Source organism: Musca domestica, unplaced genomic scaffold (assembly GCF_030504385.1).
Source record: "Musca domestica strain aabys unplaced genomic scaffold, Musca_domestica.polishedcontigs.V.1.1 2, whole genome shotgun sequence".
In the NCBI taxonomy this organism is placed as follows: domain Eukaryota; kingdom Metazoa; phylum Arthropoda; class Insecta; order Diptera; family Muscidae; genus Musca; species Musca domestica.
Window position 1 is genome coordinate 29,809,410 of NW_026712249.1, and position 70,754 is coordinate 29,880,163.

General features: G+C 35.3%; 8 protein-coding genes across 10 annotated transcripts in view; 4 read left to right on the forward strand and 4 right to left on the reverse strand.

The window, feature by feature from the left end:
- Positions 1-8,243: 8,243 nt before the first annotated feature.
- LOC101893695 (mRNA-capping enzyme) lies at positions 8,244-11,133 on the forward strand. Its single transcript, XM_005182277.4, has 5 exons — positions 8,244-9,703; positions 9,840-9,975; positions 10,040-10,452; positions 10,510-10,709; positions 10,779-11,133. The coding sequence occupies exons 1-5, from the start codon at positions 8,607-8,609 to the stop codon at positions 11,006-11,008; spliced, it is 2,076 nt and encodes a 691-aa protein (XP_005182334.2). The 5' UTR covers positions 8,244-8,606; the 3' UTR covers positions 11,009-11,133.
- Positions 11,134-13,704: 2,571 nt separating this feature from the next.
- On the reverse strand, positions 13,705-15,668 carry LOC101893979 (tRNA-dihydrouridine(20) synthase [NAD(P)+]-like). Its single transcript, XM_005182279.4, has 5 exons — positions 15,400-15,668; positions 14,740-15,333; positions 14,512-14,677; positions 14,093-14,316; positions 13,705-14,029 (listed from the first exon to the last, which is right to left on the reverse strand). Exons 1-5 carry the CDS (start codon positions 15,599-15,601, stop codon positions 13,776-13,778), a joined length of 1,440 nt encoding a protein of 479 aa, XP_005182336.2. The 5' UTR covers positions 15,602-15,668; the 3' UTR covers positions 13,705-13,775.
- A 1,510-nt stretch (positions 15,669-17,178) lies between these two features.
- Positions 17,179-26,011, reverse strand: LOC101894157 (run domain Beclin-1-interacting and cysteine-rich domain-containing protein). Its single transcript, XM_005182280.4, has 6 exons — positions 25,633-26,011; positions 21,109-22,948; positions 20,654-21,044; positions 18,339-18,506; positions 17,918-18,269; positions 17,179-17,842 (listed from the first exon to the last, which is right to left on the reverse strand). The coding sequence occupies exons 1-6, from the start codon at positions 25,825-25,827 to the stop codon at positions 17,645-17,647; spliced, it is 3,144 nt and encodes a 1,047-aa protein (XP_005182337.2). The 5' UTR covers positions 25,828-26,011; the 3' UTR covers positions 17,179-17,644.
- Positions 26,012-36,512: 10,501 nt separating this feature from the next.
- On the forward strand, positions 36,513-43,519 carry LOC101894328 (DNA topoisomerase 1). The gene is made up of 5 exons (XM_059122062.1): positions 36,513-37,184; positions 38,700-39,829; positions 39,898-40,148; positions 40,210-40,403; positions 41,649-43,519. The coding sequence occupies exons 1-5, from the start codon at positions 36,547-36,549 to the stop codon at positions 41,749-41,751; spliced, it is 2,316 nt and encodes a 771-aa protein (XP_058978045.1). The 5' UTR covers positions 36,513-36,546; the 3' UTR covers positions 41,752-43,519.
- A 1,814-nt stretch (positions 43,520-45,333) lies between these two features.
- LOC101894492 (mannosyl-oligosaccharide glucosidase) lies at positions 45,334-48,619 on the forward strand. The gene is made up of 2 exons (XM_005182282.4): positions 45,334-46,906; positions 46,970-48,619. The coding sequence occupies exons 1-2, from the start codon at positions 45,608-45,610 to the stop codon at positions 48,275-48,277; spliced, it is 2,607 nt and encodes an 868-aa protein (XP_005182339.1). The 5' UTR covers positions 45,334-45,607; the 3' UTR covers positions 48,278-48,619.
- Positions 48,620-50,614: 1,995 nt separating this feature from the next.
- On the reverse strand, positions 50,615-62,195 carry LOC101894653 (monoacylglycerol/Diacylglycerol O-acyltransferase). Of its 2 annotated transcripts, none has more exons than XM_059122064.1 (4): positions 61,260-62,195; positions 61,023-61,161; positions 52,841-53,507; positions 50,615-51,414 (listed from the first exon to the last, which is right to left on the reverse strand). In XM_059122064.1, the coding sequence occupies exons 1-4, from the start codon at positions 61,285-61,287 to the stop codon at positions 51,307-51,309; spliced, it is 942 nt and encodes a 313-aa protein (XP_058978047.1). In that variant the 5' UTR covers positions 61,288-62,195; the 3' UTR covers positions 50,615-51,306. The 2 variants fall into 2 exon arrangements, with proteins under 2 accessions (XP_058978047.1, XP_005182340.1); XM_005182283.4 differs by having other exon boundaries at positions 61,242-62,194.
- A 2,238-nt stretch (positions 62,196-64,433) lies between these two features.
- On the forward strand, positions 64,434-68,123 carry LOC101894916 (transport and Golgi organization protein 2). 2 transcript variants are annotated; one of them, XM_005182285.4, is made up of 3 exons: positions 64,434-65,101; positions 65,398-65,743; positions 65,807-68,123. In XM_005182285.4, the coding sequence occupies exons 1-3, from the start codon at positions 64,837-64,839 to the stop codon at positions 66,249-66,251; spliced, it is 1,056 nt and encodes a 351-aa protein (XP_005182342.2). In that variant the 5' UTR covers positions 64,434-64,836; the 3' UTR covers positions 66,252-68,123. The 2 variants fall into 2 exon arrangements, with proteins under 2 accessions (XP_005182342.2, XP_058978048.1); XM_059122065.1 differs by having other exon boundaries at positions 64,435-65,101; positions 65,614-65,743.
- LOC101895198 (RRP12-like protein) overlaps positions 68,056-70,754 on the reverse strand; it is a 6,084-nt gene continuing 3,385 nt past the window's right edge. The window contains exons 7-12 of the mRNA XM_005182287.4: positions 70,672-70,754; positions 70,334-70,608; positions 70,094-70,266; positions 69,796-70,026; positions 68,435-68,741; positions 68,056-68,369 (exon numbers count right to left, since the gene is read on the reverse strand). The exon at positions 70,672-70,754 is cut by the window's right edge and continues 350 nt beyond it. Of these exons, the coding sequence (XP_005182344.2) occupies positions 68,264-68,369; positions 68,435-68,741; positions 69,796-70,026; positions 70,094-70,266; positions 70,334-70,608; positions 70,672-70,754 (1,175 nt within the window). The 3' untranslated portion in view covers positions 68,056-68,263. The remainder of the gene's footprint in view (positions 68,370-68,434; positions 68,742-69,795; positions 70,027-70,093; positions 70,267-70,333; positions 70,609-70,671) is intronic.

Here is a 70,754-nt window from a genome sequence, read left to right on the forward strand (position 1 = left end):
ATGCGTCTACCTGTATTTTTCTACCATGATATTTCCGCAACCTATACTGGTGTTTACACAGGGCAAATTGTCTTTAATCAGAGTTGTATTTAACTGCCACATACCTCACTGACTGGCATTTTTCAAAGACAGTGAAGGCTAATAATTGTTGACATTTCAAATCGCTTATAAAAGAAAGCATTCAAAATCTAAGATAAAAAAACTGCAACAAAGTCAAACGCCATAATTTTTACATTTTTTTAATTTTATTGAATGAAAGCAAAAAATGTCGGAAATAGCATCAAATTTTAGAATAAGTTTAGATTTGTTCGAATTGGTCACCTCATTGCCTTCAAACGGCCAATGAAACCGTCACACGCTGCCCGAATGTTGCTCTGCGGTTTCTTGGCCCATTCCTGGCGAAGCGCTTGCTTGAGGTGATCGACACTTTGGTATATTTTAGTGCCAACCTTGCTTTTCAATATACTCCAGACACAATAGTCCAACGGATTGGTATCCGGAGATTATAGTGGCCATTGTGCGCTGGAAATGAAACGAGGAATCTCATTTTGTAACCATTCTTGGGTGGCGCGTGCTGAGTGCTATGGTGATGAGTGCTGTTGGAATGCCCAAGGTCTGCGGCCAAAATGTTTGCGTACCCAAGGCTTTAATACACCCTTCAGAATATTTTCGCCATAATATTAATATTTATTCTGATGCCACGGTCGATTAATACGAGCGAAGAGCGAACATCGGCTGTTATGGCGGCCCACACCATAACCATGACTGGCGCTTGAGTTCTGGTGGCAAACCGGAGGTGTACATTTTCAGCTGACCTCTTTGGCAAGTAAACAAGTGCATGTTGTTTGTTTACAAACTGATGGACAAGGAATGTTTTCTCGTCGAAGAAAACCAAATTCGGCCAAGCGAAGCAAGTCTTTAGTTCTTCTGAGCAAATTTTCTTTCTGTTGCGGTGTAAGTTCTTGCACTTTTTTGAATTTCAATGTCTTTACCGCGAGCTCATTTTTCAATATTTGCCGAATGGAATATTGCGATATGTTCAGCTCACGAGCCATTTTTCTGCCCCTGCAACGTGGGTTTCGATCAAGTCGTCTCTTTACTTTTCGAACCATTTCTGCTGATGTTGCCGTTTTCTTCTTCCGTGCACTTCCTTGACGCTGGGCTACGCTACCAGTATCACGGTAACGAGCGATGGTACGAGACACAAAAGATTTATTTAGATTTAAATGCTGGAGTTCTCTAACGATAGGCACTTGTGGTTTTCCAGCCAAATATAAAAACAATCACGCTTGAATTCGAAAAATCATGAATAACTTTTTTTCTGGAAAATTCTCACCAAAATGCGTTTGTACGCTTGTTAACAATATAATGAGCTGTCACTGGAATAATTTAAACAGCTGTCGGACGAGTGGCTTAGAAATGACAGCAGTCTGAAATTGGTTTCGGTTTTTTTCATCTCACCCTGTAACCAAATCGAATTCTAAATATGTCATTCACACATTTATTTATTAACATATATTATTATAATTATGGTAAAATAGGGAGGTAGAAAAGCTACGTAAAATTGCAGAAATACAGCCCTGGGGCTATGTCGGCTTCTTCTGAAAAATATGCCTAATTTTATGCACAATTTGTTTTATTTTACTTTTAAAAATTAGTAAAAAGCCCGAAAGATGTATGAAATGCCCGAAATATAGTCATATGTTTACATTTTTTTAAATTATTCATTTGACAACATCTCATTGTCAAAATGATTATTTATAAATCCATTGTATACTCATAAATCGGAGATGGGAGACGGTTTTCTGTGAAATTTAATAAGATAAATTACAGAAAATGCAGAGATGGAAATGCTTGTTTGAAATAACTTTACCTTCTTCATTTTATCATGAAATTATTCCTTATTCAACATTTGTAATTCCAACCATGGTAGAAGAACACAGGTAGATGCATTTAACGCCTCAGAACATTGAAATGTCAGAATTTCTTTAATGATTTTTCAAAAATAAGTATATTTTTAAATGTATTCTTATACCACTCCTATCAGAGGTTGTTAAGAAATGCATTTAAAAAATACAAATTTAAATAATTTTTCATTTAAAATTCCAATACTAAAATTGCGTCTACCAGTATTGTTCTACATGGTAGTATTCCAACAATGGTTTGACAGTTCACTGTACCATCGGCTGTGCGTTTTTATTGTATCAAAGCGTGTTTTAATTTTTTGGTCAACTTTTTGGTACGAAAAAAAAAACCGAAACAGTAACAACACTCTTTCGAAACGCTGATCCCACTGCACAGTGGTCGAGGTCGTATGGGAACAGCGGCCAAAAATACTTTCAGTGCAGATATCAATATGATTCTTTGGTTATGGTACCTTAATGGGATAAAAATAAAAAATGTGACAAAATGAATATGGTCGATGCATGTTTTGGCATGGTCGCCTTACAACGTACCTCCCGAATAATGATTATTTGCCCAATTTTTATCACATTTCTACACTAGATTGTTCAGTTATTTGACATTTTACGTTCAAAAGAGCTAAAAAATAGTCATACTGAAAATTATTTGGAACGACCCGCCTTCAGGTAGAGACCCCCTGTAAAGGTACCTCCAAAAGTAGAGGTATTTTTATACAAATCAATTCCAAATTTGATTATTTTTTTGTAAACAAAATAGACAATTTTTCTGTAAACAAAATAAACAATTCAATATAAAATTAAATCAAAGTTACTAATGGATATTTATAAATTTCAGTGTTATTCAAGTAAATCAAATGCAGATTTTAATAATATAGATTTTTTATTGATTGATAACGTTCGCTGACCCGTTATAAAAGGGTCAGAGCTCAGAAGAAGACGGTTAATAAGATCTGTGTTTGTTGAAACACGAGCATTTTTTCGGGTATGATTTAGTCGAAACTTTTTTATATCTTTGTTTCTAGACTCCACGGCCACCTCTTATAATTCTCTAATCGATACAATGACAAATTTATAATGTCGGGTGCATGTATTAAAATTTTATTAGCTGCGGGTGGAAGATAGTGCCATGGATATCTATTTGTTAACTCTTTAGCCGTTTCCTGTGCAGAGGCCTTAAATTTTTCGACATTAATATTATACCCAGAAGACAATGCAGGCAACATTATTGAACACCCCTCAATTATATCCTTATCAATCCCAAACAACAAAAACATATCCTATGTCACTAGCACCATAGAACTGACAAAATTGGAGCGAAGTCACTTCAGTATATTGGGCATAACATACAAATCTGACAAAATCTGAAAGTTAAATTAGCACTTCTAGAATCTTATGACCATTACTAATGGCGTGAAAAAAATCACATTGGAGGATTCAGGGGGGAAAACAATTATAACTTTAACTGAAATCCAATTTTATTTTCAAAATTAATCTTAAAGGACACTCAGAACACTCACATCGTCTATATTATACACAACTACTAAACACACAAATTACTGCACTAAAAATAAGTCAATACCTTGCTTTTCAATAATTATGCCAAGAATTGTTATTTTAAAATGTATTTAATTTTGTAATACAGATCTATTTTTACTCTTTTTTTTACTGATCCCCTAAAAAAAACATCTAACTACATTTTCTCTTTTTTGATGCTATTTTCGAAGTGTCCCGTTAGAATGAAGCCAAGATTATTATGTTTTCTAAAAAGCTTAACCTCTTAAGAGTTCATGTGTACACATTTGACAATAAATATCTGATTTTCATTTTTTTAATTTTGGCCAATGGCAGCGACCACTGTGCACTGGTATGCACATCATTGATTTTGTTGTGAACATTTTCCGTGTGTGTAACAGAAATCGCATTCGGATATTCGACATCATCGTTGAGTGGAGTAGGTTTGTGTATTGTGTACGAGCAATACATGTGTTTTTGTACATACATATATATGTATTTCTGTATGTCGATAAAAATGTATTGAATTGCTGCTGCATGCCACATAAAACGTAATAAAAGTGTAAATTTATGATCAATACAAATAGATCGATTTTGTTTGATTACATGATAAAGCGTGCGATTACTTAGCATTTTCTTTTACTCTTTTCTTTGCCAGCTTTAATAAAAATACAAATTTTATTGTTGCGAAACCTTACAGAAAGTCTATAAACAAATGAAAATATTATTGGTGGTATTGCAGTCGTTTAGGATATTACAAGAGGGAGATGGGTGAAATGATAATGGAAATATACTGCTCAATGTTGTGCGTTTTGCGAGTAAGGGATTTCTCTCAGAGAGCATTTCATATTTTGCTCTTTTACTACATTTACAGTAAAACAGAGGAACGAAGCAGAATAAAAATGACGAATGAATGATAGAAATAACCGCTCAAATGTCAAGCAGGCTAACATGGTCAGTGCTTTTAAATGTTTAGCATGGACGCGTAACGTACTTATTAGGCCTTAAAGTTGAAGTACATAAAAAGCTTGAAGTCATGGCTAGGCATATTAATGTCAAATGATAATGGAAAACGACGCCAGGATTTTAGTGCGGCTCTGTAATCCCTTTATGAAATGTCACAAAATAAGCTTGAAGTGATAGCTTCTTATGTACTTACACCTTTATGTTCAGATTAAACGGCATCTTTAATGTCAATCACTTCATTTTAATAGTATCAGGATCTCGATAATGTAGAAAAACCGCGGCTTTCCATTTATTTTCTTATTTTTTTTTTAATTAAATATTTTGAGAAATGTGTCAACAACACAAAACAATGTGTTGCTCTTGCTATTAGTAAATTTGAGGTTGTGTTTTTTTTTCAAATTCTGTCCTGTGATTATTGTATCATGTCTATTCTCACCCCAATTGTCTTGCTATTGCCCTACGTCTACATTGAAACACATTACCATGATCTATTATAGTTCTCCAAAACTAAAAATCATTGTTAATGACATAATTAAAAACATTCTCTAACATATTGTTTTATTAATTTCAAAAAATAGTTGTAGGCAATAATAAATTATGGCTATTAATCATTGTTGGCAATCAAAAAATCTTTCAAAATTTTGACGCAACAATTATCGCCTTTATTAGCTGAATAATGATCAGCAATTTGTTTTTTTTTTTTCTGAATGATATATTATTAAGACATTAAACATTAAAAAAAAACAAATATTAATAATAACTAAAATATGTGTCCTAACCTGGCGTTTATACCAAACAAATTGTATTGAATCAGAGTTGTGTTTTACTACCGCATAAACATTGATTTCGTAAATGACAGTTAGCGCACCTTTAGACTTCTAAATTCACTCGATTTCAAATGTCCATAGCGTATACGCTATTTGAAAAAAAGTTTGAAAAACTTTAAAACATGTGGTTGCATGACTTTTCCTTCTTAATTATATCATGGGAATAAAAAATGAATAAAGGTGAGAATACATAAAAGGCTCTTTTGTCTGGCTTAAGTCATTGGCTGTCTTCTACGGAAAAAATCGAACTAAATCAACCTAAACTCCTTTGTTCTTCTACGAAGAAGCCAGCCGATTATTTTTTTAATTGAATCAGAGTTGTGTTTTCTACTACCACATAAACATTGATTTCGTAAATGACACTTGGAGCACATTTAGACTTTTAAATTAAATTTCAAATATCCATAACGTATACGCTATTTGAAAAAAAAATGTTGGAAATTTTTTAAAACATATGAGTGCATGATTTTACCTTCTTAATTATATCATGGGAATAAAACACGAATAAAGGTGAGAATACATAAAAGAAAAGAATTTTGACAATTAAATCATGCACTTTAGCTTTGTAAAGTCAGAGTAAAATGACAGCAAACAAATGATAAAATACATATTGATTACCATGGTAGAAGAATATAGGTGGACGCATCGACACAGCTGCTGGGACAATGAACTGTCAAACTAATTTTGAAATTGAAAAGTATTTAAAATTGTGGAAAAACTCGAATTATAATAACCTCCAAATGACGTCGTATAAGAAAACATATAAAAATCTACTTATAATTGAAAAAAAAAAACATTTACATTTTTTGACATATCAATGCTCCCAATCGTTGATACATCTACCTATATTCTTCTGCCATGTTGATTACAGCGAACAAGTTATGTTTACACACATGTTTTTACAAATATAATGAATTTAAAACTTCAATAATCCAAAAAGAAAAAATGGAATGCGGATATACCTTTTCTGTTTATCTTTACTTTTGTCCAATATGCCTAGACACACACACATATATATTTATTTGAGAGAGTATTTTTCCCATATTAAAGCGAATAATAATATTCAATTTTGTTTGTAAACAATTTTGTATTATGTTTTCTACACAAATCAATGTCAAATCAATCAAATTATTTGTGCCCATTAGTCATACCGCCATTCAAACGGAGGGAAAAGGAAAATTTCCACTGTTGCATGAGTCGAAAAAAGGAAAAACAATTGTGGTAATAATTCAATGTAAACAAAAGTCGCCAAAGATCACAAAAACAAATGTTGCTGAGTTCCCTGAACTTAAATTAAAATGTTCACATTATTGAGTTTTCACGTGTTATTCAATAAATCACCTTGTCATTTGGAAAAAATAACTAAGGTGGTTTAAAGAAAGCTGTCAATGGTAGCCAGACGGCGCCTGTCACCTACAAGGAAACTTAAAAAAAACAAACAATTATCCATGGTAGAATAATATAGGTAGACGCATCGACACAGCTGCTAGGACAATGAACTGTCAAACCAATTTTGGAATTGAAAATGTTGAATGAAAAATTGTTTAAATTTGTAAAAATTGTTGAAAAACACGAATTATAATAACCTCCAAATGACGTCGTATAAGAAAACATATAAAAATCTACTTATATTTGAAAAAACATTTAAATTTTTTTGACATATCAATGCCCCCAAGCGTTGATGCATTTACCTGTATTCTTCTGTCATGCAATTATCTTAGTTAAAACATGTTTACATATGTGAAATCCAAGAGATTTTTCCCCTTACTGTCTGCACAGAAAGTAAGTTCCCACCTCTGAATTGTATGTTTACAATGGAGTTATGAATAGCCATGGTAAAATTAAGAAATTAAAATTAAGAAAGTAAGTAAATAAAATTTATTTTTTTAATTAGTGATTTTTTTTTTTTTTTTTTTTTTTTTTGAAAATCACTTGTCGTACAATCATTTGAACGACGTCATATAAGAAAACGTTTTGAAATCCATTTATTTTAGCAGATATATATTTTAATAGTTTTTACATATTAATGTCTGCGAGTGTTGATACATCTACCTGTATTCTTATACCATGATAATAGAAGTAGCCCCACATCAAACAGCTGGTGGTACAATGGACTGTCAAAAAAATTTTAAAATCATATATTTGAATGAAAAAATATTAAATAATAATAAGTTAGTAAGTTAAATTACTTGAAAAATACATATCTTAACAAGCTCATTTAAGAATATATGTAAAACACACATTATTTTCGCAGATTTTTTAAAAAATATTTTTGACATATCAATGTCTTATATCATACCAATGACTTTAGTGTTACGGAATGAATTGAATAAATAAATGTTCACAAGTATTGATTGTTCTGTCATGATGGAAAGGAATAATTGTAGATAATAAGGTATGTTCCAGAACTACGAGAACCGATTCTGCCTTTATGATATCGAAGAAAATTGGAAAACTTGTAGATTCTTGCAAGTACTGGAACAGAGCAATAATAAACATATGATTGCAAAGTGTTGCCTTCTCAATCTTACCATGTATGTAAGCATTTAATTTCCGATGTATTACCATGAGCAAATGTTATTTTAGGATTGTTTATAAGAATGACTTGTCTCTTAGGATTTCGAAAGAAAATTTAAGGTGATTTATATATAGAACTGAATAGTGCATTTGATTTTATTTGAAAAATCACCAAGTGAAATTGATTTTAATGGAATGTCAAGTTCGCTGTTTGACAGATTATCCAATTTTGTTCGTTCAAATTCGAGCTCAAAAAACTTCCAGCGCATTTTTTGTTTATCGCAATACTGTTAAACGGATTTAAGCATTTGGGAGTATTTTTTACTTGTTTTACAATGTTATGTATATTTTTATGTTATATCTTATATTGAAGCCCGATAAAATAGAAGCCTTTTCCATTTCTACCCAATGTGCAAGGATTTGTTGTATGGCTTTTTGCACGTGTAAAGTAAAAAAAAAAAAACAAAGCAAGCGATTTTTTCTACAATCGCACATTGGCCACACTGCCACGTTGACGTTCAATTGGTTTAATTGACAGCACAAAACAATTTTCTCCTGAAATGTTGTGACTCTGTGAAAAAAAGGATAAGGCAGTGAGATACACTTTTTCACACAAAAATAAGCAAGTACAACAAATCCAATATCCAATAGCGGAATAATGTCTAAAATATAATAGTTAAATTGTTAAAAATAACGCTATAAATAAAAGCGATACACAGAGCTATATGTAAATCAGCTGAAGTGGCAGCTGTTTGCACACATCAATCCAACCAAACGCAACAATAGAAAGTGAAGTAGTGGTAATTGTGGTCACATATTCTCTTTGCTTGGAAAGCACGCTACGAAAAGACCAAAAGGAACGATGTCGAATGGTAACCGTGGACCTGGACCCATACCCAATCGATGGTTGTACTGTCCACGTAAAAGTGAAGGCATTATTGCGGAGAAATTCATAGCTTTTAAAACGCCATTGAGTGCAGCATTCGATGAACAGATGCCCATGGAGTGTTTGTTTCATCCGGAAATGATTTTCGGCTATTGTAAAACATTGAAACTGAACTTGGGTCTGTGGATTGATTTGACAAATACCAAACGGTTTTATGACCGTGGTGTGGTCGAGGCCAAGGGCACACAATATGTTAAGTTGCAATGTCGCGGCCATGGTGAGACACCATCACCCGAACAAACACAATCCTTCATCGAGATTGTGGATAACTTTATTAACGATCGTCCATTTGATCTGATTGGTGTACATTGTACCCATGGTTTTAATCGAACCGGTTTCCTAATTGCATCCTATTTGGTGGAACGTTTGGACTTCTCTGTGGAGGCAGCCTTGGCTATGTTTAGTAAAATACGACCACCGGGTATATATAAACAGGATTATATAAATGAGTTGTACAGACGTTATGATGACGAAGAAGATGCACCGCCAGCACCTGAATTGCCTGGCTGGTGTTTGGAGTATGATGATTCGGATCGTGGCAATAAACGTAAATACGAAGAAACAGCACACTCCTCAAACTCACAGATGGCCAAGGCAGCACGTTCTGCACATTCCAATGGTAGCTTAGGTCTAATAGATTCCTTAGATGATGGTGGTGATAACGAAGCCGAGGATGGTGACGATCAAGCGGATGGCGATGATGCCAATGAAGCAGATGGTGATGGAAATGACAACGGCGGCGAAGGAGGTGGTACCTCAGCCAATGGCAAACCAAGAAAGAAAAAACGTCATGAACTTATGATTAAAAATGCCAAATTTATGGATGGTGTACCGGGTGTTACCTGGGTCAGTGATCAACCCCGTTTGGGTGATTTACAGCAAAAAGTTCAAGACATGTGTGGTTGGAAGAAAAGTGGATTTCCGGGTTGTCAGCCGGTTTCAATGGATCGTCAAAATATGAAGCGTTTACAGGAGATACCATATCGTGTCTCATGGAAGGCGGATGGTACAAGGTGAGCTAGTTAAATATGTATTAAGGTTCCTTCTAGAGGTAAAAGGCCTGCACTTGTATTGAAGCTTACCCTGAGAAGAATTCTTAAATCTGTTTGAGATTTCCAGTAAAAATATTTATTATTCTTTCTTTTCCAGATATATGATGTTAATCAATAAACGCGATGAAATCTTCTTTATCGATCGCAACAACTCCGTGTTCGAAGTGGAGAATTTGACCTTTTTAAAATACAATAACTTGAATGAACATCTAGAGGATACGCTATTGGACGGGGTATGTAACGAATAACACATTTTCCATTTCCAAGTATTAATATTTTTGATTTTCTAAATTACAGGAAATGGTTTTGGATAAATACAATGGGCAGATTACACCGCGTTACCTCATCTATGACATTATTAAAATTGGTAATCGTGATATTGGCAAGGAGAATTTCTATCCCAATCGATTGCAATGCATTGACATGGAGATCATTATGCCACGTCATAAGGCCATAGAAAAAGGAATTATAAATCGTCCATCGGAACCATTTAGTTTGCGTAAGAAAGATTTTTGGGACATAAGGCAATCGGCCTCACTGCTGGGAGAAAAGTTTGCCAAAAGTTTGTGTCACGAACCCGATGGTCTAATATTTCAACCATCTGAACAGCCATATACAGCTGGGGTTTGTCCAGATGTTTTCAAATGGAAACCGTTGGATATGAATTCAGTTGATTTTCGTTTAAAAGTGCACACAGAATCTGGACCAGGGTATGACGTATTTTTTATCTTAATTTAGCTGTTAATATAATTGAATTTCATCCACAGAATTCTTCCCCGCAAAGTATGTTATCTTTTCGTTGGTGGTCATGATCCACCATTTGCCCAAATGGCCCACACAAAATCAATTAAAGCAATGAATTTAGATAATAAAATTGTTGAATGTACCATTAATGGTCAAGGCCAATGGGAGTTGATGCGAGAACGTACGGATAAAACAATGCCCAACAGTTATAATACTGCCATGTGTAAGTGTAAATCCGACAAAAAGACCCTCAAAGACGTTGAACCTTAATTAATAATGTAACTCTTTTTAGCTGTCATCGAGAGCATACGTAATCCTGTAACAAAAGATATTCTACTACATTTCATTCACCACAATGGCTATAGGAATGATAATGACATGATGCCACCGCCACGTAGCAATAATCAACACCATCATCATAACAATCAACAGCATCATCATCAGAGGCAACATCAACAACAACAGCAGCAGCAGCGTCAACACTATCAACAGCCACAACAAGTTCGGCCACCTCCTAATTAATAGTTTTAAGAATTTTTGTGATATTTCCAAATATCTCGAAAAGGAAATATTGCCAAAACAAAAAAAAATCCTCAAAAACACACTCATGTCCACACAAACAAAAAAGACAGAAAATGTCGATTTTTTAACACAAAAAAAAGAAGAAATTAGTTTTAATTGAAATTTTCAACTTAATCAACATTGATAGTGACAAAGTTAACTATCCTTAACAAAACAAAATAAATACAACAACAACAAATCAAGACAATGTAATGTATGGAACCATTAAGAATACCAAATCATCAATCGTATTTGTTGGTTTTTGTTAAAATGAAATTAAATTTGAATTGGATTTTTTGGCGTTTTGCAAGAACAACAGTTATGGGTGAGTTGAAATCTTATTAAAATTTGGTAAATATGCAGGGTGAGATGAAAAAACTACAACCAACTTCAGACTGCTGTCATTTCTAAGTCACTCGTCCGATAGCTGTTAAAATTATTCCAGTGACAGCTTATTATATTGTTTACAAGCTTACAAAAGCTTTTTGTTGAGTATTTTTCAGAAAGAATGTTATTCGTGGTGGAATTCAAGCGTGATAGTGTGATTTCTTAATATTTGATTAGATCGCTAGAAAATGTAAATAAAAATGTAAATAAAACTTTTATGTCTCGTACCATCGCTCGTTACCATGATACTGGTAGCGTAGCCCGACGTCAAGGAAGTGGTCGGAAGAAAACAGCAACATCAGCAGAAATGGTTCGAAAATTAAAGAAGCGACTTGATCGAAACCCGCGTCGCAGTGGCCGACGAGCTGAAATGGCTCGTGAGCTGAACATATCGCAATATTCCATTCGGCAAATATTGAAAAATGAGCTCGGGGTAAGTCATTGAAACTCCAAAAAGTGCAATAACTTACACCGCAACAGAAAGAAAATAGACTCAAAAGAGCTAAAGAGTTGCTTCGCTTGGCCGAAAGTGGTGAACTGACGAATTTGGTTTTCTCCGTGTCCGATGTGAAAACATTCGTTGTCCAGCAGTTTGTAAACAGACAATATAATCGTGTTTATTTGCCAAAGAGGTCAGCTGAAAATGTGCACCTTCGGTTGGCCACCACAACTCAAGCGCCGGCCATGGTGATGGTGTGGCCCGCCATAACAGCCGAAGTTCGCTCTTCGCTCGTGTTAATCGACCGTGGCATCAGAATAAATGTCGAATATTATGGCGAAAATATACTGAAGGGTGTATTAAAGCCTTGGGCACGCCAAAAATGTTAGCCGCAGACCTTGGGCATTCCAACAGGACTCAGCACGCGCCACCCAATAATGGTTACAAAATGTGGTTTCTCGCTTCATTTCCAGCGCACAATGGTCACCAAAATCTCCGGATACCAATCCGTTGGACTATTGTGTTTGGAGTATTTTGGAAAGCGAGGTAGACACTAAAAAATACCAAAGTGTCGATCACCCCAAGCAAGCGCTTCGCCGGGAATGGGCCAAAATACCGCAGAGCAACATTTGGGCAGCGTGCGACGGTTTCATTAGCCGTTTGAAGTCCAAAATTCGTGCCAAAGGTAACCAATTCGAACAAATCTAAACTTATTCTAAAATTTGATGCTATTTCCGACATTTTTTGCTTTCATTAAAAAAAAAATGTAAAAATTATGAAACACTTTTTTGCATTTTTTTCATCTCACCCTGTATAATTGATGTAGTATTTAGTCCCACGTCATTATTCAAAACACAGGAATGGGTCCTTAACCCGGGCAAACGGGTTAAGACAAAAGCTTTAAATTGGAAAACGAAGTTTCAAGTTTTTAAACTATCTCTTTGCTATTGAGAACAAAAAACGGGAAACAAAATCACTCCCTCAGTTCCGGAAATTTAATTTCTGGGCCACCAATTTATATTTTATCAAAAAAAAAAGAAAGCCCTTACATTGATTAATAAAGAAAAGCATTCAAGGTTCCTTATAATATATTCTTCAGAGAAGACTATGGTATTCCATAAAAACTTGTGAAAATTCTTAGAGAATAATCCTTAGAAAATTCGTTGTTTATAGCTCTGGAAATCCTTGAAATTTTGGCTTTCGTACTTTTTGAAAATAGTACTTACATAAGTCCTTGTTTGTAGCTCTGGAATTCATTGAAATTTTACTCTAAAATTCCCAATTTGAGATACTGGGAGTGCATGGGAAAATGTTCTTAAAATTCTACGTTCTTTAAATATTCTTCCCAAACATTTGTAATTGGACCAATTCAGATAGAAGAATATTCCTTAAACTTCCACGCTTAAGGCTAGGATGTTTCTTGAAAATCTAAGGCTCTGGTATTCACAAAAAAATATCTTTGAAAAATTCCCAATTTAAATCTATGCCACCTTAAAAACCCATTAAACTGAAAGATCTGCTATTGAATAAATATTTTTACAGAATTCAGAGAATTGGTATATTTTTAAAAAGTAGCTAAAAGTCCAAACTTAAAGACTCACATGTTCTCCGAAAATCCAAGGATCTAATACCAGATTTTTTTCAAAACTTTCACATTTAAAGCTCTTGCGTTTCTCAAAAGAATTTGGTGTTCTTTGGAAAAATATTCTTACAAAATCTCTAGTAATTCTACGTTTAAATCACTCTAATGTTCAAAAAATACTGCTGCTTAGTTTTTGTTATGAACTCCTTTGCACCCTTCCACAATGAAAACTCCAAAACACACTGTCTGTCTCATGGCCTCTAAACGTATAATTATTGTTCTAAATTTATTTAACAATAGCAGGTTCCATTCGTCATATATCATCTTAAAATACTGCCATTTTTGATGAGTTCCTCTTCCGTTACCAAGCCAATATTCTTTAAACACACCAAGGCTGCAGCTTGTTCAGCTTGTTTTTTATTCTTCGACCAAAATGTGGAACGATAACGTTTGCCATCAAATTTACAAATGGAACGAAATAGTTTATCTTTGCCTTCGGTATCGTAAACTGGTTGCAGTAGCTCATTTTTATTGGCATGTACATAGAGTACAGTTTTGGGAAATTGATCGTTCTCTGCAAAATAGTGATAGGTCGTTGTTAATGGGGTTTTGTTAAAATTGAAATATAGCTACTTACTTATATCATAGTTACATCTCAGGAAGGCAATATTCTCTTCAATTATATCTTTGTCTAACTCATCATTTTCATTGTCATTTTCTAGTTTGGCTTTTTTCGCCACTGTCTCTAGTATTTCGGAGTCAGGTACTTGACCGGGTATTACTTTTCTTCTACCAAATGTACCTTTGGTATGTAATTCTAATTCCTTTTGGCGGCAGTAATCGCCCATATTCCAAATATCACTGGAATTGTATGAAAGAAAAGAGGATGAATTAGTACTCGTAATTGACTAGGCGCAGAACAGTTCATAATTTAAAAAGTCGAGATTTTCTGCTGAAAGTCAGGCGGTAGAATGTCCTGAGGTTGCTCCACTTTTAAAGTTCGGAACTCAACAGTTATTTTTAAAGGTCTCACTTATGCGAGACCTTAACACCTACCACATTTGTTGCATTGTCTGCGACTTTAAAAACAATTTCCCCCTTGGCGTCTCCTGTTGTTCACGCATGATGCTTTGTATACCATATTTGGTGTTGTGCGGTGGATTATCATAGTCGACGCTTAACTTCAAATATCTGCAAATCAAGTCATCCATTTCTAATAAACCTAAAACAGAACATGCCCAATTAAAAAATAAACAACTTTTTAAAAAATTTCCACACTCTTACCCTCTTTCCTAAATATCGAAACATTCATTTGTGCCGCTCGTGCCACCATAATGCTCGATGCGCCACATAGATCACGAAATTTCAAAATATCTGTATATTTTTCAATATCTCGTGATCCACCATTACAGATAACCGGTATATCGAGGTGTTTCACTATTTCACGTATCACATCCGGATGTGGACTATGTTGTGGTCTTTCGTCACGGGTGCGGGCATGTATACCAATGGCTGATATACCAGTGCCGGCCAATTTCTTTACCAATTCTATGGTATCCTCAAGATTTGGTAATATTCTTATTTTACACGTCACCGGAATATCCAAATTATCAACTAAAGTCTTTAGAATGTGACAGGCCTTTTCGGGCTGGGCCAACAAAGCCACTCCCATGCCACCCTTAATGGAAAACTCCTTGGGACAGCCCATATTTATGTCTAAGCCAGAGATATCATATTGTATTTTCTTGCCCACAGCCAATGCCCGTTCGGCATCGCTGGTACCCATTTGTAATACCAGTCGTGATTTTTCCAACTCACAGGTACGAAAACTGACTGTGCCATCTGAGGGATCAACATAATCTATTGTACCCAATGCCTCTGAAAACAAAAAGCAAAACATACAAAATTATTCTGCAAACGAACAATGTGCCACAACCAACCTACCATTAACACTTCTCACACATTTTATTAATTTCAAGTCAATCAATTCCTCTGTGTAAACTATATCAGCTCCCATTTCCAAGGCCAAAAGACGTGTGGGTAATGTCCCCACCCTTACCATGGGTGCTAATATAATTTTATTACTATAATCCAGTTTTCCCGCTGTCATTTTTGTCAAACGAGCCCACAAAGTTCTCCAAACCATTCAATCCACCAAGTCACTGACCAAAACAACACATGGCAGTGGTACTACCAAATTTAAAAACGTTCCAAATGATATACATTACAAAGGCACAAGAGAACGGCCGATAAAATATAAAAAGAAAGCAAATGGACCGAGTTTACGAATGAGAAGAGAAAGAAGATAGACGAAACGAACGAGAGAGAGGTATAAGGTACGATAATGATAAAATCGATTTTTCTATAGTTTAACATGATAGATAACATAGCTGTTAACTTGGCAATTGAAGTGATGAAGCGGTAGTTCAATTTGTTTTTGGCGCCAAAACAAATGCTGTTTCTTTTTAATTAGAAAAAGTAAAGAATTCGGAATTTCCAATAGTATTTGAGTTTATTAGGAATATTCATAAATAATTTATAACAAATATTGAGAAAATATGTATACATGCGAGCGTAAATGAGATGGAGAGAAATGCACAAGACAAGCCATGGTAGAAAAATGCAGGTAGATGCATCAACGCTTGGGAGCATTGATCTGTCAAAATTTTTTAATTTCTTTTCAAATATAAGTAGATTTTTATATGTTTTCTTATACGACGTCATTCTGAGGATATTATAATACTCGTTTTTCTACAATTTTTACAAATTTAAATAATTTTTCATTCAACATTTTCAATTCCAAATTTGGTTTGACAGTTCACCGTCCTAGCAGCTGTGTCGATGCGTCTATCTATATTCTTCTACCATGAGACAAGCTATCTTAATCAGAGTTGTATTTAACTGCCAGATCGTCGAGTGTCATCATAATCAAATCCTTGCTTTATTAATCATGGTAGAAGAATGCAGGTAGTCGCATAGACGCAGCTGCTGAGACAATCAAATCAATTTTGATTGAAAAATTATTCAAATTCGTAAAAATTGCTGAAAAATTCATATCCCAACGATTTGCGTCGTATAAGAAAACATTTAAAAAAATATACTTGTTTTTGATAAAACATTTTAAAAATTGTGACATCAATGTTCCCAAGCGTTGATGCATCTACCTATATTCTTCTACCATGCTTTATTTCGAACAAATCATGAAAAAACAAATATAAACAAAAATACATGAACCTAAATTTGGACAGAATGGAGACACGACCATTGATCTGATCTAAAACCTGCAAAAATCTAATCTGACATTTTTTTTTTAATCGTAAAGGAAACACCGGTAAAAACATTGTAATAATATTTTTACAGGTTCCGGAACAGAGCAAATGTATTTTAGCATTTCATTTCCAAACATCGATATAATTACCACATATTAGGTACTCCAATACAAGTCCAATTAAATATATGTTCTGTTCTGCAAGAATTTAAAACTTTTTACTGCGATAACCGATTTTTCTCTTATGAAATCGAAAAAAAAAATACAAAACTAGTAGATTCTTGCATGTTGAAGAACACAGCAATAGTAAACTTGGGCCAAAGAGATTTTGGCAGTGACAAAAAATTTCATCATTCCTTTATCCAAAATAGGGGTTCGTATTGTTACCTTGAAGAAGGTACCAACCACCCCGTCCCAACGTTGCATTCTTTATTTATAATTTTAAAACAACGAAATTTGCGATCTGCTTCATAAATTTTTCTTTTTCTTTGTTTATTTCACCAAATTCTCATAGAATTGTTGTTGAACAGATGATTTAGATTCTCTTAGGATTTTAAAGGAATTGTATAAAGTTTTTTTTTTAATTCTTTTCGAACATTTGTTGTGGTATATATATATGTGTGTGTGTGAGTTTCCTGTTTTAGATTTATAAAATAAATAATTTTTTTAACAGAACATTGGAGATAGGTTTCATATGTAAAGACTAAAAGTAACAAATATACAATTTATCTATAACCTTAAACTAAATTTAATTTTAGATTTTGTTCCAAGGGGCTGAAGAAGTAAGTCTCAATTAGGGTCGACAATATACATAAAAATAGTTTTTTAAGAATATCTAATAAATTCTACAAAAACTTAGAAAATAATAAATGTTTTTTCCTCGTATTTATATATGTTATGAGCTGATTATAGTCCGGCGGCTTAAACATTGTGAACACTCTCGTATTCTTCTTGGCGCTTGTCAATACGCTGACAGCGACAACAAAGTGCCATTGATTTCCAACAATTTCGATGAAAACATGTACCACAACGATCACAACGTACAACACGACTGTCCCAGGGATATATAACGCTGTCGGCATTACAATATTCACAGAGAAAACCCCGGGCGGTACAAAGCTGAAAAAGTAAAAGTAAGTACATGATTGAATTATTATCTCAAATTTGAATTGTCTGCAAATTAATGCCACTTACAACACAATTAAAAATATGATTTTCACATTTGGTTATCAGTTCATCAATGGATCTCTGCAGGCAATTGCTGCGAGCATCTATAAAATCCGACATGGACCAATTATCAATGTCCGATGTGATGTAATCGGGTATCGTCTCAAAATAGTTCTGTTCACGCAAGGCAAAACGACACGTGCGTATAAAGTCTTTGACATATTTCAATTGTAAACGTCTATTGCGGGCACTCAACAGCGATTTACTACGAAAATATAAGGCAGGATTCAAGTCGGGTACATAGAACAAGGGATACGCATACATCTGCTCTAGCAAACGATATGCAAATACACTGACAGGATAACATTTGAAATCCCAGCTAGAAAGGAGATAGGAATAAAAATTTGTTAGCAAAAAGAAAAAAAATGTTCAAACTATTACAAGTTACCTTTGCAATATCTTTGCCGGTGTTGCTGAAATCTGATTTCGATGACAACCGGTACAATGATACTTTCCCAAATATGTACAATAGCGAAAACTCTGGACATATTGAGGTGATACACGCATTCCACAGCCAGCACAGCGGTAGTTCTGTTTCTTTAACAATTCTTTGCGTCTAAAATGTAAGGAACGGGAGTTAATGTTAAAAATGTTGCATAAGAACCGCTATCTCGGAAGCAGCAGCATTTTTTCTTTAACCTGTTATTGATAAATGTACTCTGATGAAAAGTTGTTATTGACAATGTTTTTTTTTTGTAGGAATGTTGTTATCGAAGACATTTCTTAACAGAAAATACTTTCTAATAAAAAACTTGTTATCGACAACTTTTCTTTATAGAAGAGTTATATCAGCATTATTTCACAAATAAACTAGTTATCGGCAACTTATCTCTATTAAACGTTGCATTCAACAGCGGTTCTTTATAGAAATTTTATAATAAAAAAAGTTGTATGGATGTATTTTTTATAGAAAATTTATAATCTTCAGACTTTTTATTATAGGAAAATTAATTTCAACAACTTTAGGCAAAATTTGTTATCGTCTTCTTTTCGTTACAGAAAGTAGTCGACATTTTTTTATAGAAACGTTATTATCGACAGAAAATTTATTATCGACAACCTTTCTTTAGAGAAGAGTTATTATCGGGAACTTTTTTTATAGAATATAAGAGAATATAAAAGATTTTATAATAAAAAATTTTATTGGTGTATTTTTTATAGAAAATTTATTAACGGCAGCCTTTTTATGAAGATTTGTTATCGCCTTCTTTTCGTTACAGAAAAGTAGTCGACTTTTTTTTATAGGAACGTTATTATCGACAATCTTTTTTAGAAAAGAGTTGTTATCGGTAATTTTCTTTATATACAGTGTGAGATAAGAAAACTGCAATCAATTTCAGACTGCTGTCATTTCTAAGCCAGTCGTCCGACAGCTCTTAAAATTATTCCAGTAACAGCTCATTATATTGTTTACAAGCGTACAAAAGCATTTTGGTGAGAATTTTCCAGAAAAAAAGTTATTCGTGATTGAATTCCAGGGTAATAGTGTGATTTCTTTATATTTGGCTTGAAAACCAAAAGTGGATATCGTTAGAGCACTCCAGCGTTTAAATGTGAATAATTTTTTTTCTGTCTCGTACCATTGCTCGTTACCGTGATACTGGTAGCGTAGCCCGACGTCAAGAAAGTGGACGGAAGAAAACATCAAAATAAGCAGAAGTGGTTCGAAAAGTAAAGAAGCGACCTCATCGAAACCCGCGTCGCAGTGGTCGAAAAATGGCTTATTCGTTGTCCAGCAGTTTGTAAACAAACAAAATGATCGTGTTTACTTGCCAAAGAGGTCAGCTGAAAATGTGCACCTTCGGTTGGCCACCAGAACTCAATCGCTGGGCACGGTGATGGTGCGGGCCGCCATAACAGCCGATGGTCGCTCTTCACTCGTATCATCGTGGCATCAGAATAAATGCCGAGTATTATCGCGAAAATATTCTGGAGGGTGTATTAAAGCCTTGGGCACGCAAACATTCTGGCCGTAGACCTTGGACATTCCAACAGGACTCAGCACGCGCCATCCAAGAATGGCTACAAAATGAGGTTCCTCGCTTCATTTCCAGCGCACAATGGCCACAATAATATCCGGATACCAATCCGTTGGACTATTGTGTCTGGAGTATTTTGGAGAACAAGGTGGGCACTAAAAAATACCAAAGTGTCCATCACCTCAAGCAAGCGCTTCGCCGGGAATGGGCCAAAATACCGCAGATCAACATTGGGGCAGCGTGTGACGGTCTCATTGGCCGTTTAAAGGCCATAATTCGTACCAAAGGTGACCAATTCGAACAAATCTAAAGTTATTCTAAAATTTGATGCTATTTCCGACATTTTTTGCTTTCATTTAATAAAATTTAAAAAAATTTAAAAATTATGGCGATTGACTTTGTTGCAGTTTTTTTTAGCACACCCTGTATTCTCAAAAAAAAAAAAAAAATTGTTATGATTTTGCAAACACAGATGGAGAAGATTTTGAATATCGGTCATCGATAGCAAATTTTCTATGCTAACAAGTTGCCGATAACAAGTATTTTTACAAGAAAGAAGATACGTTCATAAAAAGTGTCCCTATAAAGAAGTCGGCAACTTTTTAGGATAGAAAATTTGCTATCAATAAACGAGGAGGTCTTTTCTCTCTTTCTTACCACCCCATCTATATTTACAAAATCAGGGGGTTTTCATATATTCATTCATAAATGTCACTTCACTTACTCCATGCTTGGATGATCGGTAAAGATGATTTGCTGTCTGGGTGGCGCCCAATATTTTGTGCCGCGTGTAACCGAATGTATCACATGTTCATCGGGATTATTGCCGGATAGATCAGGCATTGGTAAGAGATTTTGTGGTGTGTCCTCGTCGGAAACGAGCCATTTCAGTTCCGACACCTTGGGCAAATGTTTCTCATCAAATTTCGAGATGAGAGAAAGTCCCACAACCTCTGCTGTCAGTAAATCGACCGATGATACATCTTCGGCATAGGGGACATGTTCTCCTTCGACATATTCGTGGCCGCTGCTACAGGGTACCTTTACCTTTGAGGGTGTAGCTGTCATGTTGTTGTGCTCCGATGAGGATAGATAATCTGTTGCCAACGGTGTGGCTAAAATAGGGAGAGAAGTGTGATTTTTCACTTTTTGATTTGGAAAGTCTACAAGGAAACTTACCTTCCCGACTTAAATTTTCCAATGTTTCATTGGGTACCTGCTTGTTCCATTTTATGTGTTCTATAGCCGATATAATAGCCTCTGAAATACGAAAATGAGCATTTTCCTTTTCCAATTCAGTGTTGTTACGCGATGACTGCGACATTTGTAAAAATCTTGTCAAACTTTGGCAATTTTTCATCGTAGCAGTTGTGGTGGGCGAACCACTTGTTGTGGCCCCACCTTCCTCTTTGGTATTTATGCCCGAGGAACTGGAGGTGTTCAGAGTAAATGGTGTCGAGTAATCCAAGGCTGTACTAACTTCATCGAATAAGTTTTGGGCATTACGTTTCCGCAACTTCTTACCATATATTGGTAGGAATTTATCCAAAACAGCTGAACTCAAAGATGAGGGTGTCGATTGCAGTGTTACTGGCGGTGTGGGAGTTACACTAGGGCCGTGATGCCGACTATCGGAATTTATCGAATCAATTGCTTGTTCAGGTATTTGGTGATTTTGTTCATGTAAACTGTGTTCCGTATACCAGGATGTGTATGAAGGCGGGGTACTAAACAGCGAGGAGAAAAAACTATTCAAAGGGCTAAGGCTTTTGGTGGACGATGAGGAGGCAGAGGATTTGTTTGCGGCAACACGCTGTCGCACCGAGGGTATTGCTTGAGCTGGTGTGGTGCTGGACTGGGTATGTGCCTGTGATTTGTTCTTTTGCTGCTCCCACGAGTGGTCAGTCCAAATTTTTATATCATCCGTGTTGATGAGTTGTATATGTCTTGTGGTCGATTTGGAAGAGGACGATGACACTGAAGTTGCAACTGAGCAAGATGAGGAGGTGGTGGAAGCTGTTGAATTTAAATGTAAACTTGATGTTGGACTACGATTCGAGGTAGAATTATGGGATGTTGATGGCTTCGGGTCATCATCACAGTTTGATGGCTGGGTCATTTTGCTATCATCGCAAACATACAATTGGGGAATGTTGCCTTCAGGCGTTCTATTGTGTTTATGTTTGATATCGGCTATGGTTTTACACCTTGGTCGGGGACCGTGGCCAGGAGCATCCCTAACATCTTTGGCATCTGTAGAGCATTTACTTTTGACATCCGGAAGACTTTTTGTTTTACGTATAGTTAACAATACTGTTGAGTGTTTAGTAGGGCCATTACCAGATTCTTCTATGCGATCACGTGATGGATTCATAGCACGTGGTGATTTCTTCTCGGGCAGTACAATCACATTCGGTTGAGAATTGCAACGTTTATGTTTCGTCATATTCTCCACGCCATTCTGCTCCTCCTCCTTGAGCAATGTATCAATCTGTTTCAGCAAACCATACTGATGTGTTTCAAATGCACTCATGCCAATGAATATGGCATTGACATACTCTTCGTGTCTCAGCAGAGCATGTGGGGTATAGTGTTCCTCCAAAAGTTCCTTATCGGAGACTAAATATTGCAGAAACACAAACAAATTTGCCGAGTCTCGCAGATTCTGACATAACCACTGTGTCAACCGGGCTGTCAATGATTGTTTCAATGGCCAGCTACGACGTTGCAATGCACTGGAGGAGGCTGGCGGTGGGGTGGGTGGTCGCGTTTTCAGGGCAAAGCCACCACCACCAGCAGTTTGAGAGCATTTTGTTGCACTATTGCGTATGTTTACAGCATTGAGAACCCATTCGAAGTCGTCGATTATTTTATTGGGTGAATACAAGTCGGACTCATCGTGGTAACTGTCGGCGCAAGTCACCGTTGTTGCTGCTATTGTTGTTGGCAATGATGAATCACTACTACTACTACCAGTTGCACTTGCAAGCGTGTGTTGATTGTTGTCGTCTTGTTGTGGCTGTAAATGCAAAAAAAAAGAAAATTTTGTGTTAATCAAAAGTATTCTTTAATTTAATATTAAAGGAAGGAATCATAAATATATAGCAATAGAAGTATTATTATTGTAATAAAATAGCAATATCTGAGTAAATTGACGACAAAATTATTTAATAAGAGATATTCGGTTCCAGAACTGCAATAATGTAAAAGAAATAGTCTGGTCCAGAACTGCAAAAATGTAAAACTTTGTGCTACAATAACCAGTTTTCCCTTCATCGATAAAAAATGCAAAACTTTGTTAAAAAGCTGTTTTCGACGACTTTTAGTTAAAAGTTGTTATCGACAACTTTCGTTATTGAAATGTCATTGACAACTTCTTTTTCTTATTATAAAATTCGTTATTTTGGAAATGCAAGTCATTGGATTGGACGTTCATTCATTAAGAATCTACCTTAATTTGGAATACAACCTGGCATTTTGTATTTGAGGAGCGCCAACATTGCTCTCTACAATATAGGAGAGCTCGCTTGATAATCCAAAAAAAAAATCGTTATCGAAAAATGTTCTTATATAAAAATTGTTATCAAAAATATTTCCTTATAGATAAGATGGTATCGACCAATTTGCGTTATACAAAAGTTACCCTTTTTCTTAGATAATGTTATCGAAAATGTTTGCTTAAAAATAAGTTATTATCGACAAATTTTCTGTACCGAGAAGTTGTTATCGACAACTTTTCTTTATTGAAAAGTTGTTATCGACAACTATTCTTTATAGTATAGTTGTTATCGACGACTTTTCTTTAAGGAATAGTTGTTATCGACAACTTCTGTTTGTCGAAAAGTTGTTATCGACAAATTGTCTTAATAGGAAATTTGTTATCGACAACTTTCCCTTATAGAATAGTTATCGACAAATTTTCTTTATAGAGTAGTTGTTATCGACAACTTTTCTATATAGAATAGTTGTTATCGACAACTTTTCTATATAGAATAGTTGTTATCGACAACTTTTCTATATAGAATAGTTGTTATCGACAACTTTTCTATATAGACTAGTTGTTATCGACAACTTTTCTATATAGAATAGTTGTTATCGACAACTTTTCTATATAGACTAGTCGTTATCGACAACTTTTCTATATAGAATAGTTGTTATCGACAACTTTTCTATATAGAATAGTTGTTATCGACAACTTTTCTATATAGAATAGTTGTTATCGACAACTTTTCTATATAGAATAGTTGTTATCGACAACTTTTCTATATAGAATAGTTGTTATCGACAACTTTTCTATATAGAATAGTTGTTATCGACAACTTTTCTATATAGAATAGTTGTTATCGACAACTTTTCTATATAGAATAGTTGTTATCGACAACTTTTCTATATAGAATAGTTGTTATCGACAACTTTTCTACATAGAATAGTTGTTATCGACAACTTTTCTATATAGAATAGTTGTTATCGATAACTTTTATTTTTATAATTATCGATAACTTTTATTTATAAAATAGTTGTTATCGACAACTTTTCTTTGTAGAACAGTTGTTATCGACAAATTTTCTGTATAGAATAGCTATTATCGACAACTTTTCTTCATAGAATAGTTGTTATTGACAACTTTATATATATTTTATCGTCCTTTCTTTGCAGAAAATGTAGTCGGCAGATTTTATCGAAAATGTATCCTTACAGATAAATTGTTATCGACCATTTTTGCTGATAAAAACCTATTATCAATTATTTTTTATAAAAAAAATAACTATCGAAATGTATTCTTCATAAAAAAAATTGTTATCGACAAACCTTCATCAAAAAAAATTGTGTCTTATTTGGGATGCCTTGACCCAGTATTTGCAATTTGTTGCGTGTACCTACAGCTAATTACCCTGACCCAACAACCAACCAGACACCATAACCACCAAACAACGTTATGAAGACAATGACCCGTTTTAATTCTAAGGCCATTACATTTTTTAATTATTAATATGCAAATAAATGTCAAACGTTGTTGATAACAAGCAAAACTGACTTAACATTAACTTACCATGCATTAACTGATAAATAAATTTCAACAAAACAAACTTGTTTGCATTGCAGTTAAGGAATTGGAATTCCCCAAAACGAAGAAATGTATCGACCAAAAAAACCTATACCAAGAATAGCAAAAATAGACATTGTGACTAATTTTATTGTATTTAGTACGACCTTGAGATTTTATAGTATTATGCTTGTTGTTGTGATTTTCACATATTTTGATAAAACAATGCTTTGGGCCACTTCAAGGCATGTAAACAAACATGAATACCACACAAAAATATCTTCAATGTGAAAAGTCGTTCAACGAACTGGTCGGTTGGTTTGTTGAGTGGCTGATGACTGCATTCCAAGCATTCTTTACTACGTAATCATCATCATCACAACTCTGGTGCTCCCCACCAACCTCCCCTGAACGAACGAACGAATGAATCCACAACAACAAAACGCCCAGCTTGCAATAATGACGACATACACGAGACGCCATTCATTCATGCCACAATACAAACAATATTCACTCGATCCACTCATAAAAAGGACTGACGATTTGACGAAAACAAACTTTCACTAACAGCCAAATATACGACAATGCAATAACGTACAACAATATCGAATATTCTCGGTTTCGTTTGTAATTGAAGAGAAAAAATTCGCAGTTATTACCTTTTTCTGATGCGTTATATCCACCAAACCGTATAGTATTATATCAAAGCATGAACTTTGTATTTCTTTGAATGTATCATCAGCCTCACTCAAGAACCACAATTCTATTGATTTCTTAAAATTTACAACTAATTCACGACACTTTTCCTTTTGAAACAATGGCTGTAGCAGTTTTTCTTTTACTTTTTGTGACATAATTTCGTTTATTCGCACTATTGTTTTTCATTTGCATTTGTTAGCGTATCTTGGATTAATGTTTACGAGAATATGTTGAATTTATTGAATTTATCCAAGGAAATATAGAATGTTTACTGTTTTCTTCTCCTTACTAGCACAAATATTTTTTTCTATTTCGCAACAATACAACAAAGCCGTGCAAATATATATCGGCGATGGTGGCTCTGTTTATTGTTAGTTAGGGACACATAAAATCGATTTCTGTTATAATGCAAGCCACACACGATACAACCGTTGGTACAACCTGGAGGGTTGTCAAGTTGTATGCTTCGGATTTGAATGTTTGAATGAATTTGAATGTTTTCTGAACATTTTTTTGTTATTGAAAAGAAAACACATACATAAACAAATAAAGATGACATATTAAGCCAAGAAAATAAAAAAATTAAAATCATATGGTATCATAGCCCTACCCATGGTACAATGAAGAGAAGGTAGGTCAACTTTGAAAAAATTGCAAGTATAGAGGTCTACCTGTTTGGCTTGTAATGTCAGAATTAGTATCAAAACAATAAAAATTAAACAACTTGTTGCATTTATTTTGAATAAATAATTGAAATCCGCGATAACTGAATGAAAGGTCAACACTTCTTTTCAAAATCATGTACTATATATCTCTAAAGTATTATTTCGGTACAAAAACTCTAGATTTTGTCGAAGCCCTACTTTTATATCATTGTACCATGGCCCTACCTTCATATCATTGTACCATGGCATGTTTATAGTCTTTTTAAAAGAAAATACATAAAGCGCATTTTTGACTTATCGGCTTCTTCGTAGATGAACAAAGGAGTTTTAGGTTGACTTAAGCTGCAAGTACATAAAAAGCTTGAAGTCAAGGCTAGGCATATTAATGTCAAGTTATAATGGACAACGACGGTAGGATTTTATTGCTACTCTGTACTCCCTTTGTGAAATGTCACAAAATATGCCTAGCCATGACTTCAAGCTTCTTATGTACTTGCAGCTTTAGAATGTACTATTTTTACATATAGGTAGATGCATCAACGCTTGCAAACATTGATATGTCATAATTTTTTCAAAATTTTAAAATTGTTTTGTCAGAAATAAGTACATTTTTATATATTTTATTATACGATGCAAATCGGAGGTTGTTACAATATGCATTTCTCAACAATATTTACAATTTTTAATAATTTTTCATTCAACATTTTCAATTCCAAAATCGGTTTGACAGTTCATTGTCCCAGCAGCTGTGTCGAAGCGAATACCTGTATTCTTCTACCATGCTTGGAGGTTCATGAAGAGAGCAATAAAAACACAAAAATGATATCTTCTTAATTCTTCCATGGAAAGCTTTTATTTAGTTTGCCTTCTATTTTCTTATTTTGCTGTGAATCCGATCGATATGTATTAAAAATGCTACACTGGAATTTACGCTGCCATATGATTTTTTATTCTCATAAAATAAGAAAATACTATTTTACTATTTTTACATATGTTCTGTACAAAATTAAATTTGATATTTATTATGAACTCGCTTGCTTTGGTCATGACCATAAGAAAAATAACCGTTTAAAAAACACCCTTTCAATGATTCATACTGGGTTTAGTTGCAAAAACGCAAGTAACCGATATTTAAAAAATCGACTTATAAATCCCTACTTTGAAAGGTAAACATGCGGCAAACAATGCATTTCCACATTGCATTATCGACATAGACTGTTTCTATAAAATAGAACAATTTATAATATTTTTACAAAAATACAAATTTTAATATTTGTTATTTTTTAGCTTAAAATTGACAAAAATAGCAAAACAAAGTTATGTCGTAATCACTTGTGTTGGAAGTAGATCAAAACGTATTGTCAATTACAACTGACATCCGCAACGCGAACAAAAACCAAGTGCCAAAATTGCGTTAAAAACAACGCACCAGAACGCATCAAACGAACTTAACATTTCGAAACGGAGCAACAACAATATGGAAATCTACTAGACGTCAAGCAACGCAATATTTGGACTTGCGTTTTTTTCACTTTCGGCTGTAATCGTGAGTATACACATAAAAACGAATAGAGGCCTGCCAATAGCGTTGTGTGCCAGTCATCGACTTTGTCTTTTTCTGTGGCTTGTGAAGTTCGAACGTGATTGTTCGATACCGTAGTGAGAAAGATAGAAATTTCTTTTGGAAAATTCACAATTAAAATATAATTCATTTTTTCAACAAAGAAATAAGATAAGGAAAAAATTAATTTTTTCCACGCCACGTCGTGCCAAATAAGAAAATAAGTGGTGGTGAAAAATACTATCTGCCGAGGAATACACAAGTTCTTCCAGCCAGATAAGCAGAATAGAGAAAAAATTTCAAAGTCGTAAAAAAATTGGGACTTAGAAAAATTTCGTTGAATTTTTCTTTGTATTACTCGACTGCTGGCTGGCTATTATAGAGACACCACCACCACTTGTATTTTTTTCTTATTGTTCCACATAACATATTCTCGTCGCTCTATTATTTGCTGTGTGGCTGTGGCTGACTGGCTGGTTGATTGCCTCGTTGTATTTCGACTTGTAAAATTTTTCATTTTTTCGTCGTTTCACTTGTGTGTCTGGTGGCGATACGAGAGTAAAGTTGACTTGGCTGGCAAAACGAAACAAAAGTGGAAATCAAAGGCAGGCAGACAACATCATCTATACAGAAAAGACTTGTGAAAATTTTCATTTCATCGTTCGTCCGTTCGTTGTGTGCTCAAGCTGATATACTGCAATTGAAGATTTTTTGAACTTAGAAAGAAAATCGCCATCGCCTTCTACTAAGGGAAAAGTGGATCTGTAAAATATTCCAACGATTTCTGGAATTGTAACATATACCTATAATTTAATTTGAACGACAGACAGAAAGAAATCAATTATAACCATGAGCGTCGATGTATCGGCCGAAAATGTAAGTAGTCCATCATTATCATTTACACATTACCATATTATTTAATTACATAAAAAAATTAAAATTTTTATTTTTTAAGATTAAGCAAATGTATAATTGAATGGTTTGTTTTTGCTGACGAAATGATTGTATCTATTTGTAATCTGGGTGACTTGTTGTAAATACACTTGAAATTGTTGTTTTTAATTTTTTTCAATGTTATTATTATATAGACTTTGAAAAAAATTCACGAAAATGGCGACAAGTCAACATCATACAATATCAAATAAGTGCTCATACAATAAGTACTGTGTGCTGTGCAGCAGTGTGTTTTACTTTTTAATTCTGCTTCTTCCCCAACATTGTTGTTGTCGTCGTTGCCTTGCCTTCTCACCAACCAACAACAAGGCATACCTTGTGGTGCTTAACTGACTGACTGCCTGGCTGGCTGGCTGACTAGCTAGCTGATTTGCTGCTGCTAGTTCGCTAGTTGATTTTGGTTGTTGTTTTACTTTACGGTTCTCCTCCATACACACATATGAATCTTTATATTTTGAATTGCTTTTCTGCCTGCCGGATCGACTTGACAACTGGCTGGGTGACGAACTGACGGCCTGCCTGCCTGCCCGCCCGTCGATCTGTTTGCCTGTCATTAATGTTGGTGGATGTTCGGTCTCTAATACCTCTTTTCATAACCACGTAAATTTCAAAGTTACATTGCAAAGTGAAGGAAAAAATTGCCATTGGTGGTTGTTGATTATGATGGCTGTTGATACCATTACATGGAGCAAAAGGGAAACTTTAAAGTTACTAATTGTAAAATCATTTGAAAAGTATTGTTGTCTGAAAAAAAAGGATTTCTGTAACTTCAGCCCATAGTGTTTCTACTACCCCCATTTTTTGTTACAATGTAAGCATACGTTTGCATCCATCTGGAATTAAACAATGACCGCATATGGTTTATTCATTTACCTTGATATAAAGGTCACTACGGTGGCATTAGCTCGTTGAATTCTTCTCCATTTTTGTTGCCAAGTGTATGTGTACTGGATTATCTTCCGGAAATTGATAATTTATGGCATTGCTGATGATTTTTTGTCTTTTTTTAGTGACAATCCTGCTGTCATCTAAATATGTCGGAAGTTTTTCCTTTGGAGTGATGTTGAAAAAATTTAACGATAATCTTCCTACGTTTCTATTATGTGATGGTTCTACTAGGCTAAACCTTCAATTTTTTAAGAAATACCTATGTGTGAAAATCCGAGCTTCTGGAGAGTATGACGAAATTTGGGTTTCATTTCACCTTGGTTTGGCATTCAAAATTTCCTATTCTATGGTGGAAAGAAGATTTTTTTCGTTAAATAAAATGTTATCGATAAAATCTCAAAAATAACGTCTAACGTCTCAACAGCTGATTCACAAGGTGAAAACGTGTACCTTAAAGGATTTTCTTATGCAGACTAGATACTCTTTGGAAGTCTGTGTTAAATTGAATTTGACAAATCATTTCGAAATGTCCCTGCAAAGTGTAAATACTTTCGCTCTACCTTTAATTAAGCATTAGATTACCTGTAAAAACCAAGAAAATTTCACTAACATTGTCCAAAAAGAATTGAGCTATTATTAGGGAACTTTGTTTATTAACTTCTTCATGCGAATATGTCTCTGGAAGCTACATATATCCAATCAAGATGAAATTTGACCACCTCAGCTAATTCAAATCGGGTCACACACAACATTTCTCCATGTGCTCCATGTAACTAGGAAGTTTGGTGTGAGTGATTAGTTTCGAAGAATCCAACTCCTCAAAATTTTCGTCGTAGATCCCAGATTCGATGTAGATTGATGTCATGCTTAAAGATCTGTCTGTCCACCTATTGAAATAACATAGTAGCTTGCATTATTGAAGCAGATTTGTAAAAACACAAACATTTTGAAGGTTCCAGTCCAAATTTTCCAACCAAATCATCTGTAATTCGATATTTCAGATTCTAAATGGGCAGTTAAATATACAGCAACAAAAAATTTTGAATGTGGAACCTTTTTTTGATATAGCCCTCCCGAACTACCCCTGATTTTCTGTATTTTAAAGATTTCTGCCCCAGTATTTAATGAACTTGGCTGTAATTTGTCAAAACGGATTTTTATTAGACATTTTACCTCACAAAGAAAAAAGAAAAAAAAAACTGTAAGTTTGGCCGGGCCGAGCTTTGAATACCCTCCACCATTTGGAACGAATTTGGCAATTCTCAAAAAAAAAAAAAAAAAACAAAAACGTTAAAAATTCTGTTAAAATCTTAAAAATATCGGATGTAGCTGTTATTTTAGGGTCTATACGACGACATAGACCGGCATAGGTAACTTTTGTCATAAGCCATTAAAATATTCAAATGCGAAACTTAAAAAAATCCCTGAATAATATAGCTAAAATCATCAAAATACCGAAAATAGGGAGTGGAGTTACCATTATATGGGGGTTATACGAAGACGTGGACCTGCACAGACAATTTTCTGTCTTAGGTTGTAGTATCCATTACGAACTTCAAATACGAAATTTGAAACAATTCCGGTGAATAATGTCGCTAAAATCATCATCATCCACAGACGGACAGACACGTAGACGGAGGGACATCGATAAATCCACATAAAATTTTATGCTTATCAAGAATATATGTACTTTGTGGTGTCTAAATATATATTTCGAGGTGTTAAAAACGGAATGACAAACCCTCCATGCTATGGTGGAGGGTATACAAATGTCAGTGTAAGTGTACTTTTTGGTGGAAACCCCGACGTACCCTGATTTTTGGTATTTCGAAGGTCTCAGTCGCAATTTCCAAACAAATAAGCTGTAATTTTACATTTAATTTTAACAGTGAGTGTTTTATCTTTTCGCAAAAAATATTGAACGTAAGTCCTTTTTGGAATAGCCCCCATATAACCATAGCTTCTGATTTTCGAAATTTTTAAATTGTGGTCCTAGGTTTCAACCATGGTACCATGACAATCAAATGTAAATTAACATTTTGGACTCTCAGTGTGTAGTTTAACACATCGCAGAAAGAATTCAATGCAGATTCATCTTTTGGCTCCAATATAACCATAGCTGATTTTCGAACATTTCAAATCAATCCAAACATTTTAATAAAATCCAACCAAATCAACTGAAATTTGATATTTCGGGTTCTTAGTGGGTAGTTTTTTGATAACTCCGTAAATTCTATTTTTTTTTTCAATTTTGTAAGTTTTGGCCCCATTTTCCAAGCAAATTAGTTGTACTTTGACATTCAATTTATCAGTGGGTTCCTGAACTCTTCAAAAAAATATTAAATATATATAAATAAAATATATTTTGAAGTCAACTTCCCTCACTAAAAAGTTTAAAATGGATATACTTGAATTATATTTCCTAAATGTGTAGTCGGAGCTCAAATTTAGACTAAACCAAATTGGTATTATATACATCATTGATTCTGCTTTGACACTTCTTACACATAGCCCATAGCTTCATGTTTCAAAGTTTAGTCGATTTGATTAAGTTTTAGATATTGTTTTTGATTGAATATCGGAAATGTGTCAAGCTTAATAGTAGCCAATTTGATTCCGCAAACATATTTCTGATATTTTATAATAAGACACACAACTACCGTATTTCGATTTTCAATTCAATTTATTTCTTAGATTTCATTTACATCTCTACCAAATTTTATCCACCTACACCCTCTCTTCTTACCATACATTTTAAGATATCAAGTTAATAGGGTTTCCCCTGACTATTATCATGCATATTGTTCATGATTATATGCCGCTAGACTTCTTAAACTTGAACACAAAAGATACTCTTAATATTTTTCACATTATATGCTTCTGGCAAAACCTTGACCTAATTTCTGTTTCCTTCCCGTATGTTTTTACTTTAAAATATAATAATGAATTAAAAATCGTCAGACAACACTTTCTTTTTTTCAAAACAGCTACCAGCTATATATATTATATAGTTTTTTTTTTAATTTCATATAACTTTTCCGCTACTTCTCCATGTGAATGATGATGTTCGTATGTGTGCTGTAGTAGACCATCCATCCATTTATGCCTTTAGTAACAACTAATAAAACAAAACGGCTAAAGTAATTTTTGGCCAAATATCATTAGATATGTGCCAAGTTTAAACAGATTGTTTCGCTTTGGGTGTCTTTTCGAATTTCGCATTGTGTGTTATGTTATTATGTGCTGCCTCCTCTACATACATATATAAAAGTGTAAATGTTATGATCGTTCGCCGCTAATCTCGTATTTTTTCACTTCATACTAATTCTGTTTTTTTTTGCACCACTCAAAATATCCACCTGATGGTGTGCTGTGATATCGTATATATGTTAATGCGTCTAATTTTTTTTGTTTATAATTTCTAGAACATTGACTTTTTAGAGCTACGGCATCGATGTGAGTGTGTGTGTGTGTGATTGTATATACTTTGGCTTTATTATATAAAACCGTAATGACATTTGATATTCGATTGTTTGAAACAGATAGATGAACAAGAAATAATAATAATTACAAAGCTATTTTTGGTAACGTGCAATTTAATTTGTTGAATTAATAAAGACTTATTAATTCATTTTAATTCAACAAATGTGTATTTTTATGTATGCTTGGAGAAAGGCCTTGAATTTTTATTACTTTTGCTGTAGCTCTCTGATGAATTTATGAGTTGAAAAAATACAGTTTTTTTCTAACTGAATTTTTCCTATTCATGTGCTACCACTATATGGAGGTATACAGAGTGAGATAAAAAAAAACTGCTACAAAGTCAAACGTCATAATTTTTACTTTTTTTTTAAATGAAAGCAAAAAATGTCGGAAATAGCATCAAATTTTAGAATAAGTTTAGATTTGTTCCAATTGGTCACCTTTAGAACGAATTATGGCCTTCAAACCGCCAATGAAACCGTCACACGCTGCCCAATTGTTGCTCTGCGGTATTTTGGACCATTCCCGGCGAAGCGCTTGCTTAAGGTGATCGACACCTTGATATTTTTTAGTGCCAACCTTGCTTTCCAAAATACTCCAGACACAATAGTCCAATGGATTGGTATCCGGAGATTTTGGTGGCTATTGTGCGCTGGACGTCAAGGAAGTGCCTCAATGGTTACGTAAGTGAGGAGAATTGTAAATTTTCGAGTAAAGACCATTCAAAAAAATTTTAAAAACAAACAATGCATCCTGCAAAGCCACAGTTTAAAGGGGTTCATGGGCTGATGAACATTATTGGACCGTACTTCTACAAAGATGCTGCGGATCATAACGTAAGCTGTGAACGCTAATGTGAGAGCTTAATTTGCAACATGTGGTTTCAAGTTTTGCGAATATTTGGTGAATATTTTATTGCATGTTCGCCTTTTGACTACTTTTTGTGTGGCTATGTTAAAACTCATTTCTATAAAGACGAGTCCATTGCAATTGACGCATTGGAGGACAACAGTGAAGCATTTATCCGTAAGATACCGGCCGAAATGTTTGAAAGAGTATACCAACATTCAGGCGCAATCGCTGCCAACATTTGCAGGAAACAACCTTCAAATATTAAATACATAATATGGACTGAACTGTCAATTCAAATAAAGATTTCCTGATTTTTCTGAAGCTCTGAAAAATTCACCCTTTATTTATTATTAATTTAATATTAAATTTAATTAATTTATATTTTATTTATTTCCAAAAAATTGAAACGTGTTTTCACGTTTCGACAATGCTTTTTTGAGCTTTGTCGTTTAATTTTTTTTTTGAAAATACCCCATGGGTATAGGTATTTAAATCTCTTCAACTTTTGCTGACTAGCCCACATTACACCCTCTCACAAAAAAAAAAAATTTATTGGAGAGCATTATTTTTGTTACGTTTTCATGTTAATCTCACCCTCCCACCCTCTCTCTCGCACACACACACACATTTCTTTTTATTTATAGCAAAGCAAAAAAAGTATTTTGGTTAAAGCACGTGATAGTTTAAATTTATATAGTTTCACGTTGCCAAAAAAATGCATTCCAAAACAATCGTTGATAGTTGCTGCTTTTTACCCCTAACCAAGGTGGTGCTTAGATGATGATGGCAGCGATCATTAAACTGGTTGTTGGACAATTAATGACAACGTGTTTTTGTTTGATCCGACATGAAACATTGAAGAAACACGTGTGTGTTTGGCTATAATACAGCTGGTTTGTTGCCATGCATGTACACACAGACACTTTTTTGCTTTGTGGCTGCATCGTTTCTCGCTAGCCCATGACGTGTTATTACACCCCAAATGTTCTCTTTTTCTCTCGTTCTCACTCCTGTGGAAGACAATTTGCAATTTGATATTTGGTTTCCTGTTTAACAAAGTTTAGAGGATATCGTATTGGTATTTCTGCTGCTGTACATCATATAGGATAGGGGTGGTTTATGTTTCTCCTATATGAGGATGAGTTATTTCTCTGGTTCTCCAAGGATACTTATTCAAGATGTGGCACTGATCTCCAATGTTTACTTTTCTCCCCAATTTATGACAGGAAAAACTGATTTATTTACTATACAAATTTTAAATCTTGAAGTCTTCACATATTATCGTAACAACAAAGCGGAAATGAAAGCTCCCATACATGCTTTTGAAAAATTTGAAACATGACCCGCTCTCAAATGTCATTGATCCTGAAAATGACCATTTCATTGGGAGATCGAAACCGGTTTAAAGGCATATTTTACGCCTTTGTGTTTAGTCATATTGTTACTTATTAGCTTGTAAGAGAATAGCCGTTCGTTTTTATACAACTTATCTGATTTTTATTAGTAAAGTGTGTGATTAAGCATGAATCATCATAATCGAATTGGTATTTTTTTTCTGTTTCGTTAACTTTAGCAGCCACCGGCACAAAATGGGGGCACTGCCGAGGTGCATGTAAATGGCATGAGCAATGGACATAGCAGTAGCAGCAGTAAACATAAGTCAGTCAAGCAAAGACAAACATCGTGATAAGGATAAGGACAGGGATCGTCACAAGAGTTCTTCATCTAGCAGTCACAAAAGCAGTAGCCGGTAAGTAAAAAAATAATGCTATTTATTTTGATATGCATTCTAATCATATTTTTATTAATGAATCATTCACACATAATATTGAAATAAAAAAGTATCATAAAAAATTTAATATTAAATTTGTTTTATATATTCTACGCACTTTGCAGTGATAAAGAGAAGCACAGCTCCTCATCCAGCTCGAGCAGTGGCAAAGATAAACATCGCGATAAGGAACGCGATGAAAAACACAGCAGCAGCTCCTCATCTAAATCCAGTCATCGTGACAAAGATCGCGAAAAAGACAAGGAACGCAGCAGCAGTGATCGCGATAAACACAAATCATCTTCATCATCCTCATCGTCGGGACACAAAAGTTCCTCCAAGGATAAGGAGAGACGTGACAAAGATCGCAAAGAAGGCAGCAGTTCGAGCAGTTCATCGAGTAAAGACAAAGACCGCCATCACAAATCTTCTTCGTCGTCTAGTTCTTCCAGGGACAAGGATAAAGATCGCCACCACAAAAGCTCCTCCTCCTCATCATCCTCATCATCGAAGCATAAACATTCCAGTTCTTCTTCATCGTCGAAATCTTCTTCGAAACACGATGGCGATGGTTTCATTAAGCCAGAACCGCTCTCGCAGCCACAAGAAAATGGTTTCAATAATGTTCTGGCCGACATTAAAATGGAAGAAGTTAAACATGAACAAGATATCAAACACGAAACGTATAACAATCACAATCATGAAACCTATCAAAAAGGAAGAAGTTAAACAGGAAATGTTTAGCCAAGATCCCCTAGATAGTAGCTACAACAATGGCTACCAAAAGGAACATTATGAAATGAATGCTCCTTTTGATGTATCACAAGCTAGTTCATGTGATTATTCCATGTCCCAGTTCAAAGAGGATGAACCGGCATTTGTGGCCAAAGAAGAGGCCAGCTATAATGAAGACGATTCTCAAGAAATGGATCAAGATGAATCACAAGAACAAAACTATGATGACAATAACGAGGATGAAGATGATGATGAGGATATGCCATTGGCAGCACGTAAATCCAAACAACAACATCAAGTGATTCAAGAGGAAGAAGATGACGAAGAAGACATTCCTCTGGCTAAGCGTAAAATCAAAGCCGAAGAAGATGAGGATGATGAAGATGTTCCATTGTTGGCACGTAAAAAACCCAAAAAAGAAAAGTCCAAGGAAAAGAAAAAGAAACGTGTCAAGGAAGAAGAAGACGACTACACCGAAGTTAAACCCAAGAAATCTAAAAAGACTGCTGCTCCAACGGCTAGCGTGAAAACTGAAACCGCTTCACCCACAAAACGTGTCAAAAAAGAAAAGAAAGCTGAAGAAGAGGAAGAAGTTTGGAGATGGTAAGTTTTATGTTTCTAATAATGACTACTGTGATCGAAAAAAGCTTGCAGAGCCAAGTAGTGATCAGACCACGAAAAATACTAGCTACTTGTGGGATTTACACCCACAATAGTTCATAAACAAAAATCCGTGTTTTTGGAAAAGAATACGAAAAAATGCTGTTTTCTCTCGTATTTATCTTCAGTCCAATTCTACTCATGAATAATTCTATGAATTTAAAAGTTACGACGGCTCACCTTCATAAAAGTCATAAATGCATGAAATCAGTAGTGTTAAAACAGTGATTAAGCAAAAACTCATTTCCTTTACATTTTAGTGTCAGGATGCCAAAAAAAACTCTTAACGGTCCATGTTATTTCCTTTAGTTTACCAAAACATTGCCAAATGTTTACTACTAAATTTGAAAATTGGAAATTACAAATTATATTATCCAACACACAAAATTTGCCATTCCATCCAAAGATATAGCTCTACTCCACTCCAAAGAATTATTTGGCACATTGCTGAGCCTCAAAAAGGAATGAAAAAATAATTGTTAACGACTATTTCATTTCCCAATCTTAAAAGTTAAAGGCACCTCCTGCATATAAAACCTTCGAGCTGGTGATTCTTGCACCTTAATTGTTAGGTTATGTTTACGTTACATCTGTTCATTCTTATGGTATCAATTTGGTTTGAATGTTTTTGTTAATGTCGCACGGAAAATCCTATAAATACTTGAATGTTACCTATTACCCCACCAAAAATTAATTTTTATACCCTCAGCCATATGGCTTCAGAGGGAGGGTATATATCATTTTATTAATATTCTGTGCGTGAATTTTGATTTGCAGCTGTATAGGGTCATATGGCTGTTGATATTTATGTTATCAATTCAGCTTGAATGTTTATTGTAGTGGGTAAATTTCATGAACGGTAAATTAAATTTATTTACTGAGGGGAGATAAACTACTCAACTGTAACGGATTTTGTATTTTCTCGCCAAAATCAGTTTTTTTTACCAATGCAATTTTCTGTGCCCGAACTATGAATTACAGCTGTTTTTTGTGTGTTATCAATTCATTTGAATGCCTTATACACACAACGAATAAGTCAGATGTTTTTGACAACTATACCCAAATGTTAGGTTATGCACATCATTTAGTTGATATTATACACGGTAAATTTGCGTAATGCATTTAAATTTTCTTCTCCCTGTTTTTGCAATGAAATATGGCAAAAACAATTGCATTTACTGCAATGAATTTATCTCGAATAAATCAAACAATAAAGCTAAAAGATTTGGCAATATTTTTTGAAAGAGAATTAAGATTATTCCCCTCTGCCAGAGGTGGGCTTGCATGTGGTCTCCCCTTCTCCTCGTCGCTTTTCGGCCAAACTTATGCTACCAAGGCTACCAAGGCTGCTGCCAGTAAAAAGGTCTTGAAACAAACAAAGAAACGAACCACTCCTGATAATAAATTAACTAAAACAAAATCCCTTACTACTTCATCTTCTAAATCTCTCCCTCCTAGGTGGGAAGAAGAAAAGCGTGAAGATGGTGTCAAATGGAATACATTGGAACACAAGGGTCCAGTTTTTGCCCCTCCCTATGAACGTTTGCCGAAAAATGTACGTTTCTACTATGATGGCAGACCATTGGAGTTGAGCGAAGAAACTGAAGAGGCCGCCACATTTTACGCCAAGATGTTGAATCATGACTACTGCACAAAGAAAATATTCAACGACAACTTCTTCAAGGACTTCCGCAAAACGATGACTAAAGAGGAAAAGGATATCATTAAAGATTTTGATAAGTGCAACTTTGAAGAAATGCACAGATTCTTCTTGGCTGAATCGGAAAAACGCAAGAACGCCACTAAGGAAGAAAAACTAAAGAAAAAGGAAGAAAATGAGGCCCTTGTCAAGGAATATGGTATTTGTATTATCGATGGACACAAGGAGAAGATTGGTAATTTCCGTCTGGAACCTCCTGGTCTGTTTAGAGGTCGTGGTGAACATCCTAAAATGGGTATGATTAAGCGTCGTATCCAAGCCGAAGATGTGTCAATTAATTGTGGCAAAGATTCCAAAATACCCCAGCCACCTCCTGGTCATCGTTGGAGAGAAGTTATACACAACAACACTGTCACTTGGTTGGCATCTTGGACAGAGAATGTTCAGGGTCAAGTGAAATATATTATGTTGAATCCATCATCCAAATTAAAGGGAGAAAAGGATCACATTAAATATGAGACTGCCAGACGCTTGGCTAAATCAATTGATACAATCCGTGAAACATATCGCAACGAATGGAAATCGAAGGAAATGCGTGTTAGGCAACGTGCCGTCGCTTTGTATTTCATAGATAAATTGGCTCTGAGAGCAGGTAACGAAAAGGATGAAGATCAAGCCGACACAGTGGGTTGTTGTTCATTGCGTGTGGAACACGTAACACTGCACAAAGAATTGAATGGCAAAGAGAATGTGGTGGTCTTTGATTTCCTGGGTAAGGATTCTATACGCTACTACAATGAGGTTGAGGTGGAAAAGCGAGTGTTTAAAAATCTGGAACTTTTTATGGAGAACAAGAAAACTGGTGACGATTTGTTTGATCGTCTAAATACACAAGTGCTAAATGAACATTTGAAGGAACTTATGGAAGGTAACAAACATGATTTTGTGTATCTAAGATAAAGTATTAATATTTTCCTTTCCATTTTTCATTTATAGGTCTCACTGCCAAAGTGTTCCGTACCTACAATGCTTCAGTTACATTACAAAATCAATTGGATCTGTTGACACAAGACGACATGACCATACCTGAAAAACTATTGGCCTACAATCGAGCTAACCGTGCTGTGGCTATCCTATGTAACCATCAACGTTCCGTGCCCAAGAGCCACGAAAAATCCATGGAAAATCTCAAAGAGAAAATCAGACAAAAACGTGAACAATTGGATGATGCCGAAAATGAATATGAGGTAAGACAGAGAAAACAAATACATATCCAAAATATAAATGTATGCTTTGTAATTTCCACAGGACCTTAAGAGAGCTGCTAGAAAAGGTTCGGTCCGAGAGAGAGTCATTGCCGACAAGAAGTTCAAACAAATTGAACGCCTTAAGGAACAACTAAAGAAAATGGAGTTACAAGAGACTGACAGAGATGAAAATAAAACAATTGCTTTGGGCACGTCCAAATTGAATTATTTGGATCCACGTATTTCGGTGGCTTGGTAAGTGGTTAAAATATCCTTTGTGGAAAGATATTTCTATAGGGTGAGATAAAAAAACTGCAACAAAGTCAAACGCCATAATTTTTACATTTTTTTTAATTTTGTTGAATAAAAGCAAAAAATGTCGGAAGTAGCATCAAATTTTAGAGTAACTTTAGATTTGTTCGAATTGGTCATCTTTGGCACGAATTATAGCCAATGAAATCGTCATACGCTGCCCGAATAATGTTCTGCGGTATTTTGGGCCATTCCAACCAAACTTGCTTTCAAAAATACTCCAGACACAATACTCCAAAGGATTGGTATCATCCGGAGATTTTGGTGGCCATTGTGCGCTGGAAATGAAGCGAGGAACCCCAATTTTGTAACCATTCTTGGGTGGCGCGTGTTGAGTGCGATGGTGCTGAGTCTTGCTGGAATGTCTAAGGTCTGCGGTCAAAATGTGTTCGTGCAAAAGGCTTTAATACACCCTCTAGAATATTTTCGAGATTACATTCGGCATTTATTCTGATGCTACGGTCGATTAATACGAGCGGAGAGCGACCATCTGCAGTTATGGCAGCCCACACCATCACCATAGCCGGTGCTTGAGTTCTGGTGTAGTTTCTTCTTGGAGGTGTAGGTTGTTGCACTTTTGGAATTTCAATGGCTTTACCCCGAGCTCATTTTTCCATATTTGCCGAATGGAATATTGCGATATGTTCAGCTCACGAACCATTTTTCGATCAAGTCGCTTCTTTAGATTTCGAACCATTCCTGCTGATGTTGCTGTTTTCTTCAGTCTACTTCCTTGACGTCGGGCTACCAGTATCACGGTAACGAGCGATGGTACGAGACAAAAAAGATTTATTCACATTTAAATGCTGGAGTGTTCTAACGATAGCCACTTGTGGTTTTCCAAGCCAAATATAAAGAAATCACACTACCACACATTAATTCCATCACGAATAACTTTTTTCTGGAAAATTCTCACCAAAATGCTTTTGTACGCTTGTAAACAATATAATGAGCTGTCACTGGAATAACTGCTGTCGGACAAGTAGCTTATAAATGACAGAGTCTGAAGTTGGTTGCAGTTTTTTCATCTCACCCTGTATGCGTTTATGTTGTAGAAACTTGTTTCATTATAGAGTCGTTTTTTTAAAAGGTTACTTTGTGAAAAAGTCATAATCGATTAAATTTATTTTTGCTGTTTTCCATATACGGAAGTATTTTAACGTTTATCATGTTTTTATCCAATTCTAGGTGCAAGAAGAATAAAGTTCCAATTGAGAAAATCTTTAACAAAACACAACGGAACAAATTCATGTGGGCTATTCACATGGCTGATGAAAACTATCGCTTCTAAATCCAAGTTAGTAGAAGAGAAAAAGAAGACGATATGCAGCAACTATGCAGCTAACATCAAATTAAAATGTTTTATATATAAGTCGTATATATAAATAGTAAACAAATATGAATAATCCCTTCTCAAGCAAAACAAAGAGAAAGCCCACCCAAAAAAATAACAACAAAAGTAGGTTACATGCAATACTATACATACCAGTATGGTGTAAAAAAGAAACACAACCTTCAACTCAAAACAAACAAAAAAAAAAAAATATTTATTGAAAAGGTCAATATTATTATGATTTTATGAAGAATTTAACAATCCAAAATGAAAGATAATTATAGTGTTCAACATCATATAGTTATAGAAAAACAAGACATTTATGTTTTGTTTTCAAACTGAATTTTGATGAATATTTGAAAAAATTAAGTTTTTATTCGATTCTAATTCAGTTATTTTGATTAGATGATGAGTTGTGTCAGATTCTTAGCAAATTATTTGGAAATAGTTGTGGAACTATTTCAACATTTCTAAAGAAAATTGTAATAACTATGAAAATGTTTTATAAGAAATTACGTTGGTTATGCAAATTGCATATCTTTGTTTTGTGTCCCCCCCAAACACACACACATACAGTTTTTGCTATAAAATAATTCAAGTTATTTTGCTTCTTTGCTATAGGTTTATTTTCGAAATATTGAAACCACATATGAGGTTTCTTAACCACCACACACATCCCCCAAACACAGAGAAATATTCTTATGGCAAAGTTATTTTAATTTATATTTATAGTTTAATTTTATTTAAACATTTTTAGAACATTACATGCAGCAAAACGGTAACAAGTTCATAAAATTATGTCATACATAAAAAGATCTTGTTAAAAAATATTAATCAAGATAAATTGATTATGATCCTTTAACTATAAGTTATATATAAATATTAATTATAATTTTAAACAATTTTATTGAAACATTTTTTGTGCATAAGTAATTTAGTTAAAATGAAAACTTGCAATAACTTTTGAACGGGACCCCCTCCCTAACCAATTACAAGACAAGAACAGATAAAATCCAACAAATTTATATATTCTCTTTCAACTCCCAATTGAATGCTTTAAGAAATTATAAAGAGTTTAGTTTTAATTTTTTTCTTCATTTTTTACATTTTAAGTTTTTTTTTTTCTTCTTTAATATTTAATTATTTGTATTATTTTCCTTACTTTCATCTAAAAATCATACACTGTGCAATTATTTTTTTAATGGAAAAACTAAAAAATATGAAAAAATTCTTATGTTTATGATCCTCCCTCCCCATTTAAATACCTACCTACCTACCTATATTATTTAAATAAAAATTTAGTTTGTGCTTAAAACACACAAAATATATGAAATTATAAACCAATCAACTTTTCCCCACCACCCACCCCCCAACCATCCCTTATACGCAATTTAGTATCAATTTTTTGCCTTTGTTTATTATTTTGAATATATTTCAACTTTAAACTATTTTCTTTTTGGTAGGAAAAGTGATGAAAACAAAAACATAATGTTCTCTCTTTGCAACAAACCACAATTATTAAGCATTAGAGTTAGAATAAAGCCACAACTTTATATATATGAAAACAAAAAAACAACAACAAAATATATAAGAATTAGAAAAAATATTTTTTCTTTTAATTTTCTTTTATATTTTTAAGTGATACAACTACTGATATTTTAATAAAAAAAAAAAAAATAATAATTTGAATTAATTCAGATTATCTTATCCATATACACAAAACAAACACATCCATATTCATAATATAATTATATAATAATATAATTAACACATATTGACTTATTTCAAAAAAACCAAACGTATTTCAATAAAAATAAGATTTTTTGAGAACAAAAATACGTCTGGTAATTTTTATTTTTTTTTTTCTTAATGAAAATAAATGTGAACGCTATTACCAACCAATTATATTTGAAAAAAAAAAAAACAGAGCCATTGTTTTTAAAATTTTTCATCGGCAATGACCCAAACTTTCAGTAATTTTAATTTACAAATAGTTGGTCGGTATCACAAAGGGAAAGTCGTGTTGTAATTTTTTTTTTTTTGTGGCTAATTCAACCCTCTTTTTAAGCAATTTTCAACTATGATTGAAGATCTAAAACATTGCATTGTAGCTACCGCCAAGTTTATAGCAATATTTATATATTATAATGTCAAATGTTATAGTGTTGTATTTTGCTCTGTTCCCGAACTGGAAAGATTGGTCTGTTCCAGAACTGTTAGTCCAGCCTGAACCAACAAATCTCCAATTGAATCAACTTCTTTTCAAAAAGGTTTCTTAAACTTGGAAATAATCAAGTTACTGTCACAAATGCTATCCCACAGGGCAGTTGTCTGACCGATGCGTCGCAAATAAAACAATGGTTGGGGAATCTACAACATCTTCAAGAAACAAAGATTTGTTTTCAATATTGGCTTTAAAACCTCATCCACCTTTGGTGAGTTTTTTGCCCTTAAAAAGGCTCTCAGATTGCGGTGGAAGACAGAAAAGATAAATGTTTCCTTTCTACAGACAGTTTTGCTGCCTGCAAGGCTTTGGCTACTGATAACTCGGACAACTTTTTGGATGAAGAATTCCACAACATTCTACAAGATTCAGATTTTCAACATTGTCATGTCATATGTAATCCTGGGCATCGTGGTATCTCTTTCAATGAAGAGGTTGACTATCTTGCAAAACAAGATGCTGAATTTGGCGCCCCTGTTAGCTCTGAGCTCACGCCTAATGAGGCTCTAATGATGATTAAACACAAAATTGCCAATCACTGGAACGAGGAATTAACTTAAATTTCAACAACCATTAGAAAAACTTTTTCCAAATTTGCGAAAATGTTTTTGCACGTCCCTAGTACCTCAAACTGAACCTATCCTCGAAGAATACAAAATTAACAAAATTAATAAATAGGTTGATGGTTGCTTAATCTCATGACAAGGTGTTTCTACATCGCATTGGAGCAGTTGATAAAGATGTTTGCGATGCATGTGGCAGTCGTGAAGATGCCCAACATTGTATTTTTGAATGCCTGAGGTTTGTAAATTCCAATTTTCCCAGCCTCTTCTCATTTCACCATAAACTGACAAACCTCCTCCAAATCCGACACCAATTAAATTTTGAATGTTAGCATTGTTGTGTGTACTGTAAATGGCTTCCTCTTTGACACTCTCCCCTTCGATTAGTCTTTGAACAAACAGCTGTTGCGGCGCGTTGCCTCTTCCGCATTCTATACATTCGGCTTGTTGCCTCTTCCTTCATTCTTATACTCATTTGTGTACAAAATACACAGCATGGTAGAAGAATATAGGTAGACGCATCGACACAGCAGCTGGGACAATGAACTGTCAAACCAATTTTGGAATAAAAAATGTTGAATGAAAAATTATTTAAATTTGTAAAAATTGTGAAAATGCGTATTATAATAACCTCCGAATGACGTCGTATAAGAAAACACATAAAAATCTACTTATATTTGAAAAAACAAAAAAACATATTAATGTTCCCAAGCGTTGATGCATCTACCTGTATTTTTCTACCATGGTACACAGAAAGCACAGTTTGCCGCCGCCGATTGGTTTACACAAGTCTAATTGCCGCCGTCGAAAAGAATCAGTTCCACTTCGTTGTCTGGAGATGCATCAGTTGCAAATTTTTTTTCTCGGACTCACTCTCTCGTGTTTCGCTGATTCTCAAAATGAATTAAATCAACAAATTTTAAAATAAATTATATTTAATGGTGGCTATTTTGAAAAATAATACAGAAATTTAGAAACAAATTGTTGTAGATTCGTTTTTTTTCTTCTGATAAATCTCGGCAAAAACATGGCTCGGCAGCGCGATAACAAGGGTGGAAGTTCAGGGGAGAAATCTGGTAAACAAAAAACTAGCAAACAACAACAACACAGTGCTGGTGAAAATGCCGATTCGACGAAATCCAGCAGTACAACAACCACAAGTACCACTTCCTCAACGGCTGCATCGGAATCGCTGATCAATAAGACATCCAAGGGAAAACATCCAAAGAAGGCCACTTTTGAGGAGCCATCGTCGAAATTTGTGCTGAACAAATGGAAGACATTGGCCGGGAGTTTGTGTATGGCAGTAGCTGCCTACTTCTGTTATCAGGGCTATTTGGAGACACGTGTAAATACACCATTTGATAATCAAAAAATGGTGACACGAGCTGGCCTCGATGATCCTGAACGTTATTGGGGCTCCTACCGTCCTTTGAATTATTTTGGTATGAAAACTCGGGATCCCCACTCACTGGTAATGGGCCTGATGTGGTATACACCCTCGAATTTGGGTCATGGTGGCAAGGGTATACGTCATTGGTGTGATATGGGTGATAATTTGGATAAGTATGGATGGACACATCATGACGGTCGTAGTTTCGGTGTCCAGGAGATCCATGACTTACCCTTTGAATTGAAAACTTCGTTTGTTAAATATCCCAGTGGAAAGCAATTTGGTGGAGATTGGACTGCTAGGATTTCAGTGAAGAATACAACTCGAGCCTGGGACAAATCGATATCGTTAATATGGTATGTGGCCTTGGATGAACGTACAAATGGCCACATTAAATATGTGTCGGACGATAAAAGCCCAGAGCCAGGAGTGTATGGCGAAACATTGGGGCTGGGGGAGTTCCAGCTGAGATTCCATCCTGTGAAGGGACGCATACTACATAAATCGTATTTGTCCACATTGGCACCGTCCCTAAGCAAATTAAAGGAGACTGTATTTAGTCATTTCCGTGCATTTACCGATAAAAAGGGTCATCGTTATATTGGACTGCCCGGCGAAATGATATCGCATAATGGTCAGGCTCCGGCGGATCCTAATTTCATTGCCATACAAATCACAGCAGAGGTGGACTTTACACTGGACATAACATATCAATCAACGTCAGGATTCTCGGTTGGTGAAACCATACCCAAACCTCCAACGGGACGAGAATATACCGAGTCTTTGCAGTCACATTTGAATGCTTTTGATAAACGTTTTGAAGATACATTCCATTTGAAGGCAAAGGGATTTTCCAATGATGAGATTAAATTTGCCAAATATGCATTGAGCAACATGTTGGGAGGCATTGGTTATTTCTATGGATCCAGTAAGGTAGGCAAATAGATGGGGTGCAAAATGTTACAAAATATGGGATTAATGTTTTTTTTTCTTCAGGTCCAATCTGTTTACACCACCAATCCTGTGCCATATTGGAAATCAGCTTTGTATACAGCTGTGCCTTCACGTTCGTTCTTCCCTCGCGGTTTCTTGTGGGATGAAGGTTTCCATGGCCTGTTGATTTCCTCCTGGGACATTGACATTGAATTGGATATCATAAGTCATTGGTTTGACTTGCTGAATATTGAAGGCTGGATACCAAGAGAACAGATACTGGGTGTAGAGGCATTAGCCAAGGTGCCCGATGAATTTGTCATACAACGTAACACCAATGCCAATCCTCCAACTTTCCTGCTGACTCTGAAGAAAATACTAAAGCATCATAAACAGGAATTATCGCAAAAAAGTCGTTTGGACACTTTAGAACGAATCTATCCACGTTTACAGGCCTGGTTTGCCTGGTATAATACCACCCAACGTGGTGATATTCCTGGCACTTATCAATGGCGTGGCCGGGATGCGAATACGGAAAGGGAATTGAATCCCAAGACACTTACTTCGGGCTTAGATGATTTCCCCAGAAGTTCTCATCCGACCAGTAAGGAACGACATGTCGACATCAGATGTTGGATGGCCTTTGCAGCAAGTGTCATGGCTGAGCTTTCAACTATACTGGGCAAAGATGATCATAAATATTATGAAACGGCAGGGTTTTTAAAGGATAACGAGGTCTTGAATGAACAACATCTAAGCCCCTACACGGAGACCTATGCAGATTGGGGTCTACACAGTGATTCGGTGGTTTTGAAACGTCCTCAATTGACGCAGAAAAATTTGCAACGTAATCACCATCAGCAAATGGAAATGGTGCGAGTGACGTTGAAACAACCGGATTACAAATTTGTTGATTCCACCTTCGGTTATGTAAATCTCTTTCCTTTCCTGCTGGAAATACTAGATCACGATTCACCGTATTTGGGTAAACTGCTCAAAGATATACGTGACCCCCAGAAACTATGGACACCTTACGGGTTAAGGTCTTTGTCGAAATCATCACCGTTGTACCTAAAACGTAATACCGAACACGATCCTCCATATTGGAGGGGCCCAATTTGGATAAATATCAACTATTTGGCAGTTAAAGCTTTGCGTTACTATGGCATGATCGAAGGTCCATATGCGGCCTTGGCTAGAGACATTTATGCAGAGCTGCGAGAAAATCTCATACACAACATATTCAGAGAGTTCCAACGTACTGGCTACCTGTGGGAACAATACGATGATACCACGGGTCAGGGTAAAGGCTGTTATCCCTTCACCGGTTGGAGTTCCTTGGTTGTATTAATCATGTCCGAGCAATATTAAAAGAAGAGATTTGGCGAGATTGCATTGATGACGAAAGAAAATTAGTACAATTTTGTAATTTATTAAAAGAAAATAATGCAAAAGCGATAATGACCTACAAAATACTTAATTTGTTGTAGATGCATAATTTCAAAATGCCATTGTAGCTATGGCATTGGAGAGTAGATGAACATACAACAACTAATCCATATTGTATTTATAATTAGTAAATTTGTAATTTTTAATTGAATAAAAAAAAAAACGAAGGCCAAACTTAATCAAATTTAAATTGAAATCGTTTAAAAATTCAAACAAAACGATGATTAATAAAAAGGAAAAGGACAACAGTTAATTAAAAACAAAGTCGAGTGTTTTAATTTGTTGTATTGTAAAGGTGGGGAACAAGAAGACTACTTTTGACAAACGATTTGACAGTAAACATAATTGTTTTTGTTCTATTGTGATTTGAATTTCAAATAACAATTATGTTTGTTATTGAGAGCAAACATAGTTGTCCGAAGGGCATACTGGTCCACCTTATATATGCTATAACGTGGGCTTACTGGACCGAAAGGACTGCGAGGGATCAGACCTAAAACTTGTGGTGGGATTTATCACAGGTCACTGTAACATAAGAGCCATGACTTGTATGTGGGGAGACGACGACACTGAGTACTGCAGGCTTTGTTAAGAAGAGGAAGAAACTAGAACGGTAGAGCACTCACAGGTTGAAATGAAAAGACTGCAACCAATTTCAGACTGCTGTCATTTTAAGCCACTCGTCCGACAGCTATTAAAAATAATCCAGTGACAGCTCATTACTATTTTTATTAGTTATTCGACAGCTATTAAAAATAATCCAGTGACAGCTCATTACTATTTTTATTAGTTATTCGTGATGGAATTCAAGCGTGATAGTGTAATTTTTTTATATTTGGCTGGCTATCGTTTGAGCACTCCAGCATTTAAATGTGAATAAATCTTTTGTGTCTCGTACCATCGCTCGTTACCGTGATACTGGTAGCGTAGCCCGACGTCAAGGAAGTGGATGGAAGAAACCAGCAACAACATCAGCAGAAATGGTTCGAAAAGTAAAGAAGCGACTTGATCGAAACCCGCGTCGCAGTGGCCGACGAGTTAAAATGGCCATTCGGCAAATATTGAAAAATGAGCTCGGGGTAAAGCTAAATGAAATTCCAAAAAGTGCAAGAACTTACACCGCTGCAGAAACAACAGAAAATAGTATCAAAAGAGCTAAAGAGGTGAACTGCTGAATTTGGTTTTCTCCGATGAGATAACATTCGTTGTCCAGCAGTTTGTAAACAAACAAAACGATCGTGTTTACTTGCCAAAGAGGTCAGCAGAAAATATGCACCTTCGGTTGGCCACTAGAACTCAAGCGCCGGTCATGGTGATGGTGTGGGTCGCCATAACAGCCAACGGTCTCTTTCCGCTCGTATTAATCGACCGTGGCATCAGAATAAATTCCGAATATTATCGCGAAAATATAAAAATATTATCGCAGACCTTGGACATTCCAACAGGACTCAGCACGCGCCACCCAAGAATGGTTAAAAAATTAGGTTCCTCGCTTCATTTCCAGCGCACAATGGCCACCAAAATCCCCGGATACCAATCTCCGTCGGACTATTGTGTCTGGAGCATTTTGAAAAGCAAGGTTGGCACTAAAAAATAACAAAGTGTCTATCACCTCAAACAAGCGCTTCGCCGGGAATGGGCCAAGATACCGCAGAGCAACATTTGGACAGCGTATGACGGTTTCATGGCCGTTTAAAGGCCATAATTTGTGCCAAAGGTGACCAATTCAAAAAAAATCCAAACTTATTCCAAAAATTTGATGCTATTTCCGACATTTTTTGCAGTTTGTTTTTATCTCACCCTGTACTTTGCAACTGCCCAACTCTTTTCGGTGTTAGACATAGGCTAATGGGAAAGCAATTTCTGCACTATTTGTTTTCATTCTCCGAAACTGAGCCAGAAGATATTTATTCTTCAGTTAGCCAGAAGACTACAGTGCATAAAGACAACATCTTTGTCTTTGTCACATATTTTTTGGTCTTCACTTTTAAACTTTAGGATGAACACAATGAACCAATAATAGGTCTCCGTGTGTAGTTTTATAAGGTATCCTTACCTAATCTACTGGGAAAAAAGAAATTGTTGAGTTGAATTTTAAATTTTTATCAATTTTTCAATTAAAACATCTTCAAAGGTAAAGGCGAAGAACCGAAGTTTGCATTGAAAAATGAAAGTCGGAGTTGGCATAGTGTTAATGACCCACAAAACAATATATCCCCGACAGAACACACATACGCACATAAAAAAAACAAAACAACGTTAAGTTAATAAAGAATTTATTCAACTTTCTTTTCTTTGATTCTCTTTGATATTTGTTTTATTAATAATAAATAGCAATGTTTCATAAATACATACATATACACAATTTTATATATATATAGGTATTTCAATTATAGTCTTATATTCAAATGATCATGTGTGTTTGGTTACATTTCAAATGTATTGTTCTGTTCTGTTCTGTTCTGTTTTATTGTTTTTTTTTTTCTTAAATAGTCTATTTTAGCAATTCATATGCAACTCGAACTAAGAAAGTAACAATGTTAGGCTATTAATAAAATTTCGAATGCAAATACTTTTAAATCTTTATAAAAATTCTAGGTTGTAAAAATCTAGTCTTGGTTTGTTTATCCGCCAAAACATTTCTCCACCCATACACAATAGTTCTTATTTATTAAAATACTTATAACATACATTAAAAAAAAAATTATCTACAACCAAAGCTTAAGTACTGTCTTCTTACCCAAGAACTTAAATCTCATTCGAATACATTTTTGTGAAATTTAAAAATTGTTGACTTTTTACTTATTGCTAGAAAAAAAATAATAATAAAATGTATGAGGAAAATATTTAAAATAAAAAAAATTAACACAGTTATGAGATTTTGTTTTTTTTTTAAATAAACTAATATGTTTGTTAACTGTAATGAGGTTTTATCCTTGTCCCCAAGGGTCTTAATCTTTTTTGCTTCTAAATGGCGGAAAACGATCGAGTAAGGCATGGAATATACTGCCGGGTAGACGTTGATGTTTGTTGATTAAATCCTCCAGAGCGTGAGCGACCTGCGATGAGAGAGAAAACAGAGATTAAATGTATTAAATAAATATAAGACTTAACGTTTTTTTTAATGTCAAACCCTACAGGGTGAAATGAAAAAACTGCAACCAAATTCAGACTGCTATCATTTCAAAGCCACTCGTCCGACAGCTGTTAAAATTATTCCGGTGAAAGCTCATTATATTGTTTAAAAGCGTACAAAAGCATTTTGGTGAGAATTTTCCAGAAAAAAAAAATTATTCGTGATGGAATTTAGGCGTGGTAGTGTGATTTCTTTATATTTGGCTGGAAAACCACAAGTGGCTATAGTATAGAGCACTCCAGCAATTTAATGTGAATAAATCTTTTGTGTCTCGTACCATCGCTCGTTACCGTGATACTGGATGCGTAGCCCGATGTCAAGGAAGTGAATGGAAGAAACCAGCAACAACATCAGCAGAAATGGTTCGAAAAGTAAAGAAGCGGCTTGATCGATACCCGCGTCGCAGTGGCCGAAAAATGGCTCGTGAGCTGAACATATCGCAATATTCCATTCGGCAAATATTGAAAAATGAGCTCGGGGTAAGGCCATTGAAATTCCAAAAAGAACTTACACCGCAACAGAGAGAAAATAGACTCAAAAGAGTTGCTTTGCATGGCCGAAAGTGGTGAACTGCCGAATATGATTTTCTCCGATGAGAAAACATTCGTTGTCCAGCAGTTCGTAAACAAAGAAAATGATCGTGTTTACTTGCCAAAGAGGTCAGGTAAAAATGTGCACCTTTGGTTGGCCACTAGAAAGAACTCAAGTGCCGGCCATGGTGATGGTGTGGGCCGCCATAACAGTCGATGGTCACTCCTCGCTCGTATTAATCGACCGTGGCATCAGAATAAATTCCGAATATTATCTCGAAAATATTCTGGAGGGACCTTGGAAATTCCAACAGGACTCAACACCTACGCACTCAGCACGCGCCACCCAATAATGGTTGCAAGATGAGGTCCCTCCCTCTATTTCCAGCGCACAATGGCCACCGAAATCTCGGGTTAGAATCCGTTGGCCTGTTGTTGTCTGGGTTGTTTTGGAAAGCAAGGTTGGCACTAAAAAATACCCAATTGTCGATCACATCAACAAGGCTTCGCCGGGAATGGGCCAAAATACCGCAGATTAACATTCGGGCAACGTGTGATGGTTTCATTGGCCGTTTTAAGACCATAATTCGGGCCAAAGGTAACCAATTCAAACAAATCTAAACTTATTCTAAAATTTGATGCTATTTCCGATTTTTTTTGCTTTCATTCAATAAAATTCCAAAAAAAAAAAAGAAATTAAAAATTATGGCGTTTGACTTTGTTGCATTTTTTTATCTCACCCTGTATATATTCATTGAAAAACTTTTCAACAATTGAAAACCCCTAAAAAATAGATATCATATAAATTTTCCAACTCACCTTCACTTGCAACTGCTCCGGCGTCAACGAGCCATCATATTCAATTGGTTTACCCAAAAAAGTACGAAATTTCACAGGAAACCCACCATAGATGGGATACACCGGTATTCGAATGGTATTATAGAGTTTCATAAAGAATGTACGGAAAATACCAACTTGTCGGAATCCCTCACGTAAATTCTGTGTGAAACAGGGTATTATTGGCACCTGAGCCTCCAACGCAACTTTGGCAAATCCCACACGATTTCGCCACAACAATTCATAATAGTTATCACCGAATTGTGCCTCATACACACCACCCGGTGATATGGCCAATAGGTTGCCATCTCGTAAGATGTTGACACATGACTGCACTGTTCCGGGACTAATGTGGAATGCTTCAGATATTGTACCCCAACCGGGTAGCTTGAACAGGAAACGATCACCAATGGTGTAGATTAGACGATTCTCTTGCAACATCATGCGTGAATTTAAATAATACATATCGATGGGTATGGCACCGTGGTAGTAGACAATCAATGCTGGACCATCTTTGGGAATGTGTTCCATACCAATCACCTCGTAGCCATGATAGATGCGGGCATGGGCATCCCATATGGCAGCGACAAGTTTACGTCCAACCTCCCAGAATTTGCGATCTGAGCGTACCGATCGTAAAATGACTTCTCTGTAATTAAAAAAGAAAAGAAAAAACAAAGAAAAACACAAAAAAATTATTTATGAGTCATTACAGGAAAAAAAGATTGTTGTTTAAAACCGATCTACACATATCGTATGATTTCTGTTTATCACCATTATTATCATCAATAACCCCCCAAAAATACCTCCAGGCCTTATCTTTTGCCTATATTAATAAAAATTCTTTACCTACATCACCACATCAGTGAAGTAGGTTGGTTCCATGTTATGATTTGCTATCAGACATATGTCCATTGATTTTTCTTTTTTTTTCAATAAAATCATTTCTGGTTTAGTCACTACTGATTAGAGAGAAATATTTGTTTTGTTTTTGTTCTCGATGACCAGGCAGCCCCCCATCTTAGTTATATGCAAATGATTGATGGATTTATCAATGCAACAAAGTTGATAAATATTAGTTAGTACCCAAAAAAAAAAAACAAATAATAATATCAATATGTGAACTATAATTACATCATGCAATGAGTTTTTGATGGAGTAAACGAATTTAGTTAGTGTTTATTACAATATTTTATAAATTCTTTTGAGGTGAGGAAATTCAACTAAAATCAATAGGAAATCTAGACTATTGAAGAGTTTTTAGAGGTAGATATGGGGGGTGGAAAGCTAAACCACACTTAGAAGATACACAGGGTGAGATGAAAAAACTCAAGCAACAAACCACATTGCTGCCATTCCTAAGCCACTCGTCCGATAGCTGTTAAAATTATTCCAGTGACAGCTGTTTATAGGTGTGTCTGGTTACCCTAAAATTTGTAACAATTGTTACAAATTGTTACTAGAAGTCGTCTGTTAACCCGAAAGTTCTGCAAAAGAGAGCGGTTGCAGAGAGAAATTTTGATAGTTCTTTCAGTGAGAGTTTGCAAATTCTTGCAATTCTTCTTGCAATCTCTTGCAACTCTTCTTTTTCTCATTCATCGACATTCAATCAGATTTTTTCTATTGTTTACTTATTTCTTTTTGTGCTTTTAATTTGAAAATATTGTTTTGGAATTAACAAGCCTAATTGTTTTTGGAGAACAACTTTACAAAATGTGAAAAACATAAATATTAATATGTAATAAGAAAATAAAATACTATTTCCAAAATTTTTAGACAAATGCCATTAGCAACAGGTTTAAAGAATTCCGCGGAACACATCAAATCTATCTTCCTTTTATTGCTCATATTTTTATTTTATTGTCAATTTCCTTTTTATTTATAAAACTTGTGAAGTTGGTGGTGGTTCCTTTCGTTTAATTCTTTTAAAGGGGGACAAATTGCTTTGTTTTGACAAATCAGCTGATTAGTTGCAAGCTTCTGCAGGAATACCGTCTGTTTACTTTTCGCATTTTCTTTGCAAAAGAGAATAAAACTACCTTACTCTCTCAGAAAGATGTTGCTGGACAATTCCTGCAGGAAAAGTAGCCAGACACACCTAATAGAAAACATCTGATTGAATGTCGATGAATGAGAAGAAGAAGAGTTGCAAGTGATTGCAAGAAGAAATTTTTCCAGCAAGAATTTGCAAACTCTCACTGAAAGAACTGTCAAAATTTCTCTCTCCAACCGCTCTCTTTGCAGAAATTTTGGGTTAACAGACGACTTCCAGCAACAATTTGTAACAATTGTTACAAATTTTAGGGTAACCAGACACACCTATTGTTTGTTTATTTCTTTTTGTGCTTTCAATTTGAAAATATTTTTTTGGAATTAGCAAGACTAATGGTTTTTGGAGAACAACTTTACAAAATGTGAAAAACGTAAATGTTAATATGCAATAAGAAAATAAACGACTATTTCCAACATTTTTATTTAAAAAACTTGTAAAATTAGTATTGCTTCCTTTGTTTTAATTCTCCTTATGGGGGACAAATTGGTTTGTTTTGACAAATCAGCTGATTAGTTGCAAGCTTCTGCAGGAATACCGTCTGTTTACTTTTCGCATTTTCTTTGCAAAAGAGAATAAAACTACCTTACTCTCTCAGAAAGATGTTGCTGGACAATTCCTGCAGGAAAAGTAACCAGACACACCTTATATTGTTTACAAGCGCACAAAAACATTTCGGTGAGAATTTTCCAGAAAAAAGTTGTTCGTGATGGAATTCAAGCGTGATAGTGTAATTTCTTTATATTTGGCTGGAAAACCACAAGTGGCTATCGTTAGAGCACTTCAGGATTTAAATGTGAATAAATCTTTTGTGTCTCGTACCATTTCTCGTTACCGTGATACTGGTAGCGTAGCTCGACGTCAAAGAAGTGGGCAGAAGAAAACAGCAACATCAGCAGAAATGGTTCGTAAAAGTAAAGAAGTGACTTGATCAAAACCCGCTTCGCATTGGCCGAAAAATGGCTAGTGAGCTGAACATATCGCAATATTCCATTCGGCAAATATTGAAAAATGAGCACCACGAGCTCAATGAAATTTCAAAAAGTGCAAGACCTTACACCGCAGCGGAAAGAAAATAGTCTCAAAAGAGCTAAAGAGTTGCTTCGCTTGACCGAAAGTGGTGATTTCCCATCTATGGTGGGTTTCCTGTCAAATTTCGTACTTTTTTAGGTAAACCAATTGAATATGATGGCTCGTTGACGCCGGAGCAATTGCAAGTGAAGGTGAATGGAAATTTGTATGGTATTTATTAATAGGATATATTTTAGGAACTGATGATTTTTTAGGAGTTGTCAATCGTTGAAAGGATTTTCAATGAATATATACAGGGTGAGATAAAAAAAGGTCTAACGACATAATTTTTACATTTTTTTAATTTTATTGAATGAAAGCAAAACACGTCGTAAATAGCATAAAATTTTAGAATAAATTTAGATTTGTTTGAATTGGTCACCTTTGTCACGAATTATTGGCCTTCAAAAGGGCCAATGAAACCGTCACACGCTGCCCGAATATTGCTTTGCGGTATTTTGCCCCATTCCTGGCAAAGCGCTTGCTTAAGGTGATCGAAACTTTGGTATTTTTAGTGCCAACCTTGCTTTGCAAAATACTCCAGAAACAATAGTCCAACGGATTGGTATCCGGTGATTTTGGTGGCCATTATGCGCTGGAAATGAAACGAGGAACCTCATTTTGTTACCATTCTTGGGTGGCGCGTGCTGGGAGCGATGTCCTTTTGGAATGTCCAAGGTCTGCGGTCAAAATGTTTGCGTGTCCAAGGCTTTAATACACCCTCCAGAATGTTTTCGCGATAATATTCGGCATTTATTCTGATGCCACGGTCGATTAATACGGGTGGAGAGCGACCATTGGCTGTTATGGCGCCCCACACCAACACCATGGCCGGCGCTTGAGTTCTTTCTGGTGGCCAACCAAAAGTGAACATTTTCAGCTGACCTCTTTGGCAAGTAAACACGACCATTTTGTTTGTTTACAAACTGCTGAACAACGAATGTTTTCTCACCGGAGAAAACCAAATTCGACAGTTCACCACTTTCGGCCAAGTGATGCAACTCTTTAGCTTTTTTGAGTCTATTTTCTTTAGCTGCGGTGTAAGTTCTTGAACTTTTTGGAATTTCAATGGCTTTTAACAGCTGTCGGACGAGTGGCTTAGAAATGACAGCAGTCTGAAGTTGGTTGCATCGTGTGCTTCGAGCAGCATGTGACGGTTTCAATGGCCGTTTGAAGGCAATAATTCCTGCCAAAGGTTACCAACTCGAAAAAATCTAAACTTATTCTAAATTTTGATGCTATTTCCGACATTTTGAAAAATATTATGGCGTTTGACGCTTTTTTTACCCTGTATATTTTTTATATAAGCACCCTCCATCTGAAGAAAACCCCCACCGAAACTAGGGTATTTTCCATTTTGTATTTTCGATTTTTTAATCCACATACACCATGAAAAATTATAAATACTTTGACCTAAAACCACAAATAAACTGAATATATTTTGTATTTAAAAATTGACAAATAATAATGAAACACATGTTGCGCTCAAACTCAAAGGTTTTCTGTTTGGCAATGTCAAGGTTTTTCGTTGTTTACAAAGAAAAAAATTCAAAACAATTCCCATTCTTTGTATAAATTGTGCTAGACTTATTCAGAGGGGGAAAAATGGAGAAGTAAACATGGGCGTTATATTCGGTTGAATCGAATATGTTCCCTGCAAGAGAATTCTTGTGGCAAGAGGATTCTTGTGGTTTGAAGTAGATGCCTAAAGTGGGCTATAGTAAAATGTGTACCAATTAGGGCTATGTTCTGACACCTGTGGTAGAGTGCATTACAAACCCTAAATACCAAACTTGAAACAATTCCATAAGAAAATGCACCAAAATACCGAATTTCGGGAGGTACCATTACAGGGTGGCTTATACGGAAACGTGGACAGACCAATATGACTCTTTTTCAATACCAACCATCATAGACACAATGCAAACTATTGTGTCAAATTTTGGGACAGACATACAATGTTAAATATATTTTCTGCCGATCACAGATATTTTTATGGTTGCGGTGCACTGAACTTTGTAATTTAATATTGACCACTAGGGTTTATAACTGAATCATGAAAATAATTTAAAAAGCGTCAGTCGCTCAGCATATGAACATTAATCTGTATCCCATCTTCACTTGATCTTGTGTTGGTAGAAATATTGAGAATCGCCAAGTTTGAAAAGAATTGGATGCTGCATTTTATGACAGTTTTATGGGTATTCAAAATTCTATGGGAGGTACCAGAAGGTATACAGGATATATAGTTGGTGGATATATTGGGTTATGCCATAATTGAAGATAATCGGACTATTCTTTTCATTTTATAAGCGTTGTGAATATTTAAATTTTGACCCTCTGTGGGGAAGGTACTAGAAGGAGTTTTTTGTTATTGCCAATTTTCACACCTGACCTATCACTTATACAGGGTGAGATGAAAAAACTGCAACCAACTTCAGACTGCTGTCATTTCTAAGCCACGGTCATTGCTAGTTTTTGCCCCTATCATATACGCTAAGATATCAATTTTTTAATTAGGTGTAAAGGTGACAGTTAGTTAAGAACACGTTAAGTTATTGTGTGACAGCATTAATATTAGAAGTGTAAACAACTCATCGGAAATTCTTTTTTTATGAGTGAGTCGTTGTCAAATATTATAACCGGTATATAATTAAAACTTTGCTTTAAAATGCATTTAAATTTTATGTATTTCTGTTTCAAATTTATTATTCGTTGCCAATTTCAGCTGAAAGTAAATGACGTTTTGTGGATCGCACAAAACCTTATGGATTTAAAAATAATGAATTATGAGGGGGATTTTATCAATGAATCAAGAATAACGTCAAGCAACCAGTTTTGTTGGTAGGTAAACAATATTTGTTGCGGAAGTTAATACCTTGTGTTTGTTTTGCACTCAGTGACGTCGGTGTCAATAATGTGTGTCAGTAATGATGTGTGTTTATGGAACTAACTTTTTCAATCATAAAACAGATAAAAACGAAATAGTTCGAAAAATAAACTACGAAATGATTTATTAAAATATTTCAAAATATTGGGCCTGTTTCTCTGTGGTGATACGGAAAGGAAGGCGAATGATAAATACCATTTCAAATATAACTTTAGATATTTTTTTAATTTATTGTTAAAAAATGAAAATATTGAAAAAAATCATCTAGAAAGTTGCTTTTATTTCACATTTACATTGGTAACCTTTTAGGCCTGTAGTATTTCTTTAAAATACTTTAATAATTTAAAAACATTGTACAACTTTAAGACCAAGCAAACAGGGTGAGATAAAAAACCGCAACAAAGTCAAACGCCATATTTTTTACATTTCTTTTTTCAAATTCTTTTAAATGAAAGCAAAAAATGTCGGAAAAATTTTTAGAATAAGTTCGGATTTGTTCGAATTAGTTACCTTTGGCAAGAATTATGGCTTTCAAACGGCCAATAAAATCGTAAAAACGCTGCCCGAATATTACTCTGCGGCATTTTGGTCCATTCCCGGCGAAGCGCTTGCTTGAGGTGATCGACACTTTGGTATTTTTTAGTGCCAACCTTGCTTTCCAAAATACGCCAGACACAATAGTCCAACGGATTGGTATCCGGAGATTTTGTTGGCCATTGTGCGCTGGAAATGAAGCAAGAAACTTCATTTTGTAACCATTCTTGGGTGGCGCGTGCTGAGTGCGATGGTGGTGGAATCCCGTTGGAATGTCCAAGATTTGCGACCAAAATGTTTGCGTGCCCAAGGCTTTAATAGGACATCCAGAATATTTTCGCGATAATTCGGCATTTATTTTGTGACACGGTCGGTTAATACAAGCGGAGAGCGACCATCCGCTGTTATGGCGGCCCACACCAACACCATGGCCGGCGCTTGAGTACTGGTGGCCAACCGAAGGTGCACATTTTCAGCTGACCTCTTTGGCAAGTAAACACGATCATTTTGTTTTTTTTTTTTTTTTGCAAACTGCTGGACAACGAATGAATTCTCATCGGAGAAAACCAAATCCAGCAGTCAAGCCAAGCAAAGCAACTCTTTAGCTTTTTTGAGTCTATTTTCTTTCCTTTGCGGTGTAAGATATATTTGGAATTTCAATGACTTTACCCATATTTCAATATTTGCATAGAAGACCAGGAGAAGATCTTCTCGTAGAAGTTGATATATATTTTTCGGCCACTGCGACGCGAGTTTCGATCAAGTCACTTATTTACTTTTCGAACCATTTCTGCTGATGTTGTTGCTGTTTTCTTCCGTCCACTTCCTTGACATCAGGCTACGCTACCAGTATCACGGTAACGAGCGATGGTACGAGACACAAAAGATTTATTCACATTTAAATGCTGGAGTACTCTAACGATAGCCACTTGTGGTTTTCAAGGAAATCACATTATCACGCTTAAATTCCATCACGAATAACTTTTTTTCTGGTAAATTCTCACCAAAATGCTTTAGTACGCTTGTAAACAATATAATGAGCTGTCATTGGAATAATTTTAACTGCGGTCGGACGAGTGGCTTAGAAATGACAGCAGTCTGAAGTTGATTGCATATTTTTCATCTCACCTTGTAGTTATTCTGTCGTCCAGTGTAATTTGAGTAAATAGCCAGTAAATTCATTAAAAAAAAGTAATTAAAATATAATTAATCAAAAATTCATTGCTCATTGTGTTGTGGTAGGTAAGGCATCTCCCATATTGGCGATACAATTATACATTTATAGATTTCATATAATCGTATTTATTAAAAAATACAACTGCCAATGGCATTTGATTATCGTCCAGCATGAACAACATTTTAAACAACGTAATACATTATGCTGTTATCAGGGGCAAGAGGATCAACTATAACTAATACCGGTTTTTCTAATCACCGGCAAAGATATCGATAACGTGTGGCCCCCCCCATAAGTGTTTGCGCTGCCACAACCACTTAATCTCCTCGCTGATATTCAAAACAAACAAAGCCGTAGTTTCTCTGACGTCTGACGCATTAATAGTTTTCAGTTTTCTTTCTAGAAACTTGTCAATTGTAATTTTATACAATTGCAGACTTACCTATGTAATTTGTAGATAAACAATATCAGAAAGGATATATAAATTAGGGCCACAAATACCAGTGGCAGCAGGAATGTTACAATAAGTGGGGTCAATAGACGATACAGCCACAAAGAATAATCCAAATCAATATATGAAGCTGAAACGTAAAAAAAGACAAATAAAAAAAGTAAATAAAGAAAGCCTCGTTAGCATTGACAAGTAAAAAATTCTACTTACACAGAAATTCTAGCAGACCTTTTGTTATATTCTGTATGAAATCCATGATGATGATGATGATTGTACTGGGGATGGGCTATTATGGATGGGAGGAAAACAAACTGGGAGTAAGCTTAACACACGGTATTCGTTTTGGATTAGATTTCTGATAAATCCACTTGAAATGGAAGAAGAGAAAAGACTCGAAATCTTTTAAACTTTCTTTGTTGTGTTGTCTTTTTTTTTATTTGCCAATGTTAATGTTGGCTAAATTATCATAAACTGGGGTTATTATGGTAATGCTGTTGTTGTTGTTTTTATTGTTGTCTCTTCCCCAGTCAATAATAATGTTGGCTCTTCTTTTCTTCTTTCCCTACCTATAGCGCACAAAACCTGAATTCGCGGCGTTTCATGTGGTCACAAGTTGTTCTTGTTGTGTTTTGTCGGCTGATAGGTACCGTCCCAATTTCAGTTCTTTAACTTGAGGCGGTCTACAAGCAAGCTTTTACTTTTTCTTAGCAAAACATCTACAAACATACATATCTAGATATGTATATAATTCATTAATATATTGTTTGTATATTATGTTGCCATTTGTTTATGTTTTATTTTCGCATTTGTTTTGTTTCATTATTATTTCGTTTTATGAATTCTTTAACACCATGCTATGCTGCTGCTCTCATTGTCAGTTTATCCCCAATGTTGTTTGCTTTTCTGTTCGTGTGTTGTTGTTTTTGTTGCTAATAATAGTTAATTTTTCACAAAGCACTTGTTTTACGGTTCTATAGATTTTTTTTTAATTTAGTGTTTTATATTTTAGAATTTCGATATCTTCACGTTAGAATTTTGTTACTTTTCCTTCCAAATTTCATCAGAATTAGGATTTTCTGGCGAAACATTCGCCCACAACCACCCCTTTCAGTTAGAAAAACACTGATTTTTGCCAATACAAATATCAACTGTCAGATATACGAAAATATGATTTTTTTACTTCTTTGTTGTTGTTGCTGTTGTCAATTTGACTGGCGCTCAGCAGCTGTCACAGCGAATGGGATTAGTCACAAACGTAACGTAAAGTATTATTCATTGGGGGTAAATATCAAGAAGGACCGTTATCCTAACGTTTACACTAAACAAATTATATTTATTTATGTTTCTTTTAAATTGGAGTAATAATTCTTGGCATTTTTTTACATTTCCGTCAATTTAATATCAAATTAAACAAAAATTAAAAAAATGGTCTAAGAAAAAGTCTAAGAATTAAACTTAAGCCCAGTTCCCATTAATGCTGTTTACCATGATAACACTATGTTTACACCTGAATACACTTTTTACAACAACCTTGTTATTCAGTTTGCAACACCTCCAAATATTCGCCGGGATACATAAATTCAGAAAAATTCATGAAATCCGTAGAATTTAATGTTTGGAGATTATTTCATGGAAATATTGTTGTCTGACATGTGACAACGTCTTGTTTCAACCACATGTCATGAAATTCAAGCTCTTGCATTTTGGCAAAAAAAATTGGATATCATTTCACTGTAGCGCTCATCATTTACAGTAACATTACGATTCGTAGCATCTAGGCCGGTGTAAGGGCTTTCATTTCAAACCATGGTAGAAGAATATAGGTAGATGCATTCATGGTACAATCATGGTACAATGATATCAAGGTAGGGCTATGATACCATATGATTTTAATTTTTTTATTTTCTTGGCTTAATTTGTCATCTTTTTTGTTTATGTATGTGTTTTCTTTTTTTTCAAATCCGGGTGTTTTTAAAATGTTTATTTCAACGTATGCATCGACAAAATCTAGAGTTTTTGTAGCGAAATAATCCTTTAGAGATATATAGTACATGATTGTGAAAAAAAGTGTTGACCTTTCAATCAGTTATCGCGGTTTTCAATTATTTATTCAAAATAAATGCAACAAGTTGTTTGATTTTTTATTGTTTTGATACTAATTCTGACATTACAAGCCAAACAAGTAGACCTCTATACTTGCAATTTTTTCAAAGTTGGCCTACCTTCTCTTCATTGTACCATGGATGCGTCAAACCTTGGGAACATTATTATGTCAAAAAATTTGAAATGTTTTTACAAAAATAAGTAGAATTTTCAATGTTTTCTTATACGACGCAAATGAGAGGTTGTAAAGATATGTATTTTGAATTTTTTTACAAATTTAAATAATTTTTCATTAATTATTTTCAATTCCAAAATTGTTTTGACAGTTCATTGACACAGCTGCTGGTGTCGATGAGCCTACCTGTATTCTTCTACCATGATTTCAAACTAAGAAATGGAAGAAACGCGTGTTTAAATTTCTTAACAGAGTTCGTTTTTACACAATAAAATCCAATTATTTGCAAGTGTTATTCGTTTGTGAGACGATTCACGGTCAAATTTAATAACAAACTGCAAAAAGTTTGACAGTGAAACAAATCACGAAACGTTAGCCGAAGAGTGATATTTAATATTTGTGATCAGCACATAATTCTAAGCCGACTGTTGAAATCAAGATGTCACAATATTTAAGATAAATAAATGACATTTGGCACAGGCTTTTGTAGCTTAGCCCCATCTCTAGATACATCCCCCATATGACGGTAACTCTTCATTTAAATAGTTTTTTTTAATAAGATTTCTTATAGTACGCCTATCTAATTTTTTCGGTATTTAAATGGTTGTTTTATAAGATTTCTTATAGGACGCCTATCTAAGGTTTTTATTATATGCATTTTACAACAATTTTAAAGAATTTTAATATTTTTTCATTCAAAATTTTAAATTTAAAATTTGATTTGACAGTTCATTTGCTTAGAATAACCCATGGTAGAAGAATATAGGTAGATGCATCAACGCTTGGGAACATTGATATGTCAAACATTTCAAAATATTTCTCCAAATATAAGTAGATTTTTATAATATGCGCTTTTTAACAGTTTTTACAAGTTTGAATAATTTTTCATTCAATAATTACAATTGCAAAATTGATTTGACAGTTCATTTTCCCAGCATTTGTTCCATCCAATTTGCTTAGAATAACCTCCAAAATATGCCCCATTTAAACAACACCATAAAAATGCAACTATTTAACGGCGTGCTGGTCAACCTGGAAAGTCGTCGGCGTTTTGTTTCAAAAATGGGCGCCTGCGACACTTTTATAACAGCTGATCTTGTTGACAACAACAAGTTCATTGCCATTGCCAGGGTTGTCTGTCTGTCTGTGTGGTTGGGGGAAACGATAGATTTTGCCGAGTGGTGGCTACATTGTGTAAATATATTTTATTTACATTTTATTTATTTATGGAAATTTAAATATTGCAAATTTTGCAAACGTCAACATTTCTGTGTTTGTGACCTATTTACGTGTATGCGTGTGTCTAGTCTTTATTTTTCTGTGATTGTCATATCTTGGATTTAGAAGTAAAACACGGCGAGGGCTAGATAAGCGGTGATAGCAATTATAGCTCTTGATAACCAGGAAAGCAAAAAAAGCCCAGTTTCCCATAATTTATGTATAAACAAAGGCATCGACGCGACGAGTTTAGACAAAGGTCAGAAAACAAAAGGCAGTGAATGTGTTAGCAGGTGTGAAAGTCAAAGAATGTGCGTAATATTCTTCTATGTCAATTCAAATCCCCAAAAGGATGGCTACAAGTTAATTTTGGCCTCCAATCGGGATGAATTCTACGCCCGTGATACCAAAGAGGCCAGCCAATGGGAGGGTGTGGACAATTGTTATGGCGGCATTGATATGGAACCGGGGCGTGAAGGTGGCACCTGGTTGGCCATATCTGGTCAGGATGGTATCTTCAAGATTGGAGCTCTACTCAATTTGACCGGTGAACCAAAACCTCGCAATGCTGTGGGTAAGTTGGGGGTGATGGTTTTCCATTGTTGAAAAAATTGCAACAAAATTTGTCACTAAAAGTTTGTGAGCGGAGTAAGGGTGGTAGTTGTTTTGGCTCTGTTTTGGTTTTAATGTTAAATAATAATTGTTTAATATATTTTTTAGTTAATTAATAAGTTTTATATATTTTTCCTTTACTACACAAAATGCTGACCGGATGTTGTGTTTGTTAAAAAAATGTTATTTTATACAAAAATATACACCACCCACATTATCATTCATTCTACGTCACACCAAAAATATGCATCTTTTTAGTTGTAGACCTCATACCTCATCCTCTCAATCAAACACAACAACAAAAGTCTTCCAATTTATCTAATAAAACCTCCTCAACGAATGGCTATAAGACATCCAACAACTATAACATCACAACACCACAAACTAATAGCGACGAATTTAATCATCACACTGAGCTACAAGGACAGATAACAACAACTACACTACCACACCACAATAATAACTCTTTGTTAGGACGCGGCATGCTGGTCAGCGATTATGTTCGTAACTATGGTGAGAAATTCGATAATGTCAATTACAATCAACGTCTGGTAGAGGATTGTAGCAAATATAGTGCATTTAATTTTGTGTCCATTGAAATAGGGTAAGTCACCGAAATCGAATGTGTCTTTTGTTTTATGATTATGGTAGTGTCTGCTTTTTGTAGGTCTTCCAGTACCCCTGCCTTGGTAACTCTTTGCAGTAATGTGCCTCCCGGCCTGGTACATTACAAGGAGAATTCCTGCTATGGCTTTGGCAATAGTTTACCCTCAGCACCATTTGAAAAGGTTCGCTATGGTCGTAATCGTTTTGAGCAAATCATCGATGACAAACCGCCACAAAGCGAATTGGTGGAACAATTAATGTTGTTGCTGAAGTGTAAAGAGAAATTCTGGCCTGATCCCGAACTGCAGCGTAGAGCACCCAATTGGGGTGAATATTTAAGTGCTTTAAATGTCTGCGTACCTGATTGTGGCTATGGCAGTCGTACCCACACGGTCATACTAATCGATGCAAATAATAAAATGCATTTCATTGAGGAGACAATGCGTAGCCAAGATCCCCAGGGGGAATGGTGTAGAAATCACATTGAGAAACAATTTCCATTTTAAAATGATGAGGGACGAAAAATCAATTTCTTTGGCAATAGTAGTTTTAGTAATTAGAGAGACAATGATGCTTTTAGAGTAGCCAGGAGTCCCCGGGGGATTTCAATTTTTAATTGTTTGGCAAAAGTAATAATTAGCAATTAAAGAGACGATGTAATTGTGCTTTTAGTGTAGCCAAGACCCCCACAGTGGGGAATTGTGTGGATAGCACATCGAAATGCAATTTACATTTTTAAATTTTATTAACAACAAAGAGGTTGCCATAGAATTGATTAGTACAGGGCGAGATAAAAAAACTGCAATAAAGTTAATCGCCATAATTTTTACATTTTTTCTTTAATGTTATTTAATGAAAAAAAAACTGTCGGAAATAGCATCAAATTTTTGAAAAAGTTTAGATTTGTTCGAATTAGTCATTTTTGGCACGAATTATGGCCTGCCCGAATGTTGCTCAGCGGTATTTTAGCCCATTCCTGGAGAAGCGCTTGCTTGAGGTGATCGACACTTTGTTTTTTTTAGTGCCAACCTTGCTTTCCAAAATTCTCTAGACAAAATAGTGCAACGGATTGGTATGCGGACATATTGGTGGCCATTGCGCGCTGGAAATGAAGCGAGGAACCTTATTTTGTAACCATTCTTGCGTGGCGCGTGCTGAGTGCGATGGTGCTGAGACCTATTGGAATGTCCAAGGTCTGCGGCCAAAATGTTTGAGTGCCCAAGGCTTTAATACACCCTCCAGAATTTTTCGCGATAAAATTCGGCATTTATTCTGATGCCACCGTCGATTAATACGAGCGGAGAGCGACCCATCGGCTGTTCCAAAAAGTGCAAGATCTTATACCGCTTTACTCCGAGCTCATTTTTCAATATTTGCCGAATGGAATATTGCGATATGTTCAGCTCACGAGCCATTTTTCGCCCACTACGACGCCGCGGGTTTCGATCGATTCGCTTCTTTACTTTTCGAACCATTTCTACTGATGCTGTTTCTGTCTTCTTCCGTCCATTTCCTTGACGTCGGGCTACGCTACCAGTATCACGGTAACAGTGCTATGGTACGAGACAAAAAAGAGTTATTCACATTTAAATGCTGGAGTGCTCTAACGATAGCCACTTGTGGTTTTCCAGCCAAATATAAAGAAATCACACTATCACGCTTGAATTCCATCACGAATAACTTCTTTTCTGGAAAATTCTCACAAAGCTGTCACTGGAAAAGTTTTAACAGCTGTCGGACGAGTGGCTTAGAAATGACAGCAGTTTGAAGTTGGTTGCAGTTTTTTCATCTCACCCTGTATATTTCTAACATTTTTGTAATTAGTGAGATTAGAATATAGTTCAGCTGTAAGGTTGGTCAAGTTCCATTGGAAAATGTTCAATTTGGAAAAGGCTATAGAATCAGCATTGAAAAATAGTTTTTAAATTTTGTAGATTTGATCCAAAGCCTATATAGGGCCGACCAATAAGACAACTTTTGGCAATACTATTATGACTGGACTCTCTTTGAATTTCAAATCACAATTATCTCTTTTTGGAAGGAAACTTAGTTGTCATATGTGCTTACTGGCCAACCTTATATAGGCCACGATTTGGTCACACTGCTTGCCATAAAGTTTAACAATGAGAGACATTATGATACACTTGCTTACTCAGGTTTATATGGTAAAGCTTCGTAAAGTCTTAAGTAGGTTTTTTGTTTTGCCTTAGCATTTCTCCTTTATACCAAATAGTTTTATAATCTAAATGTGATTGTCTCAATTCTAGTAGTTTTTTTTTTTTGCTTTTAACAAATTTTGCTCAGGTCGTCTCTTGTGTTATATGTATCTTGATTTTTCCGTTTATTCAAATAACTTGAAATTAGAAATAAAATAAAAATTGTTTAACATAATTCAACTATAGCATATAGTTTTATAAAATAAATCTATATCGATTTTGTTTTGGACTTCATTGCAAAATAAATATACAAACTGTGTTGTGGTTTTTTTTTTTATCACTGCAAAACAAAAGCATCCCCTCTATTTCTTATAGGTTTTGGCCACTTTGCTTTTGACACCCTTGAGAGCTCCCTTGCGGGCTGCATTTACAATATTTTTAAATGTTCCAGCATGTTTGGCTCGTTTCCTGGGGGAAGATAAAGAAAAAAAACAATTATTGCTTATTTCAAACAAATATGTCTCACAACCTACCTCTTATTCAAGGTATTCCTGCTTAGTGGTATATAAGCATATGGATCCAATTTGCCCTTCTTTTTCATATCACCCTTAGCTTTCTTGTGTGTGTATTCACTTCCAGTATGTTGTGATTTGGCGGATTTGCCCGATTTGGCGGAGTAACCCGATTTCATGGACACCGCATCACTGCTGGCACCACCCAAAGGTCTGTGTATACCCTTGCCGCCGGCTGTGTAGCGTGAGGCAGATGTTTTACCCGAACGCATACTCATCGAATCACCAGCCTTGCGTTTGCGATTGGGTGCGGAGGCCAATTCTTCTTCTGCGAAAGAAAAAAATAGGAGTTAGTTTAATTTCGACTCCATGGCACATTACAAATGGAGCTTCTCGTTTTTTATATGAGATTTATTTCTGGTCTGGTCGCTTTTGCCTACATTCTGGCTCAAAATAAAATTCGTAAAACTATTACAAAATTCGGATAAGATGTACGACGTTTTGAAATTAAGAACCTACATCTGAGACCTAACAAAAGCATTAGCCCGATATGACAATTTTCTTAATTTGCGATGAGTACATTTGGAACCGATAGGAAAAAGTGACAAACTAAGTACTCTACCGCTTCAGTCTTTTTCTCATCTTGACAGAGCCTACAGTAATCGGTGTCATCGTCACTCCACCTAGAAGTCATGGCCCTTATGTTACAGTGATCTGTGATTACTCCCACCACAAAGTTTAGGTCTGAATTCGCAATGGACATCATAGACCTTGATCTTTTCTCAGAGAAAACCGGCCAAATTTTCTAAGAGAGATTGCATACCCATCTATTTAACAAATTTTGTTGAAATCTCCCGAGGTGATGTTTTTGTATCGCTCGGAAGAAGTGGCACAAAATCGGCTTCACCTTGCGGATTCATTGCTAGGGATGTTGCAATGGCCGGGAGACTAACAGAGCTTAATTGACATGAATTTAGCTCTTTCAGGGCAGTCACTGGACCGTTAAGTCCACTACTTTTGTTTGCCAGCAGATCTACGGCTTTTCTGATAGATCTATGATTTGTTCTATGCTTTGATAGAAATTTGTCGATTTATAAAATCGGAAACTGCTTCCCTTATTATTGGCTGAGAATAAAAGTTGTTGTTAAATTCTGAATCATCAGAAAAACTTCACTTTTCAACATGCATTTGTCCTCCGTTAAGAGCCAGAAATGCAAATATTCAAAGATGTGATAAAATCCCTCTTAAATTCTAAATTCGAGGGTGTTCCAAACAAATTTTGATTATTTTCGGAAGGTTTAATCTGGGTTCGCACCCTTGGAAATTCTTGAAAATATTTAAAAATTAAGTTTTCCCAAATTGAATTTCTAAATTCAACTCACCATCACTGGAATCGTCTTCCATGCCACGTTTAACAGCCTTCGAGCCATCCATTTCATCATCAACATCGTCATCATCACTGTCATCTGAATCACTATCACCACCACCTCCACCACGCAGCGCTTTATCATCAATTATCAGACGGCCATCTTCAGCCACCTTAAAACCACGATTGGGATCTTTGGATTTTGTTGTTTTGCCAGACTTGTCTGTAGCAGCTTGTGGGCGGTTGGCTATACAAAAACAAGACAAAAAAATTAACATTGGCAACAATAAAACCAACCATTTGCCACGTCTTACTCAAAACATTTCCAATTGATTTGATATCAGCCAAATCGACAATATCCTCAGGATCTTCACGTATAAAGGTATCACGATCTTTTTTCGATTTCGATTTATCACGGGCAGGTGTGTCATCTTCATCCATATCTTCGGGTAAATCTGAATCGGAGTCGGCCAAAATGTCATCAATACTAAATACAAAAGAGACAGATAAATATATTATTTCTCCTCCTAATATCCAAACTTTTGATAACCTACGTAACACTCTTCTTTTCCAAGCCGCTGACAAACTCTTCCTCTGATGCCTCATCATCACTGTCTTTTCCAGCCTCTTCAGACTGTTTCTTGCGATTATCACGTCTCAATTGTTTGCGTATCTTTCGGAGGCGACGGTGTGTCACTTCATCATCACCGGGTACAAATTTAATCAAATCTTCGGCGGTGAAACGTTTGCACAACTTCTTCAACAAATAACCAATTTGTATGCGACAATAGCGTTTGGTATCTTTGACCATGGCGGATAGGGATTTCATCTGGAATGATTTTTCGGAAATTATTATAAAATTCTTATCACTTCAATAGCTATTTCAACTTACAATTGTCTCCAAATGATTGGCTACCAGCGGTGTTGGCATAACCTTAATAAATGTGATGAGGAAAGCCACAGATGCCTCAGCCT

Bases quoted from the DNA above. Each gene is read 5' to 3' on its own strand.
- LOC101894492 (XM_005182282.4), top strand. From the start codon at position 45,608: ATGGCTCGGCAGCGCGATAACAAGGGTGGAAGTTCAGGGGAGAAATCT. The intron at 46,907-46,969 runs GTAGGCAAATAG...TTTTTTCTTCAG, and splicing joins ATTTCTATGGATCCAGTAAG to GTCCAATCTGTTTACACCAC.
- LOC101893695 (XM_005182277.4), top strand. From the start codon at position 8,607: ATGTCGAATGGTAACCGTGGACCTGGACCCATACCCAATCGATGGTTG. The intron at 9,704-9,839 runs GTGAGCTAGTTA...TTTCTTTTCCAG, and splicing joins TGGAAGGCGGATGGTACAAG to ATATATGATGTTAATCAATA. The intron at 9,976-10,039 runs GTATGTAACGAA...TCTAAATTACAG, and splicing joins AGGATACGCTATTGGACGGG to GAAATGGTTTTGGATAAATA.
- LOC101893979 (XM_005182279.4), bottom strand. From the start codon at position 15,601: ATGGTTTGGAGAACTTTGTGGGCTCGTTTGACAAAAATGACAGCGGGA. The intron at 14,678-14,739 runs GTAAGAGTGTGG...GTTCTGTTTTAG, and splicing joins TTCGATATTTAGGAAAGAGG to GTTTATTAGAAATGGATGAC. The intron at 14,317-14,511 runs GTAGGTGTTAAG...ATACAATTCCAG, and splicing joins CAGACAATGCAACAAATGTG to TGATATTTGGAATATGGGCG.
- LOC101894157 (XM_005182280.4), bottom strand. From the start codon at position 25,827: ATGTCACAAAAAGTAAAAGAAAAACTGCTACAGCCATTGTTTCAAAAG. The intron at 22,949-25,632 runs GTAATAACTGCG...TTGCATTTACAG, and splicing joins ATATAACGCATCAGAAAAAG to CCACAACAAGACGACAACAA. The intron at 17,843-17,917 runs GTAAGTGGCATT...TTACTTTTTCAG, and splicing joins ATCATATTTTTAATTGTGTT to CTTTGTACCGCCCGGGGTTT.
- LOC101894328 (XM_059122062.1), top strand. From the start codon at position 36,547: ATGAAACCTATCAAAAAGGAAGAAGTTAAACAGGAAATGTTTAGCCAA. The intron at 39,830-39,897 runs GTAACAAACATG...TTTCATTTATAG, and splicing joins TTTGAAGGAACTTATGGAAG to GTCTCACTGCCAAAGTGTTC. The intron at 40,149-40,209 runs GTAAGACAGAGA...TAATTTCCACAG, and splicing joins ATGCCGAAAATGAATATGAG to GACCTTAAGAGAGCTGCTAG.
- LOC101894653 (XM_005182283.4), bottom strand. From the start codon at position 61,287: ATGGATTTCATACAGAATATAACAAAAGGTCTGCTAGAATTTCTGT. The intron at 53,508-61,022 runs GTAAGTCTGCAA...TTTTAATTACAG, and splicing joins TTTATCTACAAATTACATAG to AGAAGTCATTTTACGATCGG. The intron at 51,415-52,840 runs GTGAGTTGGAAA...CTCTCATCGCAG, and splicing joins CGGAGCAGTTGCAAGTGAAG to GTCGCTCACGCTCTGGAGGA.
- LOC101894916 (XM_005182285.4), top strand. From the start codon at position 64,837: ATGTGCGTAATATTCTTCTATGTCAATTCAAATCCCCAAAAGGATGGC. The intron at 65,102-65,397 runs GTAAGTTGGGGG...GCATCTTTTTAG, and splicing joins AAAACCTCGCAATGCTGTGG to TTGTAGACCTCATACCTCAT. The intron at 65,744-65,806 runs GTAAGTCACCGA...TGCTTTTTGTAG, and splicing joins TTTGTGTCCATTGAAATAGG to GTCTTCCAGTACCCCTGCCT.